The sequence below is a fragment of the Cebus imitator genome, unplaced genomic scaffold (genome assembly GCF_001604975.1).
Source record: "Cebus imitator isolate Cc_AM_T3 unplaced genomic scaffold, Cebus_imitator-1.0 Scaffold373, whole genome shotgun sequence".
Lineage (NCBI taxonomy): Eukaryota > Metazoa > Chordata > Mammalia > Primates > Cebidae > Cebus > Cebus imitator.
In genome coordinates, this window is record NW_016107688.1 from 332,634 (window position 1) to 404,722 (window position 72,089).

The window sequence follows — 72,089 nt, forward strand, 5'->3', positions numbered from 1 at the left end:
ATATTTTATGAATTAAATGGAATGCTCTCTAGCAGCCAAAATGAATAGGTAAACTATGTATGTAAAATTATTTTTAAAAATTTTCTATTGTTCAAAGATCACTTCCTTTATAATATAAAATATTAGATAACTTCATTCAAAAAACTATTTGTATAAGTATTTTCTGTATCTGAATACCTGTAAGCCATTCAGTTCATGTGTCCAATCTTAGATGAAAGTCGCCCGCAGGATGCAAGGTCTAGACATTGCAGTAAATCAACTTGTTAGCAAAACCTCATCCATTCCTTTTCATTAATTATACTAAGAAATATATATATTTTTAAAACTCTTCTTTTTAGTTTTAGAAAACTGTTCCAATTTACTATAGCTGTGAAGAGTAATCAGATTAGTGATGCTTTTTAGAAGCTTGGGCTCTCTTAGCATCTTGATACAGCAGCTTAGTTTTGCAAAGGTTGTGGATAACTCATCTGTGTGCATTTCCAAATTGGCAGCTTTAACTATTGCAGCATCTAAACTGCCATACATAGACAACAGTAAATCATTTTCAATATTACCTTCAGACTATTAAAACTGTAGTGGTATGAGAATAATGCATGCTTGCATATTGTTACTGTCAGTAGGTACACAATCAATAAAAAAAATTGTCCAGTATTTCAATAAAGCAGATGCCTGATAAAGTAATGGGAGCTTGAAATATGTGAAAGATTAAATATTCACTAACACCTCACACAGGGGAGCAAGTACCTGTGGAGTCAGAGAATAAATATTGTGTCTTCCACTTCAGTTGGTGAGGTACAGCAGCAATTCTTGGACCTGAAGAAATAGGCTTGGTATGCTCTGCTGTGCATTATACTCTTTCCCTGGTAGAGTTTACTACAGCAGCAATTATACAGATATTTGCACAATTACTTGGTTAACATTTTCCTCCCCTGCAAGACACCTAGCTGGATGAAGTTAGAGATCACATTCAGGATTTTTAAGACCTCCAAAAAGGGCAGTGAGGGGAATACATTCACTAAAACTAATTCAAACCAATGCTGTCAATGAGTATGCATAATAGATTAGATGATATTTCATTATTCACAAAGAATTTGTCACTGCAAGTGAGAAATTATGCAAAAAATAGTGAAGATGCTTAACAAGTCCCCTAATAGCCACACTCTTGTCCAGAAATGGCCAGCACATGGCACACATGCTGCCACTTCCTAGTGCTGTGACTTTGGCAGACCTCACGGAATTATGTGGCCATTCCACATGAATGAGCCATAGGTCATCTCACAACCATCCTCAAAACAATGCAGCAGCCTCTCCCAATCTATCGGATTTGGCCCATACAGGAGGGTCTACTCACCTTTGCTGATATGAATCAACCACTTCATGTGAGAAAACTGAGGCCTCAAGGGGTGAAACTTTTCTCCCTAAAATCAACAGCCAATTATTGTACCTCTCCTGCTCACCATATTTTCTTTCTCTTTTTAAATGATTGTCATTTTTATTTGTCTATTCAATTAAATTAAGTGTTATAGGCTATCTCAAATATGTTAAGAAAATTCTGAAATGTAAGGGTAGATGAAGGAGAGGAAAACCATTGCCTTCCCCTTCCCGTACCAGCCCCCTGCTCTCCATGCCTGCTATCTGCACCTCCATTTCCAGGGCTCAGCCTGCAGTTTCCGAGGCCTTGGCCCTCGTGGATGCTGCTGAGCCCTGGTTGGAGCAGAAGCCTTCGGGGTCATCTCCAAGGCAGGATCCTTTTTGCCCTGCCTCCTGCATGTGACCGTCCCCCTTTCAGAGCAAGCAGCTTGTTTGCATTTGGTGCATGCCATTGTCATGCCGCCTGGAAGGTAGATTGTCAGCGCTCTGGGGCCCTTTCCCTGCATTTCATTTCTTCTGGGGGGTCCCACACTGTGGATTTGCAGATTCTGTCGATTGGTTGATTCTTCCTGCTGAGGGAGTCAAGCCTCCGTGGTTTCAGCATGACGCCATCCCTAAACAAGTGTTTAATCTACTTCCTAACAAGCATTTCACTTCTCAAGATATTTTTCAACAAGGCCGTTAACTCATTGGGATACTCTTTCATTTCTGCTAAAAAGGGCAGTGTAACTCATAGATTTCTACCAGCACCCTTCACACTCCGACTCAGTAACCCCAGGGAAAGAGTAAATAAAGAGAATAGGAGAAAGAAAAAAAAAAGTCAGATATTAAGTGTATAAATATAAATTTTTTTCTGAAGTCACATAACTAGTTGTTAGTAAATCAGGAGTCCAGTAAAACAGTAAATGAATAATACATTGAATATAGGAACGAATGAATGATCGAATATAGGAACAAAAGTATTATGTGAATAGGGTTAAAAGGCATATTGGGTGCCACTGCTCACGCCTGCAATACCAGCACGTTTGGAGGCACTTTTGAGTAAGTTAATTAAATAAGCAAGCATTAAAAGGAAAAATCTTGGGTCCGTTTTATTTTTAAAAACTCTCTCGACCAGGCGCAATGGCTCATGCCTGTGAGCACTTTGAGAGGCCGAGGCGGGTAGGTCACCTGAGGTCAGGAGTTTGATACCAGCCCAGCCAACATGGTGAAACCCCGTCTCTACCAAAAATGCAAAAATTAGCTGAGCATGGTGGCGGACACTTGTAATCCCAGCTAGTTGTGAGGCTGAGGCAGGGGAATACCTTGAACCCAAGAGGCAGAGATTGCAGTGAGCAGAGATTGCGCCATTGCGCTCCAGCCTGGTCGACAAGAACTAAACTATGTCTCAAAAAGCAAGCATGCAAACAAACAAACAAAACCTCTCTCCATGGGAGAAACACATTTGAAAATCGTCACTGTCTTTTCTTGTTGCCAAGAAAGTGACTGAAAAATGAAGATCTGAGCACGAGCTTCTATTAGGAATTTGTTAATGACATTTCTAATCAGTTTTGCCAAACTGTTATAGATTTGAAGCAATGGAAATATCAAATAATTTATGTTAAATGCTGATTTTAGCTTTCTGGTTGAATTTGGATTAGATTTAGTACAGAGAAATTTTTTTTTGACATACAGTATTTAATCTACATACTGATTAAATAAGGAGTTGCAACTTGGTATTGTTGCAGTATATATTAAAATGCTATAGGGATTTAAAATGGAGTCTTTTTCAAATATTTTTCTTCGCTTTTTATTTTAAGTTTAGGGGTAGATAAATAGGATGTGCAGATTTGTTACATAGGTAGATCCTTGTTCTTATAACATTTTAAATCATAACTCATTTATTTACTATGGCCATAAATGCCTCAATTATTTTTCAAAGAAAATATATGTTCTATTTATGATGCAGTTTTTTATACATGTGTGGAAGTTGTACAAGGAAAATGCCACCTAGAATCTCTGACCTTTGTGGAACTTGGGGACAGAGGAGCAAGAACCTGACTTCCAAAGGAAGGCAAAGGAACAAAGCAAGGACAAACTCCTGAAACAAGAAAAACATCTGGCATCTTTTGGAAGAAACATCTTTTCCCTGGATGCTGCGGCAGACATGGGAGAGCAGAAAAGCTGGTGTGGTCAGAAAGCTAAAGACTAGCCCAACCATGGGAGGTTTTAGGGACCAAGTCTAGGAATTTGAATTTTAATATAAATCGACTGGAAAGTCATGATTGAGTTTTAAGTAGTGAAGTGACAGGATCTGATTTGTGTTTTTAAAATTATCCCTTTTAAATTTCTATTATGGGCATTTGAGTAAATAACTTTCTTGCAAACTAGTCAGTAAGCATCTCAAGATCAGAAGCAGGTTTTGATTAACCTCTGACTCTTTCATGAGTAACTGCTCACGACAGAATTATGACCAGGAGTAAATGTTCATTGAATGTATGAGAAAATAAATGAAACGCTGAATGAATGATTGAATATAAGAATCGAATTATTATGTGAATAGAATTAATATGCATATTGGGGACTGGGTGCCGCGGCTCATGCCTGTAATACCAGCACTTTTGAAGGCCAAAGTGGGAGGACTATTTGAGGCCAGGAGTTTGAAAACAGCATGGATAAAATAGTGATATTCCATCTCTACAACAAGCTGAAAAAAAAAAATAGCTGGGCATGGTGGCAGGAACCTCTAGTTCCAGGTACTAGGAGGGCTGAGACAGGAAGACTGCTTGAGCCCAGAGTTCAAGGCTGGAGTGAGCTATGATCATAGCACTGCACCCTAGCCAGAGGGAGACCCTGTCTCTAAATAAAAAATTTAAGAAAATAAATAAACAAATAAAAATGTACATTGGACCAATTCTGGCCACATCTGAATGGGAAGGAAGAAATCTTTAAGTTAGTTGCATTTATTATTTATTGCTGGAGATATAATTCGTTTAAACTTCTCCAGAAGTTTATATTCTACCTCTTGTGTTAATTTTCTTATTTTACTTAAGTAATATCTTACTGATTAACATGCATTTAAATAGTCATTATGATTTGTTGTTGTATCTTTATAAAGAGGTTAAATTATAATAACACATTTATGGCACATAATTCTAAAACCAATATGAAGATTTTTATGTTGATAACAATAGATAGGATAGTGGCAATGTAATGACATACTATGAACTTGGAATATTGAGTACTATTAATTTGACCTCAAATATTCTCAAGATAAGTCCTGTAGGGTGTTAACTTCTCTCTTTACTCTTTTAATATAGTTTATCTTAACTGCCTAATTTTTTTCCCAAGTGGATACAATGTAAATTAAAAGTTTTATCAAAAGAATTTAAAATTTATCTTTGAATGGTAAATTACTCTATTAAAAATATTCTCATATTTTCAAATGTGAAAGATAGCCTCCTACTTTTGAAAATTTTGATTTTTATTTATCTAAATTATTAGGATAGATAATTCACAGATGTGTCTCTGTTACCATGTGGCAGTAATTAAATTGTCTATTCAGCCATGTGAATTGTAGCATCCAGCATTTTCCAAAGGTGGCTACAGTAACATCCTTCACCTCATGTGCTCTTTTGCCATGTAGCCTTGTCACTCCCAATCAAGAAGTAGACGCTATTCCTTCTACTCTGAATGTAGGCAGACCTGTGGCATACCTTGGCAGTCAGTTTTTGGTCATAAAGTTGGCTTTGCTTTGTTTAATAATATAAATTTTTCTTCTATGTATCTTTGTCTTTGGACACAAACATTACCAGAGAAGCAAAATCATTTACTCATCAGAGAATACTATAAACACCTCTATGCAAATGAACCAGAAAATCTAGAAGAAATGGATAAATTCCTGGACACTTACACCTTCCCAAGACTAAACCAGGAAGAAATTGAATCCCTGAATAGACCAATAGCAAGGTCTGAAATCGAGGCAGCAATTAATAGCCTACCAACCAAAGAAGTTTAGGACCAGATGGGTTCACAGTTGAATTCTACCAGAGGTACAAAGAGGAGCTGGTACCATTCCTTCTGAAAGTATTCCAAATGATACAAAAAGAAGAAATCCTCCCTAATTCATTTTGTGAGACCAACATCATCCTGATACCAAAAGCTGGCAAAGACACAACGAAAACAGAAAATTTCAGGCCAATATCCATGATGAACATTCGTGTGAAAATCCTCAATAAAACACTGGCAAACTGAATCCAATAGCACATCAAAAAGCTTATCTACCCCATCAAGTTGTCTTCATCCCTGGGATGCAAGTCTGGTTCAACATACGCAAATCCACAAACATAATCCATCACAAAAACAGGACCAAAGACAAAAACCTCATGATTATCTCTATAGTTGCAGAGAAGGCCTTCTATAAAATTCAACAGCCCTTTATGCTAAACATTCTCAATAAACTAGATATTGATGAAATGTATTTCAAAATAATAAGAGTTATTTATGACAAACCTACAGCTAATAGCACACTGAATGGTTAAAAACTGGAAGCATTCCCTTTGAAAACCGGCACAAGACAAGGATGCCCTCTTTCATCACACCTATTCAACATAATATTGGAAGTTCTGGCAAGGGGAATCAGGCAAGATAAAGAAATAAAGGGTATTCAATTAGGAAAAGAGGAAATCTAATTGTCTCTCTTTGCAGATGACATGATTGTATATTTAGAAGACCCCATCGTCTCAGCCCAACATGTTCTCTTTAATCATTATACTTAACCTTTAGTGACAGTTTGCTTTAATAACTATACTTAGTCTTTAGTGAGTTGTATTTTTTATGTTTTTGGAGAAAAGACTTGTGAAAGAGAAAGTGCCAGTCTTCCTTAAGTCACAAAGGTGCTTTGTTAATTCATTCGTTCCCCGTCTTTCAACGTAATTGACAATTCCCTGGATGTTTAACTCTAAAGCCAGAAAGTATAGATACTGTAGACACCATAAAGCTGTTAGTTTACCATTTAAATGGTAGCATTATTACATACAAAGAGGATAAGAGCAGAGGATATAACATTTGGATTTTAGCTTGGCTCTTACTCCCTCTGAGATTCTAGGCAGGTCGTACTATCTGAGTGTCTAACAACTTAAATGTAATGTATACATGTCACACTAGATCACTTCTAATGTCTGCATTTTATTTCTACAGATAAACTGTGGATGCCTTAATTATTTTAGTAATGTCATCAGTTTGGAGATTATGTGACTTCAAAGATTTTTTATAAAGCATATACAGTCACTGCATCATGTAACAACTTTATGTCAACAACAGTTTGCATATAAAATGGTGGTCCCAGAAGATTATAACGGGGCTGAAAACTTTTGATCCCTTAGTGATGATCCCTTAGAAGATTATAATGGGGCTGAAAACTTTTGATCCCTTGGTGATCCTGACCCTGTGTAGGCCTAGGATAATGTGTTTGTGTCTTAGTTTTTAACAAAAAAAGTTCAGAAAATAAAAAAAAAAAGTTAATGTTCTAATCAAAAAAAGCTTATATAATAAGGATAAAGAAAACAATTTTGAACAATTGTACAACGTGTTTGTGTTTTAAACTGTCATTATAAGAGCTAAAAAGTTGGCCGGGCACGGTGGCTCACGCCTGTAATCCCAGCACTTTGGGTGGCCGAGGCGGGTGGATCACGAGGTCAAGCGATCGAGACCATCCTGGTCAATACGGTGAAACCCCGTTCTACTAAAAATACAAAAAATTAGCTGGGCATGGTGGCGTGTGCCTGTAAACCCAGCTACTCAGGAGGCTGAGGCAGGAGAATTGCCTGAACCCTGGAGGTGGAGGTTGTGGTGAGCCGAGATAGCGCCATTGCACTCCAGCCTGGGTAACAGGAGCGAAACTCTATCCCCGAAAAAAAAAAAAGAGTCAAAAAGTTAAAAAAATGGTTATAAAGTAAAATAGTTACAGTAAGCTAATGCTAATTTATTATTGAGTAAAAAAAGTTTTAAGTTAATTTACTGTAGCCTAAGCATACATTGCTTTTGAAGTCTATAGTAGTGTCTAGTAACCCTAGGCCTTCACATTCGCTCACTCACCCACCCAGAGCAACTTTCAGTTCTGCAAGCTCAATTCATGGTAAATGTCCTATAAGTTGTACCATTTTTATCTCTTATGTAGCTTTTACTATAGTTTTTCTATGTTAGATGTATTTAGATATACAACTGCTTCCCATGTGTTACAATTGCCTACAGTATACAGTACAGTAATATGGTGTCCAGATTTGTAGCCTAGGACCAATAGGCTATACCATATAGCCTAGGTGTGTAGAAGGCTCTATTATCTAGGTATATGTAAGTGCATTCTGTGATATTCCCAGGGTAATGAAATCACCTAAAGATGCATTTCTCAGAATGTATCCCTATCATTAAGGGATGCCTGACTGTACATAAGTTTGTTTTATTCAGTTTGAAAATGGATTTTTCCATTTATGTCCGTTAATTTTCCATTGCTGTCCATGAAAACATATTTTTTTTTCTGATTCAGCCATATTTTATTAGGAACGTATACAAAGTGATGTTCTGTGAGACGATCTAGCCTGCTCCCTGTTTTTGTAAACAAAGTTTTGTTGGAACACAGCTGTGCCCTTCTTTTGTGTGTCGCCCGTGGCTGCTCTTCCAAATGGCAGATGTGAGCAGTTGAGACAGAAACCATAGTGCCACAAAGCTTAAAATATTTACGTTCTATCCTTTGCAAAAAGAGTTTGTCAGTCTCTGATTTGGAGCAGAAAAGGTCAAACCAAAACCTGAATGTCAAAATCTTCAGAAATTCCCATTCTTAGTTTGAAATACCTCTGGCTGAACCTAGGTACTCAGGAAGCTTTCCAAATCCTTAAGCAGTTTTCCAAATAAAAAAATATAAAAATATAAATTAAATAAAATATAAATTTATTAAAAATAAAATATAAACTTAAAAAATATTAAAAAATATAAAAATATTTCCAAAATATAAAAATTTATATTTTTAAATCACGTCATAGTAATGGATTTGGCATGGAGCCCTGGGATTGAAATTAAGTTTGTCACTAACTTAAAATACCACTTTTTTTTTCAGTTACTTATTGAGGGTATCCAGGAATTTGTCTTTATCACATTGTTTTTCTTATGTTCCTGCTAATCCATTTGTAACAGGTAAAACCAGTTAGGACTTTCAATGCCCATTAATACCATCCTTAACTCATATTAAGTCATTTATGCCAGAGTTAGCAATTTTTTGAAGTTTTGCATGAGTGAAAAGTCAGACCTTAGTGATGACCTTGAGCAGTAGGATATAAATAACTCCCACATGCTTTGCGTTACAATAATGGAACACTAGGCATAAGTGGGCTTTAATTAATTACAGGACTAAAAAATCATCTTTCAGAACTGAGGATGATGAAATATTACAAAACTCTTCTAGTTAAGAGAGTGATTTTACAGATTAAATTAAATTTTTAGAGTAAACATTACTGTCATTCTAATACGGTTTATAGCTTTAGTTTATTTGAAACACCATCACTTTCTTTATGAATTATCAAATCATGTCATGGCAGATGTGAGATATAACTGTGAAGGGAGGACTGAAATATACAGAAACCCAAAGCATGATAAAACTGCCACATGAAACACCTCATAAGCACACAGACTCACCAGAAATCTAAATGCAAAGAAGATTGATATTAAAGTTACATTATTTTGTATCTCCTGGAGATCCTGTTTCAAGATACTGTGACTACTCATCCATTTTAAGATGCACTAAGTCAAAGCCATGTCACTGCATGATTGACAGGTGGCAGTCCCAGAATATAAGGATCATATGAGCAGTGACGTCTTTACTTGTGGTCCATGCAGAAGTTGAGTAACCTTATGTGGCTCATTAGAAGTTTGAATAAATGCAAGTTTAGTTCTTTCTGACAACTCAGCAAGACATGACATCAGCAAGATTTAAATAGGCATGGAGGGGGAGTTTAACATGAAAAGTAGCTTTCTCCCTTAAACTACAAAGTATTTTCTAACGATTTTTAATACTTAAAAATTGTTCCTGAACAGAACATAATTTGGCACTCTAAATCATTTGCATCTGACCTGAAGAACAGACAGTAAAATAAACTTTAAGTATGTATCAAAGTGTATTCCTAGCTTTATGGCAGTCCTAAATGGAATACAAGAAAGCAGCACTGTAGTTATAGCTAACATAAATGGGCAGCACTGACCGGAAAGCATGGCACAGTGCTGCATGTGTAAATAGATCATTCTGACAGTCCGAAGTGCTGCATGGGCTTTAAATATTTTATACTTTCCTTATTTGTTGATATTTCCAGTCAAACATGGATATAAATTGGAACAGCAGGGTGGCTGGAGCTATGGCTAAGGAAATCAGGCATGTATTTAATGGACTATAGATAAAGTAAGTTTAGTTTTTAAAGTTGGTTTTTCCTCACCTATTTTTCAAACATCTCCTTCTTATAAAACTTTAATACCTCTATTGTTTTGTTCAAAATGAAACTATCCCTATAACAAAAACTCAAGCATGAGAGAAAAATGTAAAATATATAAAGTAAAAAGTGTTGACCTCTTTGGTTACCCACTCTTCCAATAAAAAAAAAAAAAAACAGCTTAGAATGTAGTGTTACAGGACTTTTACATGCATATATCAATGTGACTATAAACATAAATATGTATTAAATATAAATGTGTGTGTATAAATTTATATATAAATGCATATACAAAGTTTATTCTTGAAGAACTCAGAGGTTAGGGGTACTGAGGCCCCACATAGTCCAAGATCCCCAGATAACTTTTGACTTTCCCAGAACTTAACTACTAATAGCCTACTGTTGACCAGAAGCCATACCAGTTACAAAAACAGTCAATTAAAACATCTATTATATGTTATATGTATTATATATGTTTACAATAAAGTAAGCTAGAGAAAAGAAAATCTTATTAAGAAAATTATAAAGAAGTGAAAATATATTTACTATGTCACTCTCTCTCTCTAAGCATCTTGAACCAATGAGATTTGAAGGCTTTGCTTCTTGCTCTGTGTGTGAATTGGAGGTCATGCTAAAGTTCAGGCAGTTTACATGTCTGCCCCAGCTTCTAATCCCTGCTTGTGCGTGCCTCATGTGCAGTCTATGTTGAGTATATAGTTGGGCTTTCTCTAGTCTCTCCTAAGCAGGCACATTGTCTTGGACAAGCACAGAGCATTCCAGATCACCAGGAGTATCTTGAAATTTGTCAAATCTCATTATATCTGATTCCAGAAATCTTCTTATTCCATTTTTGGCTGGTATTTTCCTTACTCAACTAATATTGAAACTTCAGGCAGCTGAAATATTGGTCTTCATCAATCATTTCCCACCAACTTGCCATTGTTTTTGGCAAAATTTCTGAGGTGTTCTCTCACTCCACTCCAAATCAGCCTGGCTTCCTTCAGCTGCAAAACTACCTGTTCTCATAGTGTGTCCAATGTTGGTAGATTTACCCACCCAGAGACCAGAGGATAGGAACTTTCCCAGGAAAAAAACATCAGATTCCTGTTATTCTTACAGAAGTTCAGTAGTTCTTCTTGAATGACCATTTCTCAAATTGTGGTATTTCTTTTGCAAATTCCCAGAGTCTTTGAATGGTTATTATTTTTTTCAACTTTATCACTGATTTGGGGGAACAGAGTTTTCCAAGCTTCTCATTATCCCATTTCAGAAGTCCAGCTTCTGTGCGTGCTTTAATTTTTTTCATTAGTTTTGGTTTTCAACAGTAACTGATTTGTCAAGATCTGTCTTTATATTCATTTTACTTGAGTTTGGCTGAGCTTTTAGGGTATGATTATTAATGTCATTTGTCAATTTTGGAAAATTCTTGTACATTGTATTTTTAGATAATTTTTATGCCCTCTTTTCAAAAACTTTTTCATTTAGAAGATAAATTTTAAGCATGATAGGTCATATGATATTTCATCGCATCTCTCTGCTGTTCTGCTATATTTTTTACAGTCATTTGTTGGGGGAAGCAGCAAAGGAGAAAGGACTTACAGAGTGTCTACATAAATTGGTTATAAGTAACATATAAACTGGGAAAAACAAACCTCAGCAAATTGCGGGAGGCTTCTGGGGAGACAAACTGCTCCATGCCTCATGTTCCAGTGCAGGGTGACCTAGGCTCTGTTACCATAAACATTGTGCTCAAGGACTTAAAACCCCTTTGTAGCACTAAGATGTAACCAGACTTGTAGGCTCCTTGTAAGGCCCATGTTCCACCAGCTGCACATAGATAATAGGCTAAAGATAACCACATGTTCTCGTTTTGTGAAACTCCCATGTTTTGTGAAACTCCCAAACTGCCACTGTTATCAATCTTTAGAATGGCACACCAGTTCCGGCTCACTGATTCACCCCACCATCACATCACCTTCTCCCCACCATTTTACCCCTACCCTATATATCAAAGTGATTCTAACCAATAAATACTGTGGGACATCAGAGCACGGGGCCTTTGCACTCTCCTTTACACACTGGCCCTCTGGTCCCACTATATGCATTCTTAATCTGAATTTTTCTCATTCTTTCGTCACCACTGAACTCAGGGTAACCAGAGGTGGGGTGTGGCACTGGCTCCCTACGTCATTTTGGATTTTTGTGTTTTGCTTCTGTTTTTACAATACATTTTGATATTAGTCTGCAAGTTTACTACCCTTTTTCTTTGCTGTAGCCATCTGCTGTTAAGTATATTTGATGAATTTTTTACTCCAGATACTGTCTTTTTCAATTTTATAATATCCCTTTTGTTTCTGTTGTAGAGCTTAGTTTCTGCTAGAATATCCATTAATTCATGTTGTCAATATAATATGTATCTTAAGTTTTTCATATACTTTAAAGTAGTTACATTAATGTGTTTGCCTGTTAAAATGAATACTATATTCAGTTTTGATTCTATGCTATGTAACTTTTTTTTGGCCATAATTTTCTGATATTTACATTTGGTTTTGTTTCCCATATTATTGTGTTTCATTGTATGTTGAATTTTCTATATAAAACAATTTCAGAACAGAGAAAGCCCCTTCTTCTGCCAGACCTCATCTAAGTTCTTATTGAACTAGATCTGGTATGGGTTTGCAGCTTGTGTTTGAGTTCACCCGTGGCTTCAAATTCTTTGGGGGTGATTTCTAGACTGTTAATTTCAGAAGGACTTGGTATTTAAACATTTTGAGAATATCAAGATCTTTTTATGCTTTACAGGCAGATTTTGGGGTTACAGGTGAATTCTCCAGCCACCATCTGTCCAGCATTATGCAACCCAGGAGATTTTCCCTTGCTTTCTGGTTTGGCTACAATATTTAGTATTCTTCCATGTATTTAAAGTCTGTGTGTGAAAGGCCTGGCAGACAGATGATGATGTACTTTGCTTCTGGGACTTTTTGGAATCTAATCTCTCTTGTCCCCCAATGTGTGTCCATTAAAAGTTTCTCCTTACATTATAAACATCCCTTGCTTATGAAAAATTATATCCTCTGTCCACAGAGTATATAGCTGCAAGAATAAAATTAACTAGCAATTTCTTCTCTTCTAGGTAGTACTCATTTCTCTCTGAGTTTGGTTCATTTAAAATTATTTGCGTCTTTAGATTTCTAATAACTTTTTTAAAACTGTGACTTTTAAAATTATCCATTTAAAAAATTGTTACAGTAAGAATTATGACTTCTTGTGACCTTTTAAATACTTAGCAGGTGTATAAGTTTTATCCCAGTTCTCTTCTTGCTTCACAGGAAAAAGGAAAAGAAAGAGATAATATGTAGTTAGAGAAGAATTGGGGGCAGCAAGGGAGAAAAGTTTATATATCTACAGGCACACCTTGCCTTATATCACTTTACTTTATTGGTCTTTATGGACATTGTATTTTTTTACAAATTGAAGATTTGCTGCAACCCTGCATGAAGCAAGACTATTGGCACCTTTTTTTCCAGTGTCTGTGTTACACGTTGATAATTCTCTTAAAATTTCGCATGTTTCCATTATTGTTGTATCTGTTATGGTGCTCTGTGATCAGTGATCTTTGATGTTACTGCAGTAATTGTTTTGGAACATCACTAACCGTGCCACAGAAGACAGCAAACTTACTTGATACATGTTGTTTCTGTTCTGACTGTTCCACCAACCAGCTATGATTCCCTTGTCTCTCTCCCTTTCCTCAATCCTCCCATTTGCTAATACATAGCAATATAAAAACTAGGTCAATTAATAATGTTATCATGGCCTCTAAGTACTCAAGTGAAAGGAGGAGTTGGACTTCTCTCACTTTAAATAAAAAGCAAGAAATGATTCAGCTTAGTAAGGAATGCATGTTGAAAGTCAAGACAGGCTGAAAGGTAGGCTTCTTATGCCAAACAGTCAAGTTGTAAATGCAAAGGAAAGTTCTTGGAGAAAATTAAATGTGCCAATCTGGTGAACACATAAATGATAAGAAAGCAAAACAACCTATTGCTGATATGAAGAAAGTTTTAGTGGTCTGGATAGATCAAACCAATCATAGCATTTCCCTAAGTCAAAGTCTAATTTAGAGTAGTCCGTAAATCTCTTCAATTCTGGAAGAGATTCATCAATCTAGATTCCAATAAAAACATTCATGATTCATGGAGAATATCAAAATATCAACATTAACAGAAATTTGGAAGAAGTTAATTTCAATACTCACGAATGACTTTTAGGGGTTCAAGACTTCACTGGAGGAAGTAACTACAGATGTGATAGAAATAATGAAAGAATTAGAATTAGAAACGGAGCCAGATGTTGAGACTGAATTGCTTTAATCTCATGATCAAATTTGAATGATGAGGAGTTTCTTCTTGTAGATGAACAAGGAAAGTGGTTTCTTGAAATGGAATCTACTCCTGGCAAAGATGTTGTGAGCATTGTTGAAATGACAGCAAAGAATTCAGAATATATAAACTCAGTTGAAAAAGCAGTAGCCGGATTTGAAAGAATTGACTCCAACTTTGAAAGAAGTTCTGCTGTGGGTAAAATGCTATCATACAGCATGGCAAATAACACAGAAATTTTCTGTGAGGGAAGAGTCAATGAAGGTGGCAAACTTTATCGTGGTTTTATTTTAAGAAGTTGTCACCACCACTCCAACCTTCAGCAGTCACCACCCTGATCAGTCAGCAGCCATCAGTATTGAGGCAAGACCCTCCACCAGCAAAATGCCTAAGACTTACTTAAGGCTCAGATGATTGTTAGCATATTTTAGCCACAAAATATTTTTAAATAATGTATGCCCATTATTTTTAGACATAATGCTATTGCACATTTAATAGGTTGCAAGTATAACTTTCATATGCACTGGGAAATAAAAAAAATTCATGTGCCTCACTGTATTGAAATGTTCAATTTATTGTGGTGATCTGGAAACTAAATCTACAATATCTATGTATATGTGCGTTCGGATTAAATGCAAAAATTTTGTTGGAATGTTTTTAAAGTGTATTTTATTTATTTATTTATTTGAGACAAAGTCTCGCTCTGTTACCCAGGCTGGAGTGCAATGGCATGATCTCGGCTCACTGCAACCTCTGCCTCCTGGGTTCAAGCAATTCTCCTGCCTCAGCCTCCCCACGAGCTGGGACTACAGGCATGCACCACTACGCCTGGCTAATTTTTGTGTTTTTAGTGAAGACAGAGTTTCACCATGTTGGCCACGCCAGTCTTGAACTCCTGGCCTCAAGTGATCCACACACCTCAGCCTCCCAAAGTGCTAGGATTGCAGACATGGGACACATCTGTTAAATGTTAAAAGCATTTTGATGAAGTAAAGAAAAAATTTCTTTCTCCATAGAGGTTTATTTTCAAATCTGAAGGAGAAACACAAATTGTTTCTTTGTTAACTACTTTTCAGTAGGAATGGTTGTTTTATGCAAATTTATGAGAGAACTATGACAAAGTATCTTTGACAACATGTGCCTGAAAATACTCAGTATACTCAACGTCTGTATCAGTGTGACTCAGAGCCAGTGTTAATGTTTCTGAGTTAGACTGAAGTATATAGAGACTTCCATGTCTTACATAGATAGCATGGTGTGAGGGAGATAGAATCTGTGTGTAGAATATATTTCCCTTCAATTCAAAGTGAGAAGAACTTTAAGGAAAATGCATTGGGTAGCCATGCAGTGGTGTTTGTGTTTTAATTTGCGCTGATTTTATGCTCAAAAACTGCAAAGTTTAGTCTTTTTATGAACTGAAGACATTGTGCTGGAAGAAGTGAAAATAATATGAACCGGACAGTTGGATCTCTATGGTAATTATCCTAATAGTCTTCCCAAATGCACACCTGCTTTATTACTAGGTTTATGAATACTGAATTGCACTTAGTGGGCATTCCTTGTGGAAAGAGAATACATCTTTAAACACAGTGGGCCTTGAATAAAAATCTTGTATATTCTTCAACTGTCACATTTGCTCATAGCACATTAGAAGATCTCACTTTTTTTTTTAACTGAAAATCCTTCCAGAGTTTTCTAATTAGCTTCCTTAGTATGTTCTGCAAGGCTGTACCTATCTCTACAATATAACTTGGTCTATGCAACAGCTTAAGTTTTGTAGCACAGCTCCCTCAGTCTATATTTAGTCCCCACAGCCTTGGCCCGTCAGTGGTATTCTAAAGATAGGAAACCTTTTGGAAACATCGAGTAACAACACTTTCATCACAGACATTGTCCTCCCCAGAATGGCCACAGTCATCTCTTGCAGCAGAAGGACTCCTGGCATTGGTTATGGGGCACTTCCTAAAGTGAAGTCAGGCAGTAGGATGAGACAAGTAACCATTTTAAAATACGACCAAGACATTCTCAATACCTACTCCACCTAAAAGGGGCATTCTCTAACTCCAGTCTGCCCTCACTTTCCTATCTAACCTAAAGTGGGCAGGAAAATTAAGACACACTAGTGAAGGCCACATCCCAGTGACATAGTCCCACTGAAAGACTGAGATTCAAGCTTAAGATTGTAGAATGCTTCTCTTCCCCTGCATTATCACCCTACTGACAGCACTCAGACACAGTAACAGTAACAGCTTGTTCAGCTGTAAGATGCAAATTCTACCTAAGAAGGGGTCTGTGAGAAGGCCCAAAGCAACAAGGAAGACAAAAATCAGGATAGTAGAGGAAATGAAACTTCTCATTCCAAAGACTATGATAAATATTAAACATACGTTTCTAGCCAGATTAACAAAATCTCACACTGAAGACCTACCTACCTCACTAAATAAAATATAAGTAAATAAATGAATTTTTCAGCAGATTTCTTAGTAGAAGCAGTGCAAGTAATAAGAGAGTAAATTATTTCAACTGTTGAAAGAAAAAAAATTACCCTCCCCTCCCGTAGAATTCTAAATCCAGTGAAATTATCTTTTGAAATTAAGGGAGAAATAAAGGCTTTCTCAGACAAACAAAAACAGAGGAAGACGAAATTCTTTAAAATAGACCTGCTCTGCAAGAAGTGGTTAAAAGAATTTCTTCAGAAAGAAGGAATTACACAAGTCAGAAACACAAATAATCACTGAAAAAGAGCATCAAATAAATAATAAATGAAACTAAAATAATACATACTTTCCTAACTCTCAATTCATCTAAAAGACATTTGTTTAAAGTAAAAATAACAACAGAGTAGTAGGTGATTTTAGCACGTGTAAAAGTAAAATAAACTGCAACAACGTGATAAGGGATGGGATGGAGGAATGGGGAGTATCCTAAATTACCTGCGTAATATGTGAAGCAGTCGAGGGTTATTTGTGTCAGATACGGATTAGTGTTAATAGATACTGCAAATTCTAGAAAAAAAATTAAACATTGTAAAATAAGTAAAATTATGTTGAGAGGAGATAAGCTCAATCACAAAAATGCTCAACTAAAATCAGAAAAGGTAGGCAAAAGGAGAAAATCAAAGAACAAAGGCATTGAATAAAAGGTTAGAAACTATTAAGCCAAATATTTTAAAAATTCTTTCAAAGTCAATCATCGGAATACACCAGTTAAAAGACATATTGTCAGCTGAGTATGGTGGCTCATGCCTATAATGCCAGCACTTTGGAAGGTCAAGGCAGGTGGACTGCCTGAGCCCAGAAATTTGGGGCCAGACTGGGCAACATGGTAAAACCCTGTGTCTACTAAAAATACATTAAAATATTAGCTGAATATGGTGGTACATGCCTGTAGGCCTACCTACTCCAGAAGCTGAGGCATGTGAATTGCTTGAACTCCTGGCCTGGGCAACAGGGTGAGACTCTGTCTCAAAAAAGCCCCAGAAAGAAAAAAAAAAACATATTGTTGAGGTCGACAATAAAAAACAAGACCCAACTGTATATTGTCAAGAAACCCATTTGACATAAAAAGTTTTAGAAGATTTCAAAGTAAAGAGATAAAGAAAAATATTCTGCAATAACAATAATGTAAAGAATTTAGAGTAGCTGTATTAATTTAAGATGAATAAGACCTCAGAACAAGGGATATTTTCAGGGCTAAAAAGTGGCATTGTCTAATGATAAAGGTGTCAATTTACCAAAGAAGCCTGATAGTTCTAAACGTGTATGGACCAAACAGCAGATTATCAAAATATGTGAGGCAAAAACTGATAGAGGTATGAGGAGGAATGGACAATTTAATTATATTTGTTGGAGATTTTAACATCACACTTTCCATACTGAAAGGTAAAACAGACAAGAAAAAATTACAAATATAATTGACCTGAATAACACAATTAATCAACTGAATCTAACTGATATTTGTACACAGCTTTCTTGAACAACAGCAGAATACATATTTTGCCAGTCTTATACATCCACCAAGATAGACATGATTCTGGATCATAAAATATACTTGACACATTTAAAATAATAGAAATCATACAAGGTGTCTTTTCAAAACATTATGGAATTGAACCAGATATCAATAACAGAAAGATAGCAGAAATAGCTTCAAATATTTGAGGTTTAAGCAACATATCTAATTAACGTGAGTCAAAAAAGTCACAGGAAAAATTTGAAAATATTTTGAGCTAAATTAAAATGAAAAGACAACTAGTTAAAATTTCTGTGATGCTACAAAGCAATGCTTTGGGAGAAATTTATAGCATTAAATGCATAAATCAGAAAATTAAAAAATGCTGGAATCAATAATCTACATTTCCATCTTAGAAAACTGGAGAAAAAAGAGCAATTCACATATAAAGCAAGTAGAAGAAAAGAAGTAAGAAATAAGACAAGAAAAGAAGAGACACTCAGATTAGGAAAGTAGAAATAAAACTGTCTTTGTTCACAGATGGCAACATTTTTTATGTATAAAGCTCCAAAGAATCTGTAAAATTTCTGAATCTAATAACAAGTATAGCAACATCACATGATAAAAAGTTAATATCTGAGGCTAATTTCTTTCCTATATACCAACAATGAATGATTGGAATTTGAAATATTTTTTAAATACCTTTTGCAATAGTATGAAAATAATAAAATATTAGATATAAATCTAACAAAATCCATACACGTTCTATTCATGGAATACTATAAAATTATCTAAATGAATGAAGAATGTGTTCATGGATTAGAAAACTCAGTGCTGTTTATAGCGTCAATACTTCCCAAGTTTATCAAACACATTCAACATAATCTCAAATTACCAGCAAGCTATTTTTTATACTGACAAACTGATTCTAAAAGTTATATAGACAGTAAAAGACCTGGAATATTTAATGCACTACTGAAAAAAAAGTTGAGGATTTACACTACCTAATTTCAAGAATATAAAGCTACTAAAATCAAGACAGCATAATATTAGCAAACACACACACACACACACAAAACAAATGTATAATAATAGAGGACCAAGGAATAGATCCACACAAATATTATCAACTTATTTTTTATGTAAGACAAATGAAATTCAATAAAGTGTGGTTTTATCAACAAATGATAACGGAGAATGGGATGACTATATGCAACGAGAGAGAAAAATCCTAGACATAGACCTTATCTGTTAAAAAAATTGATTAAAAGTAAATTGTAGCCCTAAGTGCAAAATTAACTGTTATAAAACTTATAGAAGGAAATACAGAAGCAACTCTCATGGCCTTGGTTTTTACCATGAGTGTTAACATACAACATCAAAAGCACAAATCATGAAAGAAAAATGGTTGATTGAATTGTATTAACATTAATAAAAATATTCTAGTCTACAAAAAATATCATTAAGGAAATGAAAATAGAAGCCACAGACTCAGATAAAATATTTTAAAACACATATTGTCTATACTGATATAAATGAATAGATGATTGAATAAACACACAAATAAATAAATGAGAGACAGATTTCTATGCAGAAGAACTCCAAATAATTTATGTAATTGTATGTGAAAGGCTGAAGCATAACTCTCCACTCTGGTGTGTGCTTCACATTAGTGACTTTCTTTTATTAATGTAATACATAAAGGAAGACAGAAGAAAATGAGTTTCCATTGGAGACACCTGACAAACACTATATTAGCCAATGATCAAGATCAGCATCAACAGTGATAAATCATGTTGCTAACATGTACCCTTGAAATGATGTAATAAAAATTCTACTTTTCTCTGTGCCTTACTCCTACTGTCAGTCTAGTTATAAGAAAAACATCAAACAAATTCTAGTTGGAAAACATTTATACAATACTTGACCAGTGATTCCTCAAAACTTTCAGTGTCATCAGAAACAAGACAAGTCTGAGGAAATGTCATGGTCAAGATGAGCCTGAGGAGAGGTGACAAAATATAACGTGGTGTCCCTGGATGAAATCCTGGAACAGGAAAGAGATATTAGGTAAAAGCTAAGGACATCTGAGTAAAACATGAAGTTTAGTTAATGATAATGTATCAATATTGATTCATTAATTCTAAATTACCATGCTAATATACAATGTTAAAAATAAAATAAACTAGAGGCCGAGGTGGGCGGATCACCTGAGGTCAGGGTTTGAGACCAGCCTGGCCAACATGGTGAAACTCTGTCTCTATTAAAAATACAAAAATTAGCCAGGTGTGGTGGTGCACACCTGTAATCCCACCTACTCAGGAGGCTGAGGCAGGAGAATCTCTAGAACCCAGGAGGCGGAGGTTGCAGTGAACCAAAATCACGTCAGTGCACTCTAGCCTCGGTGACAAAAAAAAAAAAAAAGTTACTTACTTTCAAGAATTATGGAGTCTTTAGTTTTCTTATAAAGTTTGTAGTTTTCTTTTAGTAGGTTTATATAGATAATCTCTTTGTAGATGTTATTTGTGTTCTCTTTTTATAGCATTTTCCAAAAATTCCAAAGATAATATTTTCCTAAAGTTTTTTTAAAATTGCTAAACTTGTCTCACCTGGTGGATGTACCATTACATATTCACCCAAATCTTCTTCCTCATATTTTAATTATTTTTAGTTTGTACATATTTACATAGTTAATCTGGCAATTATTTTTGTCATTATGTATCATGAAGAATGAACTTTGATATTTTAAATATTGTACTGACTGTGTAAATGGAGGTGATAACTTGTGCTCTCCTAGGACCAATGGAAATATACAGTAATATAAGTAAATTTATTCCTGCAGTATCTCACACACGTTCTGGAAATGAAATAAAATAATGAATTAATCATTTTAGTCTTTTCTTATTTATAACAGTAAGTAAAGACCATTAGTGAATGAAACACCTAAATACATTTTCGCAACTAAGAAATTTCATACATATGCCAAAGCTGTACATATATTTTGAACAGTAAAGAAATTTTGGAAAATCAGGTCAAAGTTTTCTTTCTCCAAGCAGTCATGTTTAAATTCTTTATAATATTTTTCCATACAAGAGAAACTTTTTCATGGTCCAAAGGATGAAGGTAAATTACAGTCCAATAGGTTGTCCTATTAGAGTGACTGTTCTATGTGTATTATTGAACATTTTAACTGTACTCTTCCTCTAATGGCCTTTTTTATTTGTTTATTTCAACATATTTAATCTGTCTGGGCCAAGAGAAAGCTATAAAGCCTTTCTATTCTCTGAAATTTTACAATTAACAATGGTACCATTCAACTTTTAACCCATTAGTACCTGTAGAAGTAGTAGTAGCAGCAGCAGCAGTGGTGGTGGTGGTAATTTTACAGGAAAATAAAGACACATAGAGAAATGTGGGTCAGCAAGATGGTGGACTAGAAAGCCCCAGGCTCTTGTTCCTCATGAAGATACGAAATTACTAACAATATATGAACCAAAATATTATTGGGAAAGCCCTAGAAACCACTTAAGAAGCTGCAGAATCCCAGCTAACATCAACACAAAAGTGCATTTAAACAGTAGGAAATGACCTGGAACTTTGCCTGTATTTGCCCCATTCCTTCACAGTGGAGTACACTGTGATTGGGTGGAAGCAACCTAACTCCCAGCTCCTCCCTTAATGTGGAAAGAAAAGATTGGAAAATGCATTTAACATTCCGGCTTGTATGGGGGGTTACCTGAGAGATTGGCTTCTGTCTCACTGAACTCGGATGGATTGGTGGCATGGCTTGGATGTCACATTAGAGGACACTAAATACAGCGGTGGTTTCCATGGCACATTAGGGCTACAGTGGATTGGCAGTCTCACAGGGCCAAGAGTCAAGAGGTTACATGCAGAGTAACACAGCAGAAATCCTAAGTCTTTTTTTTTTTTTTTTTTTTTTTTTTTTGAGATGGATTCTCGCTCTGCCACCCAGGCTAGAGTGCAGTGGCACGATCTTGGCTTACTGCTAACTCTGCCTCTTGGGTTCAAGCAATTCTCTGCCTCAGCCTCCCGAGTAGCTGGGATTACAGGCACCCACCACCATGGCCAGCTAATTTTTGTATTTTTAGTAGAGACAGGGTTTCATCATCTTGGCAAGGGCTGGTCTTGACATCCTGGCCTTGTGATCCATCTGCCTTGCCTTCCCAAAGTGCTGGGATTAAAGGTGTGAGCCACCGCAGTGGCTGAAATCCTAAGGCATCTAAGAAGCAGCAGAAGCGAGACTCTTGCAGAAATTAAAACACTTAAAAGTTGTCTGTTTCTTTGTATGCCTTGTGCCTATTTGTGGAAATTTGGGCATTTGAGAAAACAGTTATTTCTCCCAGCCTTTACAGGCAGGCTTTGTGCAGGGAAGACCTTGACTAATAGGCCCACCATAGAGGCCTTGAGTCCTCCTGAACCCTTTCTGGAAGCATCTTCCCAGGCCTGTATGGGTGATTTAATTCCAGCATATTATGGCAGCATATTTGCCCCCGCCCCAGAGATCTGTGAAACTTTGAACTTGAGATCAATGATTTAGGGTATCTGATAGAAGAAATTTCTAGTCAGCAAAGCATCAAAGGGGAAGCAGAGCATAAAAGTTTGGAAAATTTGCAGACTGATTATGTGACAGAAAAGAGAAACCCATTTTCTGAGGAGAAATTCAAGCCCACTGCAGAAATTTTCATAAGTAATGAGGAGCTGAATGTTAATCCCCAAGACAATGGGGAAAATGTCTCTAGGACATGTCAGAGACCTTTTTGGCAACCCCTCCCATCACAGGCCCCAGAAGCCTAGGTGGACAAATTGATAAAGCCATTTGGATATAGAATTATTTGTTTCTTTTTGTATGTTTTGATAATTTGTTTTCAAAATGTATTTCACTTTTTAAATTTTTTTATTGTGGTACATATAAAACATAACACCATTTTAATCACTTTAAGTGTATAACTCACAGACATTAATTACATTCACCATGTTATGCAATCATCACCAAATTTATTTCTCAAGTTTTGCATTATCCTAATCAATAATTTTCTATTTCCTGCCCTTCTTCCCCGTCCCTGCTAACCTCTAACCAGCTTTCTATCTGTTTGAATTTGCTTATTTCATACAAGTGGAATCAAACAGTATTTGTCCTTTTTGCCTGGCTTCCTTCATTTAGTATAAGGTTCATTCGTGTATTAGAACTTTATATTTTTATGGTGAAATAACGGTCCACAAAGCAAGATATATATGCCACATCTTGCTTATCCATTGATCTATTGATGAACACATGGGTTATTTCCACCTTTTGGTTATTGTGAATAATGCTTCTATAAAACATTGGCAGGCAAGTATCTTTTTTATCTTATTTTTTTACATTTGTATAAAATTGTTTATACTATTCCTTTATTATGTGACTGTTTTCCTTTTTTTCTAATTATATTAGATTTACTTGCTTTTTTCCAACTACATAAAGTGAAAATTTACATCATTTATTCCAAAGTTTCTTCATTTCTAATGTACACAACTAAAGCCATAAAGTTCTCCAATCACTGTTTAGCTATATTTCACAAATTATGCTACTTTGATTATATTTTACTTCAAGTATTTTCAAATTTCTTTGTGATGTCTTTTGAAATAAGTTTTATTTTTCTTGTTTATAAGGAATATTTTATTCATATTCATAAATTCTGTCTCTTATTTTTTGGGCTTAGATTTTCTTTATGTTTGTAACTGCTATGTTAGAGTCCTTTTCACCTGATTCCACCTTCTCTATAATATTTGGTTATTTTCATAGTCTTATCTTTCTTCCAGCTATAGGTAATACTTCCCTTCTTTTCACATTCTAATACATTTTAATTGGGTTCTGCTTATTTTGTCTATCACATTTTTGACTAAATGGTTTTACCTTTCTTTAAAAATTTTTGAAGTTTGTTTTGATAGTCAAATTATTTTTAGAGTAGGTTAGTCCTTTCGAAGCTACTTTTGAAAGCTTTTAAGGATGTGTCTGGACTAGGTATATTCTAAATGAACATTGACCTCATTGCTGAGACATCGCACTCCTGGTTTCTCTACTGAATGCCTTGAGTGTCCATCTCCATTTCCAGCAAGTTGTAACCTGAACATCTTCCAGCTCTGGGTAAGCTTTGGTAATTGTTTCTCTTATAACACAGAATATATCTTTGCCTGGCTGCAAGGTTTTTATTCGATATGCGAACAAATGAATGATCAGTAATAAACTTAAGTGGCACTCTCTGCAGATTTTTGGATGTCTTACTCAACATAGCTCCCTTCTCTCCAACACTCTGCCCTAAAGCAGTCAGCTACTGGCCCCATCAAAATGCAACTTTTGTCTCCGTAATTTAGCAAAACTTTCATGGTCTACTCTGCACTCTGATGCTAAAAGTACCTCTACACAAAACCTCAGGTGATTTATAAACTTATTAGTTTACTTTAATTTTCTCAGCGATTATAGTCCTGCACTGCCCGTTGTCAAATGTATAAAATCAACTGTTTCTTATATTGTTTCCAGTTCTTTTTCCACTTCTTTATACTAGAGGTAAAGCTTGATACTAGTTAATCCAATATGGCTGCCTGTGATTTTACAGCTTTTCTGTCATATTCTTATTATAAAGATGAGAAGAGCAGCCTCCTTAATCTTTCTGTGTTCTACCTGGAAGTAGAAACTAGTACTATTAATATTTATTAAATTCTTGAAGATACTAAAGTTTCTATCATATTATAGGTTTTATTCCACTTGGAATTGTACCACTCTGCTATAAGAGCGGTTAGTGGTTAGCTTGCATGTCTGTTGGTGAAAGGTATTTAATTCTCCAGTTCCATGTGTACCAAATCATCACATGAAATTTAGGGCATACTATAGTGGTTAGTATTGAGCCTTGATCAAATACAAAATACTGTGGAGATAAGACTGACAAGAAAGTTCTAAACACATTACAGACTTCTAAATAGCAATAGCAAGGAACATAATAGTCATTCTTTCCTAGTTTTATTGCTGCACTGTCATGTTGAGACATAATCTAATCTTTGGAGTCAATATTCAGTTAAGCTATTCCCCATTAAAAGATCAGAGATAGAATGACACAATATAATGTGCAGTATTACAAGGAATAAAAAATTACGCCAATGTAACATGTCTTTCCTAGGCTACGTTGTAGTTTATGTCCCAAATTTACATCAGTGTCACAGAATGTATTCTGGGGGATAATTATTCTTACATAGAAGTAGCTCACTAAAGTAATCCTATAGTAATGCATACTTTTTTTGTTCAATACCCTCAGAATGATTTAAGAGGACTTTGGCTGAGTTTTCCTTTACTAAAAAGGCAATGCTGAGTTGGGAAATTAAATTAAATATCTAGAGAGACACTTATTCAGTAGTTTGTGGTGATTTCAGAGTTGCCAATAACCATCAAAATGGTATAGTGTTTTTCTGAGTATCTTTGTAACACAGACATCACTTTTGTGCATTCCTGTGGGTTATTTTGAGCAATTTGTCTACCTTCTAAGAAAGAATAATGTATAAAGAGAAAATAAATAGTAATTATCAAAATAGAGGTTTTAAGGGAACCATGTGAGCTAAAGTAACTAGTTGGTTCTAAAATAATTTATATTGCTTAATTTCTTATTCTTGCAATAACAACTCTCATATATCAAATAACTTATAGCAAGTTAACTATATTTTAGTTATACTTTAGTTGGATAGGCATAGTTCTGAGGACAAGTTAATTAACTCATTTTTATAAGCCTTTCTTTCAGTTGTTCTCAGAGGACCTCAAAAAGATAATTAAGCATTCTCTAAGGCATTTTTACTGTCTTTGTTATCACTGATTGCTAACAAGGCAGCAAAAAAAAAAAAATTCCCCTTTTTGTAGGTTGACAGAATAGTTTCTAAAAAGCTTCGTTATGTTTGAGTATGATAATATCAATTACTACATGAATGATGCTTTTCAGACAAAAGCTGGAGGCAGAGAATACACAGAGATGTCATTTGTTACATTTTGTTATCATTAAATCTAGCTGTCAATAGGCTTATATACGTAAAATTAGTTTTCTCACCATTCACATTTCAGAATTCACAAGTTCAAATGCCATATTTGTTTACTGTAAGTTTTATGTCTCAATCAATTTAGCACAAATCAGTTCAGTCTAAGCCCAGGCATATAAAATATGATTGCCACAGGTTAAAAAAATACTTTATATTATATGTAAGCTATATTTAACCACAAGAGCAGACCGTTTGATGCATTTCTGTTCATTCATAATTCTGTTTCAAGTGATTATACTAATAGATTTTATAAAAATACTAGCATATTCAGAAAAAAAAAACCTTTTCATAATTGGTAACTATGAAAACATTTAGAGAAAGTACCCGTTAATATGGACCCAAACCAAATGAAGGGCAGACATTTCAATTCTCAATTTTTAAAATTTAAACTGGCAATCCATATACTTGTATGCAAAAATTCATTCACTTAACAGACACTTGTCTAGAGTAATCTGTCTCTCCCTGGGAAATTTTCATAGGTGACACATTGGAGAAAATCTCTACCTACACCTTTAAAATCTGTGCATAGGAAGCAGAAAACATTACTTCTAGGCTGACAAAGACAAGTAAGGCAAACAACTAGACAGCCACTCTCCATAGGTCAATGCAAGCTACGTGAAGTTGCAGCAGGGGGTGAATCATCTGCTTCACAACTCATGCTTTTTGCTCAACTGCCCTTCCACTTGAAAGGCCCTTGTCAACCTGTCCACACTACAGCACACCTGCCTGGTAAGCACATTCATTATTTAAGACTGAGTTTAAGCTCACCCCATTTATTATATCCCTACAGAACATTCTGGAATCTCAGTTCAACTGGCAATTTTTTAAAAATTTTTGACCTGTATATATCTTTGACTAGTGAAGTAACTTATTTTCTATTTTTATAAATATAAACATCAGAGAGATAAATAATATAAAATTCCCACTCATCACCACTTTTTTTCTGTAGACATGTAAGAGTGCAAAAGAGTAGACATTCTTGGACTGGAACAGCTTAGTTTTTTGGTGTGTTTTCTTTTAATTGTGGTAAGAATACTTTAGATGTGCTGTATCTTCTGAACATACTTTTATTAGTGCAATACAGTGTTAAGTATATTCACAGTGCTATACAGAAGATCGCTGGAATTTATTTATCTTACGTAACTGAAACTTTACACTCATCAAATAGCAACTCCTCATTTCCCCCTCTCCCCGGCTTCTGGCAACCATAAATCTACTCCCTGTTCACAGGAGTTTAACTTTTTTTGATATAAGTGGAATTATACAGTATTTGTTCTTTGATTTATTTCACTTAGCATAATGTTCTCTGGGTTCATACCTATTGTCACACATGGCATGATTTCTCTCCTTTTTAGGCAGAATAATATTCCATTATACTATGTAACATATTTTCTTTATTCATTTAACTGTTAATGGACATTTAAATTATTTTTATATATTGGCTATTGTATATAATGCTGTAATGAACATGGGAATGAATGTATTTCTTTGAGATCATGATTTCAATTCTTTCAGATACATTCCCAGAAGTGGTATTGCTGGATCATATGGTCATTTTATTTTTAACTTTTTGAGAAATCATTATAGTGTTCTCTATAGCAGCTGTACCATTTACATTTCCACCAATAGTGTAAAAAGTTTTAATGTCTGGACCAGCTTAGTTTGATTCTCACCTTTATCACTTACTAGTTGCCAAATGTATAAGTTACAATTTGTTTAACTTCACTCCACCTCATCTTCCCACTTGAAAACTGAGGGTAATAGTAGCTATGTTACAAGGTAATTGTAAACATTAAATTATATGAATATAAAACACATTGTGCCATTCAACACATTAGCTATTAAATAGATAAATTCAGAAGATTCACATCCACAGGCAAATAGAGAGAGAGAGAAAGACACCCATGGAGAGAAAGTCCTTTGGAAGCCTTGGCAGTTGCCTCAAAAAATTAAACTCTGCCTCAAAGCAGGTGGGGCAATTTTACCCAGACTGGCTGCTTTCACAAAGAGCAAAGCCATGGGGCATCAGACTTTTTCCCTGAAGCACACTGTATTTAATGTTAAACTAAGTAACTGGTGTTTGATAGGGTACCAGGGAATAGATTCCTTTATATATATTGTTAAATTAACTTAAATTTGGCCCAAAGCTGCCTGTGTACATTAACTGTACCCTAATTTAAGAGTACATTCTTATAACAAAGAACCGAGTCTCAGCCAATCAGAGTAGCCAAGCTTCAGTCAATCACATGCTGCCAACTGGTCAGACCCTGTCCACATAAGGCAAATGCTTCATCATACCATGCCCAAGTGAGGCGAATGCCAATCATGATGTTTTTATATGTCACTTCCTTTTTTTGTCTATTAATACTGCCTGGCCACATTGCTAGGTGGAGCTCTATGAGCTTCTACTAGTTCAGGATGCTGCCCAATTCATGAATCTTTTTTTGTTGCTATTGTTGTTCAAATAAACTCTGTTAAAATTAATGTGCTTAAAATTTATCTTTTAACAACACTAACAGGAGTAGAAATTGGTAAACATTTTGCATGTTAGTTTGCCAATATGTGCATCCTTGAATACATAATATTTGTGAATGTCATAAATATCACTTAAGATTTATATACATTTGTACTAAGAAATTATACTTTTACAACTATTTTGCAATAAAATCATCAGTGGTATATATAGATATATACAGAATACCAGAGCTTTATGTATAAAGAAGTAAAACTATAGAACTGTTCAATGATAGTTAATATGTAATTTTTCCAACTACTAGGGTTTTATTTTGATAAATTAGAATATTATGTAATCAATAAAATTATATCATAGAATAATTTATAATAGCATAGAAAGATGTTCATAAAGTATTACAGAAGTCATATTTTATATTTATTTTATATCTATGAAGTAGAAAAGATCTTAAAATTTATCTGTTTATAAATTTACACACACACACACAACACATACACAAACACACACAACACATACACAAACACACACACACACCCCTCAAGTGGGTCTGAACAGATCTGTACTAAAAACTGCGACTAAAAATGGTTATCAGTGGATGGTGTCACTATGTGTGTTTATATTTTTTCGAATTTTTACAATAAATTTTTATGACTTGTGAGGGGAAAAAAAACTTGGTATATGACCAGTGCTTCCTTTCTTTTCAATAATGCTGCACATGTCAGGATTCTAATACTTTTAAAGAGGCTCACACTATTTAGCCTCAATCTTCATTAGGGCAGTGATCCTGGCAATGCTAAGAAGAAAATTTAAACCTTCTATGAAACTTTTTATATAAACCCTTTGCATGGTAAGAGTCAAGGATTCTGAGGGAGGTAGTCTTGCAAGAATAGTCACCTCTCCTTTTGCAAATACTGATCTGGCTACAGGGATGCGAGATCAGTTTCCACAGGCACAAACAAATTGACAATGGCTTTCATGAAGTCCTGGAACAAATGTATAGTTTGAAACAAAGATGACCTTTAGCCACCTGGATGCTTTGGGTTATGACCTTTAACCCTCTGTGTTAAGTTTGCTAGCTATACAGACAAGGAGAATGAACATGCTAAGTGGATCATGTGCCATGTGTTAATGCTCATACCTGTAGCCAAATGTGGACTGCTTTAAAAGTATTGAATTCTGAGTATAAACAAAAGAGAATATCAGCATTCTTATAGCGTAGGAAAAAAGGGAAAACTTCCTGCTCTGAAGTCTTACATGTATCGAACTAAAGATAAATAAAACTCAACATATTCATTCAAGGAAGTAATAAAATTTTCCCTTTGATGTTTATCCTATGGTTTCTAATTCTGTGGAACAACAACAACAAAAATCCCTGAACAAAATAACATTATGGCAGATTTTATTAAAAGCTTCACCGTAGATTATGTCTATCATAATATAAAATACAAGTGATAAATATAGTATTAACTACTCTTTTTTGCTTCTCCTTTTGTCAAGTGCTTTATATTCATTCATTCATCTTATGGGTATATAGTGAGTATCTACTAAGGTGGTGCCATTATCAACAGAAGTGACCCTTGCTCTTAAAATAGACTAATGATGGGGAGATATATTAAATAGTAATCATCATTAATTAATTCCCATTGTGGTCAAATATGTAAAGTATAAGTCCAAGATAGAAGGAAAGACTCTACTGAAGAAGTGATACTAAAACTGCAAACTACAGGACACCAGGTAAAGTGGTGATGAAGAACAGAACATTCTAGGTAACAAACACAGCACATGATGCATTGAAAGCCAGGTATTATTTCCATTTTACAGGAAGAAAACAACAACAGAAAAACTTGGGGATTCAAGTAGAACACCTGAGTAAGTCCATAACATGCAAATAGAAGAGCCAGAATTTAAATGTGGCTCTACATGACATCAAAATTCTCTTTTTAAAACTTCTCTACAATAATATATTTGCTTTGATCTAAAAAAAAAAAAGATTTTGTAATACCTCTTTTCAGTTTTTCACTCAATTAGTGCCTTAAATGTTATTTTAAAAATATATACAGGGTTCTTTTTCTTTTATTTTCTTGATCTTTAATTTAGTGGTTATTTAAATACTAGGATAATCTAAATGCTTTATTAATGTTTAAATTTTTAATCCAAAAAATACATATTTAGATGTCAATATAGGAAAACTACAAGGCCAGAAGCTACCCAAACACTATAGAAATTGAAATAATTTTTTCACAAGATTTAACTATGCCTAAATTATATAGGTTGAGACAGGAGAATTGCTTGAGGAGGCGGAGGACGCAGTGAGCCAAGACTGCACCACTGCACTCCAGCCTGGGCCACAGGGCAAGACTCCATCTCAAAATAAATAAATAAATAAATAAAGTAGTCCATTTTCAATAATCAGGGAGATATATGTTCTATACTATGGAAATATTTACTGCAAATAGTCTTAGGTGGATGATACAAAGGTTTTTTCCAGAAATCATTTTTCAGTCCAAAGTTTCATTATATTGGTTCTTGACAAAACTTTAAAATATGACTCAAAAAACATTTTTATATATTTTTTGTCAAAGAAAATCTCCCCAAAACCAAGACTTATTAATAAATGTGACATTGAATTATATGTTCTTATGAATTATATATATTCATCTACATAAGTATTACTAAAACCATTCTCAGCCATTATCTAAAAGTCATATAAAAATTCTCATCATCTAAAAATTTTTTTTATTTTTGAGATGGAGTCTCGCTCTGTTGCCCAGGCTGGAATGCACTGGCACAATCTCGGCTCACTGCAGTCTCCACCTCCCAGGTTCAAGCGATTCCCCTGCCTCAGCTTCCTGCATAGCTGGGACCGCAGGCATGCACCAACACGCCAAGCTAATTTTTTTGTATTTAGAAAGACGGGGTTTCACCATGTTAGCCGGGATGGTCTCGATCTCCTGACCTTGTGATCCACTGGCCTCGGCCTCCCAAAGTGCTTGAATTATAGGTGTGAGCCACCGCACCTGGCCTAAAAATTTTCTTCATAATGCAAAAGAGGCAGAGGTATTCTTTGGAAACATAATTTAGCAGATAATGTGTATGATTTTCATGAAAATTTATTTTAGCCACTCCAATTCTTGATTATTCTGTTTAGTACAGTGCTGAGCTCTTAGGTGCTATTCCATACCTCGCGCTACTTTCTATTGTGTAAATTACAATGTTAAAAAACACAAATTGGCTGGGCACGGTGGCTCACACCTGTAATCCCAGCACTCTGGGAGGCCGAGGAGGGTGGATCACCTGAGGGCAGGAGTTTGAGACCAGCCTGGCTAAATGGTGAAACCCTGTTTCTACTAGAAATACAAAAAATTAGCTGGGCATGGTGGCACTCACATGTAATCCCAGTTACTCAGGAGGCTGAGGCAGGAGAATCACTTGACCCTGGAAGATGAAGGTAGCAGTGAGCCAAGGTCGTGCCATTGCTCTCCAGCATGGGCAGTAAGAATGAAACTCCATCTCAAAAAGCAAATAACAACAACAAAAACAAATCACAAATTTTGATTAATGACAAAAATAAAGTATTGGAACTAATTATACTTTTGTAGAAAAATGTTCAGTTAGGAAATAGGAGTCCTAGTTTAGGACCCAATTCTAAATTATTCAGATTGCAAGTTTGCACTTTTAGAATCATTTACTGTGTGAGAATTAATCTGCAAAGATAAAGATTAAATTTTACTCAGATACAAAGCTTTTATTATACTGTTCGGTTTTTCTAACACGTGAAGAAATGGGCTTACTGTTTCTAATATTCCTGTTGCTTTTACTGACTGTTATTCCTCTCTAGTATGCTAGGAAAGTCTTGTACCTCAATATCTTTAAATGTAGACCATCCTTGATTCCAAGTTTTAGTCATATATAAACAAACTTTCAAGTGCACTCACTAACATACAATAAATCCATAATTTTTAGTAAGTATACCCACATCAATAATTTTGTTCTTTTCTATTATTATGTGGCATTCTTTTTGTCTCAGACTCTGGAATTGACATATTCTCCCATGTTTTTTTAATGCCTTGCTATAAATTTTCTCCTGATTCAGACTTTGTATTTATTCTCCTGGAGCATACTGACATTGACACTAGCACCAGCCAAACAGCATCTCCTTCGTTGTTAGGTTCCCAGAATACAGGTCTCCTACTGGAAGCTCAGAAACGACAGAACCAACCAACGAGAAGCAACCTCCCTCTCAGAAGTCTAAGTTTCAGGTTAGTGGGGCACATTTCTCATGCTTCTGAGTTTTAGGGATTCCACCTTTTTGCCTCAATGTCTCTTACTTTGTGATAGTACATGCTATATGTAAGTAAAAGTATGTACATCATAAATAACATAAATAGTACATGCTATATGTAAGTAAAAGTATGTACATCATAAATAACATAAGGTACATTGCCGTAATTCCTTAATGTACTTTAGTTTGCATTTTGTTACCTAGTTAACAATTCTGCATACCATGTTAAAAATTCTTCTTATAAAATTCTCTGTTAAAATAACTGCTATAATACCCGTCTCCTGACAAGACACTGACTAATCTACAAATTTTTATTGAGAGTGGTCCAGGAAACAGTTTCTCAAAGATTAGCTTGGGTATTGGCTTCATCATGTCTCCGAGCTTAAGCACAATCCCAGCTCCTTTGCCAACGGGAAATTGGATGCCAGTTAGTCATAGGATGATGCAGAATGATGAGTGATCATGTGTAGTTGATTTCAAGGAAAAGCCTTCTCCAGTAGATGTTCTTGAGGACTATAGGGTGTCTGTGATGAATCTTATTATAGAAATGTTGACTATAAAAAGTGTCATAAAATCAGTTTTAGCCTGGTAAATATTTAACCACTAATTATTTTTTTTTTAATGAAACAGTATTTGTAGGCATGGCCAATTTCCTTGGTCTAAGTATTCCCATCATGGTCAATATCAAGCTATGAATGTGATGCCACTGTACATGGAGGTGAGAAGGTATGAGCTGGTTGTAACACATGGCTGCTTGAGATGGATTTTTCTGATTAACCTGGAGTTCTTTACAAGAAAATGACAAACTCGGCTGTGCAATCTCTTATATCATGATCAGAAAACCACAGAGCTTCTTTAGTAGCCCTAGAAGAATCTCTTATTTATGAAGCCACAGGAATAACTTTTCTGAAAAACAAATACAGACTTTAATGGTGAAGGTTGCAGAGCTATAACACAAGTTGGATTGAGAGTATTGCCAATTTTTTTGTATTGTTTTGTTTTGTTTGTTTGTTTGAGATGGAGTCTTGCTCTGTCACCCAGCTGGAGTGCAATAGCATAATCTCAACTCATTGTGACAATTTATGGATTTACTGTATGTTAGTGAGTGCACTTGAAAGTTTGTTTATATATGACTAAAACTTGGAATCAAGGATGGTCTACATTTAAAGATATTGAGGTACAAGACTTTCCTAGCATACTAGAGAGGAATAACAGTCAGTAAAAGCAACAGGAATATTAGAAACAGTAAGCCCATTTCTTCACGTGTTAGAAAAACTGAACAGTATAATAAAAGCTTTGTATCTGAGTAAAGTTTAATCTTTATCTTTGCAGATTAATTCTCACACAGTAAATGATTCTAAAAGTGCCAACTTGCAATCTGAATAATTTAGAATTGGGTCCTAAACTAGGACTTCTATTTCTTAACTGAACATTTTTCTACAAAAGTATAATTAGTTCCAATACTTTATTTTTGTCATTGTCCGACACCTGGGTTCAAGAAATTCTTCTGCCTCAGCCTCCCAAGTAGCTGGGACTACAGCCATGCGCCACCACACCCAGCTAATTTTTTTGTGTTTTAACAGAGACGGGGTTTCACCATGTTGGGCAGGATAGTCTAGATCTCCTGATTTCGTGACCTGCCAGTCTTGGCTTCCCAAAGTGCTGGAATTACAGGCGTGAGCCACCACACCCGGCCCAAATTTTTTATCTGAAAGTAAGGATATCACTGGGAAAGTGTGAGACGCTAAGATTTGGAAGATAAGGCTTAAATGAAGATAAGGCCTCTTGGTCACTCTAATAAGTACTTCTTTAGCCAGTGAAAACAACCTTCCCTCCTGTTTCTGAGAAAATTAGCCTCCCTTTGTTTGAATACCTCGCCTTGAATAAAATGATCATGAATATGTATCTCCTTGGATACATATTCTTGCCTAGATTCTTACATACATTTGCCTTTCTTCTTGGAACATGGCAGTACTGTGACTGAAGGTGCTGATTTTTCTCTTTAGGGGAGGAATGCTTTACACATCAGCTCACAAAGTGCGTTTCTAGGGACAGCAGCATCTGTATAGCCAGAAAACTTGTTAGAAATGCAAATTATTGGGTTTCAGTCTGATCCTAGTGGATCAAAAACTCTTAGGATGGGCTCAGCAATTTACTTATCAACCTTTCCAACTGATTCTGATTCATGGCAAAGTTTATTTATTTATTTATTTTATTTTAAGACAAAGTCTCACTCTGTTGCCAGGCTGGAGTGCAGTGGGATGATCTCGGCTCACAGCAACCTCTGTTCAACCTCTGTTCAGCCTCTTGGGTTCAAGCGATTCTCCTGCCTCAGCCTCCTGAGGCAGTTATAAGTGACATACTTAAGATAGTCACTCAGGATGTTGTTTGGAATTTTACATGCTAAATGAGAAAGGCCCACCTGACAAACGGGGTTTTGAAAGATTAGACACAATATGTCCTGGACAGTATCTCAGATAATCCTTGTAGCAGGGGCTGACAGTCCAGACATCCCCTGTTTGTCGACAGATATGTAGGCCACTAGTATTAGCAAGCGTCATACAGGGATGTGGAATTATATGAGGGGGTATGTTTGGGGAAGCCTCTGTGTTATATTTTATATCATAGTAGCATGTGTCAAGGTGGTTACCTAGAGCCTGCCATTCCCACTGGGACTTCCAACCAGGGGGAGAGACCACTGCTACAAGGATTATCTGATATACTGGCCAAGACATATTGTCTAACGTTTCGAAACCCCATTTGTCAGGTGGGCCCTTCTCATTTAGCATGTAAAATTCCAAACAGCAACCTGAGTCTCTCTCTTAAGTATGGATATCCCTATCCCAAAGATGATCCTGTTATATACAAAAAGGGAAAGCTTCTGAGAAAGATCTGCCTGTGTTTTTTACAAGCCACAACTTATAACTGTCTCTTCAAGGGACAGGGCTGCATTTCCTTTATGGCTCCTTGGCTACACTTAATCTTCCCTAGACACTGGAAGGGAACCTGCACTGTAGTAGCAGTGGTCTCAGACCTATTTTTAAATTCCACAAACATGACAGCATCATCTGGGACGTCCCTAACTTAGGCTCTTTTCTAGAGAGTGCACTAACTTAGATATACTGAAAGCCCTCACATAGGGCTTCCAGTTTTCTTAGATCATCCCTATAGTGTTTTCTTCTTTAAACTTTTGAGCTTTCAGCAATTACATATGTGGTGTTACAGTATTTGAGATCTCCCAGGTGTGGTCCTTTTCCCCTGCTTTTAAAGCAGAGGGTGACGTATGCTATTGCCTGGTCAAATGTTTCTAATATAAAGATATGAAGCTTATCTTTGGGGGAACAAGTTTCTGGCACTGGGGGGGGGAGGTTTTTCTTAGGAGGAGTTAGTTACCCAGTTGAAAGTGCTCCCATACCATGTTCCATTTATGCCTGACTAGTTCTTAATGGTTAAAGATAAAGCTAACAAAGGGACTCCTAAGACAGTAAGTTCTAGGTCATCAAAAGGTTTCTTAGTGTCATTGAACTGAGCAAACTGCTCAGGACAGACCCAGGAATTAGTTCTGTTGTATAAATGCGCCATGGCTGATATTGTAGGAGCTAAAGGATGTGACATATTACCAAACTCAATAAAAAGTTCTAGAAGACTCAGTGATAGTAAGACTTGTATGTTTACTTCTTGTCTGTAACTATTAAAGCCACAAGCTGATCCTAGCATCCCAGGCCTAAGGCATGCAGCTTATGAGTGCTGAGAGAATATCTGTTGCCAGCACTCCAGTGGGGAAGCAGCCCACACTCTCAGAGTACAGAGAAGGATGAGACATGCATGTTCATGGGCTGAGTGTGCCTCTCTCCACAGGCTGGTCCAGAAAGGGTGTGGTTTATGCCCCTGCCAAGGCCTCTGCTTGAGGGAGTTCCATGGCCTGGAACATCTAACAAAAGAAATGCAGGAACAGTGTCAATAATCAAGGAGTGGGGGTCCTTCAAGGCCCAGGAGAGGACTGGTGAAGATATCTTCTCTCTCCCTACTGCACCACAGAGCATAGCTGACAATATGAGAAAATACAAAAAAGCCACGTGGCTAAGAGCTTATCTACTGATAATTCTCTTAAACTTTATCTACTGGACCATAGCCCAAACTACAACATCAAAAACATTTTGCTAATACACCCCGCTATGAAACCAAGGGCAAAACTTCAGCCACAAATAAAGACCCTATATAGAGCCTTGGCCCTTTGAAAACATCCAGAACCAAAGTCAACTGACTATACTCAAGTTATACTTCAGTTAAGGGAATACTGACCTTCCCAAAGTATAAAAATCTTAAACCCCTGGGAAATGCCCTTCCTAATTGACCTTAGAAGGTAATTTTTTGATAAGTCCCCAAAAGCAATTGCAACAAAAACAAAAATTGACAATTGGGACCTAATTAAGCTGAGCATCTTCTGCAGAACAAAGGAAACTACCAACAGAGTAAACAGACAACCTACAGAATGGGAGAAACTGTTCACAAACTGTCCATCTGACAATGGTTTAATATCCAGAATCAATAAGGAACTTAAATCAACAAGGGAAAAGCAAATAACCCCATTAAAGACGGGCAAAGAACATAAGTAGACACTTCTCAAAAGAAGACATGCAAGTGGCCAATCAACTCATGAAAATATGTTCATCATCTCTAGTCATCAGAAAGATGCAAATCGAAATCATGATGAGATACTATCTCATACCAGTCAGAATGGCTGTTACTAAAATGTCAAAAAGTAACAGATACTGGCCAGGTTTTGCATAAAAGAGAACACTCTTATGCTGTTGGTGAAATATAAATTACTTCAGTCCCTGTAGAAAGCAGGTTTTAGGCTTCTCAAAGAACTATAGATAGAACTACCATTTAATCCAGCTACTGGGTATATACCCAAAAGATAATAAATCATTCTACCAAAAACACACATGCACTTTATAGTCATTGCCATGTTATTCACAGTAGCAAACACATGGAGTCAACTTAGGTGCCCATCAATGGTGGATTGGCCATTGGAAAGGAAATATAATACATCTACTCCATGCAATATTATGCAGCCATATAAAAGAATAATATCATGTTCTGTATGACAACATGGATGCAGTTGGAGGCCATGGTACTAAGCAAATTAATGCAGAAACAAAAAACCAAATACAGCATGTTCTCATTTATAAATGAGAGCTAAACATTGAGCTCACCTGGACATAAATATGGGCACAATAGACACTGAAGACTACTAGAGAGGAGAGGAAGGAATTTGGGTGTGTTTTGAAAAACTACCTACTGGGTACTATGCTCACTGACTGGGTGATGGGATCTGTACCCCAAACCTCTGCATAATACAATATTCTCAGATAACAAACCTGTACACGTACCCCCTGTATCTAAAGTAAAGTTGGAAATTCTTTTAAAAAGAATGAAGTTTTTACCATCTTTGTACTTTTAGTTTCTTCAGAGAAGATGAAACTCCATGAGAGTGAGGAATTTAGTTCAGAAGAACAAAAGTAATCTGCTGTCTTCTTCCTCTGGACAATGTCTCGATTAGAAGAGGTGAAAGCAAAAGATCCTTTAAATGTATTTTAAAAGTGGAAGACAGTCTAAAAGTAGATTGGACCTGGGTCCCATTTCCTCAGTAAAGTCTAAGTTGCAGTAGAGGTTGCAGCAACAAATATACAAAAAAAGTGGCCAGCCATGGGCAGGCACACAGGGAAAATGTCAGTTCCCAGAATCCTCTGTGTTCACAGAATGTAAAGTGCCTAGAAAAGTCTCCCATGACTCTACAAAGGATTTGGATATGACACTGACCTACTAAATTGTCTTCAACAATAGTTTCAACAAAGAGAAGATCAGTACATGCAAAGTGTGGCTTAGGGCAGTGGTTCTTAACGCATGGTCCCTCGAAGAGCAGAATCTGCATATGCTGGTACCATGTAAAAAGGGGAGACAGACTTTCAGACCATGCTCCAGACCTACTAAATCAGAAACTCTAGGAATGGGCCAAACTGTCTTTGTTCTAATAAGTCCTACAGGGGATTTTGATGCAGATTTAAGTTTGAGGACCATTGCTGATGGATGCCTGCAGAGGGCAGAGGGATTGCCAGGAACTGTGGACCAGGAACCAAACATACTCTGAGGAACAGTAGGTAGGTGGGGTGGGTGGCAAAATTTTTAATTTGTAGAGTTTAAAACTTAACTGAGAAATTACTGAATTTGAGAAAGTTAATCTGTAATTGACTAGATTAGGATGAAACTAGATTAAGATGACTAGATTAAGATTAGTGGCCTCACTTTGTTACCAGTGAAAGGTATCTGAGTTACTCTGAGTTACCAGCGGCATGTCTGTACACAACTGCAGCAACTTCAATTCTTGCCTCCTCAGAAGAAAGAATTCAACTGAGGGGCATAAAGCAGAAGAAGAGACTAAGGCCAAGTTTCAGAGCAGGAGTGAAAGTTTATTAAAAAAGGATTTAGAACAGGAAAGAAAAGAAGGTGCATTTGCAAGAGACCCAAGCAGGTACACGAAGGTTAAGTTAATCTTGATCCTAGGGCATTATAAGCTCACCTTTTCCCCATGATTCTTCCCTTATGGTGGGCTTCCTGCATGGGCAGTGCCCTCTTTACCCTTGGGAATTGAGCAAGAGCAGTGTGTTTAGGAAGTTGTATATGTGTCCATCTGAGGCTGTCTTCCTTTTTTTCCCATGGAGTGTACCTGGAAGGTTGTGCTTTGCCATTTTGTCTCTGAATAGACATGCCCAGGAAGTTTCTTCTCCCTGGCAACTGTATTCAGTTAACACTTTAATGTTGACAGCTGTGGATTATCAGGAGATTGTCTCTTCCTGGCTTTACAGAGGTAGTGTGATGATTGTTGAACCATGACCTGATGATATTCCTAGTGGTATGGCAAGCCCTCTCCTGCCCTGCTCATGACCAACTACCTGTAACAACTTCATAAATAAATAAACTGTACCTCAGGAAAGTTTGGTGACGTGTCCATTATCATAAACCATTAAGATTGAGAAGCACCATTAAATAACTTTTTAATAGCAAACTGAGAAGAAATTAACATAGAAAAGTCATGGTATTTTGTTCTGCAAAATCAAGGAAATGAATAGTAGTGATAATAATAGGAGTGATAATGAACTACCATGGCCTGGGAGGTGTTTTTTTATTGCACAGTCATACAGGACAGAACAGTCTGGAACATGAAAGCACCAGGCTGAATACACTCATATGGAAACCAAATGCATTTTAATGACCTGCAAAGACCTCTTGAACTGACTGGAGGACTCGGTCTGTGACATGGTAGATAGTCTTAAAGTCACCTGTCGTAAGCATAATGTATGATTTCAACTCAAATTTTAAGCCCCACAAATGGGCTTTCAAATGGATAAACTATGCAGATGCTATTGTGTGGTGAAAAGAACACAGTATAAAGAAAGAAGATGGAGATTTTTATGAATTTGGAGAAGATATCCCAGAAGCCCTGAGAGATTGATGACAGACGTCATTAATGAACCAATCTTTCTGTGTCAACTTCCTTTGGAGATCAAGTCCTTCCATATGCAGCAATGTCCTGAGGATTCCCACTTATGGAATCTATTGACTTATTGATGTCCAATGTTGGTGAGATTGTGGGAGGCTCAATGCATACCTTGGATGGTGAAGAAATGCTAACAGGTTATAAAATGAAAGAAATTGACCCCACTCCCTATTATTGGTATATAGATCAGAGAAAATACAACTCATGCCCTCATGGAGGATATGGCTTGTGTCTGGAAAGATTCTTAACTTGGATTCTGAGTAGGTATCACATCTGAGATGTATGCTTATACCCTTGATGTGTCCAGTGCTGCAAACCATAACCAATTCTTCCTGAAGCATGAAGAAAAGAATATGATTCATGAAAGGAATAGGCTCCCCCTTTAAAAAAAAAAAAGAAGAGCAAAAAAGCCAGAGTCTTTTGCTGTTGTTTCATTGGCATATAGCTGTTTCTGTTTTCTCTGTTTTTTTTATTTTTACTACTGTAAAAAGTAGCCCAAACCAGTTGAACATCAAGTGACATGAGCTTGTCATCTTTAAAAATACCCATTATAAAATTTGGGGAAAATACGTGGCATGTAACTCTGCAGTGGATACATTTCATCATTTTACCCAGTTCTAAGTCATATATGCCATATAAATACTTCAATAGTTTTTAAATTATGGTCTAAGACATTCCAGTAACTTAATTTTTCTGTTTTTTTTTTAAGTATAACTGGAATTCTTTAATTCATTTTATTGTATCAACAAGTTTAAACAAACATCTTTGGGAAAATTGGCAATATGGTGTGGAAAGCTGCTAGTACTAGAACACAGTATAATTCAGCAGTAGGTACTGGAATCGAATGAACATAGCCTTTTGTGTCAATTATTAATCTTTTCTAAGTCTGTGTAGCTGCTTATAATTCTGAGGCATATAGATTGATGTGGAAGAATTTCTGAAAATGGAGGTAAGAGCACAATTCTGGGTGTGGAGTTCTTAAATGACTCACAACATTTTTCTTAGCATTAGTTTAAGATAGAGAGGCAGACTGATCTTCTGTCTTTCCTGGCATTACTAAATAACTAAGAATAAATAAATTCCAAAGGAATTTGCACCTGGAATCTGCATAAGAACTGTAAGTGACTCTTTGAGTTGCCCCCACCATGTCCTTAGATCTAATCTGTGCTACCATATTATATCGCAGCAGGCTTATTGAATGGCTTCATTTCAGAGTTAATTTCTCCCTCAAATGCATGTCATGTGTTTCTGAAAGGCTGTATTCCCAACAATCAATAAATATACATAAAATAATTTTTGAGGACTTTCCTGACCACTTTCCAAAGTGGTTGCACTATTGTGTTTACCCACCAGCAGTGTATGAAGGTAACTGTTTATTCACACCCTTGTCAACACTTGTTATTATCTGTCTTATTAATTATAGCCAGCCTAGTGGGTGTGATACGGTATCTCTTTGGGGTTTTGATTAGCATTTTTCTGATAGCTAATGATGTTGAACATCCTTTCATATGCTTATTGCTCTTTTGTATATTTTCTTTACACTATGTTGGCAAGGATGGTCCTGATCTCCTGACCTCGTGATCCACCCAACATGGCCTTCCAAAGTGCTGGGATTATAGACATGAGCCACTGCGACCAGCCTACTTATATTTTTATAATTGAGTTGGAGGAGTTCTTTTATATTCTATATAAGGCCCTTATCAAACAGATTGTTTGCAAATATTTTCTTCTGTGTTTTTTTTTACTTTCTTAATGATATTCTTTGAAGTACAAAAGTTTTAATTTCAATAGTTTATCAATCTTTTTTTCATCTGCTTTGATGTCATATCTAAGAAATCATTGCCTAGTTTGAGATAATGAAAACTTAATCTTGTGTTTTATCCCAATAAATTTACAGTTTTAGCTCTTACATTTCAGTCCATGATCCACTTTGAGTTAATTTTTGTATATGTTATAAAGTAGGGCTCCAAAATCATTCTTTTCTGTATGAATATCCACTTGTTCAACCACTATGTGTTTTTCAGCTATTCTTTTCTTTCACTGAATTGCCTTGGTTCCTTTGTTGAAATTCAACTGGACATAAATGTTACAATTATTTCTTCACTTTCATTTTCATTCCACTGATGTGTTACTTTTTATGACAGGACCACACTGTCTTGATTAGGATAGCTTTGTAGTAAGTTTCTGAATCAGAAAGTGCAAGTCCTCCAACTTAGTTCTATTTTTTTCAAAATTACTTTGGCTAATCTGAATCCTTTTCATTTCCATGTAAATTTTAGGAAAAACTTGCAAATTTTCCCACAAAAGCGTATTGAGCTTTTCATAGGAATTGCATTGAATCTGTTCATTAACTAGAGGAGAATTGACATTCTATAAATATTAAGCCTTATTTTGACCCAAGAACATGCTTTTTCATTTTTGTAATTTTTAATTTTTTGTACAAAAATATAGTTTTCAGAAAATATGTTTTGCAATACTTTTGTTAAATTCCTTTTAAAGTATTTCATTCTTTTGAATGCTATTGTAAATGAAATTATTCCTCAGTTCATTTTCTAACATTTTATTGCCAGTATATAGAAACAATTGATTTTGTATTTTTTTTTTTTTTTTTTTTTATGAGATGGAGTTTCGCTCTTGTTACCCAGGCTGGAGTGCAATGGTGCGATCTCGGCTCACCGAAACCTGCGCCTCCTGGGCTCAGGCAATTCTCCTGCCTCAACCTCCTGAGTAGCTAGGATTACAGGCACGTGCCACCATGCACAGCTAATTTTTTGTATTTTTAGTAGAGACGGGTTTCACCATGTTGACCAGGATGGTCTCGATCTCTTGACCTTGTGATCCACCCACCTCAGCCTCCCAAAGTGCTGGGATTACAGGCTTGAGCCACCGCGCCTGGCCTTGATTTTGTATGTTGATGGTGTTTCCTGCAACCTAGCTGAACTTTTTTTTTTTCCTGTTTCTGTGAAGAATGTCATTGCATTGAATATGGAGATTGCTGTGGGTATTATAAATATTTTAATAATATTAATGCTTCCAATCAATGAGCATGGGATATCTTTCCTTTTTGTTTTGTTTTCTCTTCAATTTCTTTCATCAGTGTTGTATAGTTTTTCTTGTAGAGATCTTTTACTTCTTTGGTTAAATTTATTTCTTGGATTTTTTTTTTTTTTTGGCATTGCAAATGGGATTGTTTTCTTGAATTCTTTTTCAGATTGATTGCTGTCAGCATATATAAATGTGACTAAGTTTTAATAATTTAAATGTTGATTTTGTATCCTGTAACTTTACTGAATTTGTTTATCAATTCTAAGAGATTTTTGGTAGAGTTTAGGTTTTTCCCAATATAGTATGCTTTCATCTGCAAAAAGGGCTAATTTGACTTTTACTTTCCAATTTGGATGTTGATACGGTTTGGCTCCATGTCCCCATCCAAATCTCATGTTGAATCATAAACCTCAGTTCACCTCAGTACTGAAGGTGAACCTGGTGGGAGGTGATCTGATAATGAGGGTGGACTTTCCCCTTGCTGTTCTTGTGACAGTGAATGAGTTCTCCGGAGATCTACTTGTTTAAAAGCACTGCCCCTTTCACTGTCTTCTTCCTGCACTGGCCCATGTGGAAGCAAGCCTGCATCCCCTTTACCTTCCCCCATGAATTTAAGTTTCCCAAGGCGTTGCCAGCCAAGCTTTCTGTACAACTTACAGAACTGAATCAATTAAACCTCTTTTCTTCACAAATTACCTAGTCTCAGGTATGTCTTTATAGCAGTGTGAGAATGAAATAGTTTGAGTAGAATTGCTGTTAGTTCTTTCGTAACTGTTTGGTAGAATTCAGCAGTGCATTCATCAGGTTTTGGACTTTTCTTCATGGGTGACTTTACTGGTACTTTAATCTGGCTACTTGTTATTAGTTTGTTCATGTTTTCTATTTCTTCATTGCTCTGTCTTAGTAGATTGTGTATTTCCAGGAATTTATTCATTTCTTCTAGGTTTTCTAATTTGTTAATGTATAGTTGTTCATAGTAGTCTCCCTTGTATTTCTTTAGTATCAGTTGTAATGTTTTCTTTTTTATTTCTGATTGTATTAATATGAGTTTTCTGTTTTATTTCTTAACTAGTCTAGCTAAAATTTGTCAATTTTATATTTTCAAAGAAACCAACATTTTGTTTCTTTGATCTTTTGTATATTTTTTTAGTCATGATTTCTTGTATTCCTGTTCTGATCTTAATTATTTCTTGCTTTCTATTAGTTATGGGTTTGGTCTATGCTTGTTTTAATTATTCCTTGAGGTGCAGCATTAGATTTTTTATTAGAAGTTTTTCTATTTTTATAACCTAGTCATTTATTGCTATAAAATTTCCTTTTAATACTGCTGTTGCTGTATCCAATAGGTTCTGGTATGTTGTGTTTTAATTTTCATTGTTTCAAGAAAATTTTTACTTTTCTTTTTTTTAATTGACCCATTGGTCATTCAGGAACATTTTGTTTAATTTTCATGTATTTGCACAGTTTCCAAAGTTTCTTTTGTTATTAATTTCTAGTTTTATTCTGGTATGGTCAGAAAAGATACTTGATATAATTTTTACAGCTTTAAATTTGCTGAGATTGTTTTGTGGTCTAAAATATGGTCTGCCCTGAAGAATGCTCCATATACTGATGAGAAAAAATGTATATTATGCAGCAATTCAATGAAATAATGTTCCACAAATTTCTGTTAAGTCAATTTGATTTAGAGTAGTTTAACTCCGGCTAATTTTTTGCATTTTTAGTAGAGACGGGGTTTCACCATGTTGGCCAGGATGGTCTTGATCTGCTGACCTCATGATCCACATGCCTTGGCCTCCCAAAGTGCTGGGATAACAGGCTTCTTTTTTAATTTGAGACTGAGTCTCACTCTGTTGGCCAGGCTGAGTGCAGTAGCATGCTCTTGGTTCACTGCAACTTCTGCCTCCTGGGTTCAAGCGATTCTCCTGCCTCAGCCTCCCAAGTAGCTGGTACTACAGGTGCACGCCACCACACCCGCCTAATTTTTGTATTTTTAGTAGAGACGGGTTTTCACTATGTTGGCCAGGCTGGTCTCGAACTCCTGACCTCAGGTGATCCACCCACCTTGGCCTCCCCAAATGCTGAGATTACAGGTGTGAGCCACTGTGCCTGACCCTGAACTAACTTTTAAATAACACAATTAGACAAAATTATTTTCTTTTCTGCTAATAACCCTTTTCAGCACATTTTGTATACAGGATTACATGTTAACTAGAATTTTATCCTTAGTAACCTAAAACTTTTGTGAAACCCTAAAAAGCAAGATATCCTGAACTATTAATTAGATATGTGCATTTATAGATGAGAACAACTCCACAAGTTTAGAAACATTCTTCCCCATATTACAACCCTTTTTTAATTGGAAATGACCCAGCTATTAAATGAACATTAAAAATATCTTTACGATTTTAATTTACACAAATAGTTTACCTAAAACATTTATCACATTCACCGTACTTAATTTTTACTTTTAACAAGGGAGACATGGGACATCAATCAACCTATATAAAATGAACATTGGTTTGGTCCAGAAAGGTGGGACAACTTGAGGCAATGAGGGTGTTGGGGACTTTCATATCACAGGTGTGTGACAAATGGTTGCATTCTTGAGTTTCTGATTAGCCTTTCCAAAGGAAGTAATCAGATATCACTTATCTCAGTGAGACTTTGAATAGAATGGGAGGCAGTCTCGCCCTAAGCAGCTCCCAGCCTGAATTAACACTGACATTTAAAAATATCTAGCAAAGATAAACATAAAATTCAGACAAAACATATGCTGGCAATTCTGAAGATCTTTGTGTTTTTATTCCACCAATAATTTTAAAGCTAGCTTGTTTAGTAAAGTTATACTTTAAGTCACCTGAATTTGAAAATTGCTTAGACTTATTTATGAGTGCTCTTTTACTTATAAGCCAATTTGGTACACATAACATATAACAAGTGTACATACAAATAAACTCATCTAGACATGTATACACACACATAAATGAAGATCCAATAGCTTGGAACCTTAGCCATGAGATAGCAATATAGACTTGCTGGTTTTGCTTGCCCTAATAGATAATCCAATGAAAGCTGTGAACCAAAATTTTGGGTAAAGCAGTCTCCTTGCCAGTTTGATTTTTAAAGGCCAAACTTCCTCAGATTCCAAAGAATACTGGGGCCTAACTGTACCAAAAAAGAGCATAACATGTTCACCAGGCCCCCTGCTTAGCACCACAGCACAAAGGCCTGGATACATGCAACGCCATTCTACCTTCCCAGGCAACAACAAACTCCAGATTCCAAACAATGTTGGGGCCAAAACATCATTGCAACTGCAAGAGGAAATTCTAAGGAGGACTTAATATTAGACCTTAGGACCTGTGCCAAGAGTGTCCTCCTTGGAAGGGTTGGGAACTGTAGGACCCACAGAGCATCCTTCTGTGGGGTCCGATCTTAGAAAACATCTCTGACCTTAGTTGCGCGCCAAATGCAGGTTTTTTCCTCCAGAGCATACTATGAGCTTTATAAGAATACTCATGAGGCCAGGCGTGGTGGCTCAGCCTATAATCCTGTAACCGGTCGTGGGATGGGATGGGGCTCAGCTCCCTGCCGATTTGATGTGCCCGAGGTTCTTGGCCTCTCTTTGCCCCAAGAATGGGGAAGGGGTCCTGGTTGTGCAGTGAGCTTACAGTTTAAGTAAATATTCGACCCAAAGAGTTTGGCACAGAGCGACCTATTAGGCAAAGGGAGAAAGAGAAGTAGAGAGAGCTCCCATGCTGTTGTGGAAGGGGATCCCAAAGAGGGAAATCTGCACAGGTGGAGAGGGAGAGACAGCTCCCACATTGCTGTACGAGGGGATCTGGAGAAGTTTGCACAGCTAAGGGGCAGTGGGGTTTTAACTTTGAAGTTATTCCCACCCCATTCATGTTCTTGTCTAATGAGAGTATTCTTTTAAACTTCTTCTGGAGTGACTGTTCTTCGACTCTGATGCTGGATTGGCTGTCCAGCCCAGAACAGAGGCTCTTCCTACCAGAGCTTTTTGTGGACTTTTTTAAACAAAGGAGCACATCTGAAATTTTACCTAGCCCACACACAGGAAAGTTAGACAAAGAACTCTAGGTTCCCAGATGGGGAGGTGGATGGAAGCATGGTGCTGGGAAGTTCTTGCCTTTGAAACCACGCCCCTTGTGGAGCCGGGAAGAGAAGTTAACATAGTCCCTCAATCCTAGCACTTTGGGAGGACCAGGCAGGCAGATTACGAGATCAGGAGATTGAGACTATCCTGGCCAACATGGTGAAACCCCGTATCTCCTAAAAATACAAAAAAATTAGCTGGGTGTGGTGGCACACGCCTGTAGTCCCAGCTACTCAGGAAGCTAGACAGAATTGCTTGAACGCAGGAGGTGGAGGTTGCAGTGAGCTTAGATGGTACCACTTCACTTCAGCCTGGGCAATAATGTGAGACTCCATCTCAAAAAAAAAAAGAATAATCATGAACTGTAATGAGAACTGGATGTTCGGCAGGCCTTTATGCTCCTTAGCCAGTTAAGTATGATAAGGGAAGAATTTAGCATAAGAAAAGGCTTAAGTTCCCTGAAACATGTGCACATTTGCTCTGAGCTGCAGCATACATAAGGATCAGGGACTACCTGGGAAAAGATAAAAAACAAAGTCCTTCCCCATTCTGGGCAGAGCAATTCTTCCCATTCATTCCTAGGCCTTCAGGCAGTACCAGGGAGTGACCCTAGCTAACTGCCCTCAATTTCCAAGGGGCTATTAGGGACAGCTGCTGAAAGATGGGGGGTGGGGGGGGGAAGGGAAGAAAGGAAAAAAAAAGAAAAAGAGCCTGGTACCTTAAGCAAACTGGTGGTGGCAGTTAGGTGCCTCCACATGGAAACCTCTTAGTTTCACTGGCCACATTTAGGTACTGCCCACCAAGGGTCCTCAACTGGAACGGAAAAGAGATTATTGTCCTGTATGGAGCAGAAAGAAAAAGGAGAAAAAAATAAATTCCAAACTTTGGGCTTCCCTCTTCCTCCAGGCTGTCTCACCACAATATGTTAAAGGTGGAGGGTGTCCAGGTTCTTGGCATCTTGAACAAAGAATTGGACAAAAACACAAACAAAGAAAGGAAGGAATGAAGGGTTTTACTGAAAATGAAAGAACAATCCACAGTGTGAGAGTGGGCCTGAACATCCCTATGTTACAGAATTTGGGGGAGTTTTACACCCTATGTAAATAAAGAGGATGAAGTACAAAGTCACTTACTTAGCCTATGCCCTATGGAGAGGATATTTCCTGCCACAGCTGAAGTATAAATTGGCCTTATGTTCCCTGCCTCCAGACTCTACTTTCCTGCCTCAATGTGATAGTGGGAACAGTCAAATGTTAAAAAAAGAAATCCTCAAATCAAATAAACACCAAAATGTGGTGAATAACTTCCCTTCTCTGCATCTTGCTTCCCCCAGTCTCTTCATTGTTGGCTCACTCAGTCAGAGGATGAATGATCCACATTCACTTTCTCTATGGCACTTGGGTGGAGGGAACTTCAGCTGTCACAAGAAATGGCACCACGAGCTTGGCTAAAACGATTAAACTCAAGGGTATGAAAACAGCCCAGGCAACACGGCATCACGACCCACCAATTCTTCCATTTCTATTGTGTTAAATATCACACAACAGTTATGTAGCTTTGTTATACTCCTCAAAGGAGTTCCTGAGAAGCAATTTCTACTAAAGAGAGTGCTTTTTATTTTATTCTACATGCCCTAGAGTCCTGAGCTTAAACCACACCAACTGGATTTGTCTATTTTGTTTATTAGTGACCTAAATAATGTTATGACCAATGGGATTGGGAAACATTTTAATTTTGCTTAAAAACATTTTAGGAAGACTAATATAGTGGTTAATAGCCTGATTTGGATCTAGAGTTAACTAGATTAGACTCCTGACTCTACCACTTTCTACTCTAGTATGCTTGGGCAACCTAACCTAACTCAGTGTTAAATTAATCATCTAAAAAACAAAGATAATAATTTTCACCAGCTTGTTTTAAGAATAAAAGGAAATGATGAAAATAAAACTCACTATAATGTCTGACACATCGTCTGTACCAAATTGGCAGTTGTTACTGACATTATTCTTTTATAGAACGGAAAACTTCAGAAAGTCCTATAATCTCTCAATTTTGGGGGATTTCTCATGACTTTTGTACCTGCTTTCAGTACAAGTAGAGTCCAGTGTAGAACAGATCCCTGGCCAAAAATCCAGGTCAAAACTGAAAAGACCTAGGTAACACCTAGGTGTTGTTGTAGGGGAAAATGGGCTATTAATAATTATGGGGAAAGAGAGGCAGATAGTTCAGAATAAAGCTTCAGGCAGGCAGAGAGAATCATTTCAACAAAGCCAGAGATCAATGTTAATGGATACATTTGGTTTCATAAATTATAAATGATTTGAACTCTTTATAGTTACTGTAAGAGCAATTTTGACTAATTTACATACATTTGCATATATACAAATTCTATAACAACCATGAAAGATAAATATTATCAACCACCACATTTGAAATATGAAGATACTGAGGACCAAAATGATTCCGGACTGTTCCGAAGATCACAAGCCAGAAAGCGGCAGAGACCAGATTAGACCCAGATCTGTTTGACTCTACAGTCCTACTCTTTGTATTTTTTTCCAGCCTTGGTTTCAGAGCAAATACTGAACTCCTGGAGGATGGGAACAATAATGTTCCCATGTACCTTTGTGACTATTTGCTGTGGGTTTTTTGTTGCACTGCCCCCTGTCCCCTGCCTTCAGGGCTGCTAGCCTGAGGTCAATTATGGGAAGCTGCATTGGTGACCATGAGGATACAGGCACTGACCACTGACTGCAATAGCACTTGTTCTGGCTTGGCTTTGGGCCTGGGGAAGAGGACAGTGTATTCTTTTCCTAGGGTTACCTTAATGAAGTTCCACAGACTGGTTGGGTTAAAACAATGGCAACTTTTTGTCTCATTGTTCTGGAGAGTAGAAGTTCAAGATGGAGATGTTGGCTGGACCATGCTTCCTCTAAACCCTTTAGGGAAATGCTCCCTTGCCTCATACTGCCTTCTGATTTTTTTTTTTTTTTTTTTTTTTTTTTTTTTGCTTGCAACCTTTGTCTTCCTGGACTGGAAGGTGCACCACTCCAGTCTCAACCTTTGTTCTCCACATGGCATTCTACCATATCCTTGTCTTCACACAAGTGGCTTCTTATAAGGATGCCAGTCATATGGAATTCCTGGCCCATCCTACTCAAGGATGATCTCATTTTAACAAGCTACATCTGCAATGACCATATTTCCAAATAAAGTCATATTTTAAGGTTTAGAGGATTAGGACACCAACATATTTTTGTTCAGGGGACACAATTCAACTCATAGCAGAGAGAATGTTGCTTCTCTCATTTTTCTCTTTTATACTTTCTAAAATTTGGTGTGTTCTATAGTCGTGACTCTTATTGAAAACCTTTCAGAAGTATTAACTTTCTAGAATACAACAGAATTCTAGAGGTAAGGAAATATAATGTTTATATTTAAATCATCCTTATAAAATACACCTGTTGGTTTCTTCCTAAGAATCATTGAGTATATTGATAACAGGGTAAAAAATTAATCAAAGTGTACCCAGTAGACCGAGGCATAGTGGAAGTCAAGCCATGCCCCTCCCATGTGTCTGTGCCATTGGCACAGAGGTGTAGTTTCTCTATAGTTAGATCATTGCCACACTCATTTTTCCCAGGAAAGTTTCTCAGCCTTTATCCCTTCTCAGTAGAACAACAGTCAGTCTTTGAGATCACATGAAAATGTTAGAGGTTGAGTCCAAGGCTGCATTCCAATCTCATTTTACTATCAAGCATTCAGAGAAGAGCCCATAGCCTATAGGCAAAGCAGGTGATCAGCAAGAACAGATGGCATGAATAGGTGGCCACAGCAGCCACCTGCAAAGCCACCTGCTGTCCCGGGCATAGCAGCTGTAAACATTGCAGTCATAAAATGGATCAAGCAGAAATCCACCTCAGCTACAGCTGCTGTAAAGGAAATTGACTGGGATAACTCTGGAACTTGGAACCCAAACAGAAAACAGCTATTCCCATGAGAAGGCACTTGAAATGGCTAATTCCGTAACACCCAGAAAATTAATGGGAACACAAATAAACCACCCAAGGCAAAAAAACAAGGTTGAAGAGCTTTCTGATTGTAAAGATGACCACAGAACCAAGCAAAGGAGGAAACTATTTATAGAATGATAAATTAAGAACACCACCATAACAAACCAATTGTAAAGATCCTCTCTGATGTCGACTCTAAGCATTTTCTGATGGAAAGGCCAAGAATGATCTCTCTGCATATGGCACCAAAGGCTCTAAAGGGGCTAAGAGAAGAGGATGAGCTTTGTGTTTAAAGCAGTGCTGCAGAATGTTAGTACAACAATTACCAAGAAAGTTTTCCTCTGAAAGTCTCACAGTGAAATATTTCTACATATAGGTATTATCTGAACCTCCTTCCCCAAAGTGCAGATCCCTGGGCCCTTTGTGTTTTAGGAATCTGGTTAGGTTCAGTGCAAAGTGGGTGTAGGAGAAGGGGGTCAGTCCTCCACAGACTGTTACATGGAATCCATATGGTGTGACCCATGTAGTAGGTTCATGGGGAAGAATTTTCCATATAAATCAGGCAGATCATCCAACCGGTTTATTTGTCAGAGAAGCTAGACAGAGAGGGAAGATCCAGGTATGAATCAAAGGTATAGCTCTTAGGAAAATGGATGAGAGGAAGTGGATTCTGAGCAGAGGAAATTCTGGAAGCCTGGAGGGATGCCCTTCCTCTGAGAAAGAAGCTTACTATTCAGGAATGTTAAGCCTCAGGCAGGGCAGCTGAAAATGAGCCAGACTAAAACTGGACTGGAACCTTATGTTTTTGTGTGTGTACTATGTTACATAACAACCCAAATTCTCCCTTCTTTTGTCTGTCTGGCCCATGATTAACCCTTCAAGCATGGCATAATGAAATGAAAAAAAAAAAAAAGGAAAAGAAAGCCAGCTTCATTCCTTTATGAGTGACAATGACTACCAAAGTGCTTTCTATTCAACCACCAGGGCTTACAACAGTAAAATCTCAACATCTAAAACATCATCTTTTTGTGTTCATATAAAGGGCCAAGGAATTGTGCAGTTAGTTGGCATAAAGGAAATCTATGTGGACAGTTTTTAGATGCTGATTACAATAACTCAAATAACTTTCTGTTTTCATAGTACTTAATTGTGGAATGCACAAAATTTTCAGAATCCTGTGTGAGTTCTTGCAGTATGTTCCTGACGCAGATGAAGAACAAATACTTACATTGAAAGTGTTCAGATGATCTATTGTAAGGGATTACACTGAGAGACACCCAGCAAATGTCTTGATCTACATGAGCATTGCCCTGCACTGATGCTGGGTGGTCCTAAGTGGAGGTCCGTTACCTACAAAACCACAACTGCCTTTTCCACAGCCTTTCAGAACATCTGCCAGTGCTAACCAAACAAATCCTGGTGTAATTAGACAGTCCTAATGCAAATGCTTAATAAAAGCATGACATTCTTATCTGATTACTTTGCTGCTGCAGAGAAAAAGGACATAATTTAACATTAAGCCTATAATTAGCAAATAGCGTTCTTTTGCTAGGATAAACAAAATCCCTTGCATTTTGACAATAACTTACATTCAAGATTGAAATGAAAATAACCTAGATACTCATAACTCTACTTTGAAATCACTAACCCGGTCAATATCATTTAAGTTGCATTCAAAAAGTAAATTCAAATCATTACTTTGCAAGAGCTGATTTTACTGGGAGCTGCTGCTTTGTTAAAAAAATTATTTTTAGTAACATGGGAATCTTCATTAGTAACATGGACTCTTCATTAGCAACATGAAAATTTTCATTCCCCTTTATTTTTATTTTCAGTTTCTTGGTTTATTTTTAGTGGTTGCAGAGTATATGTTGCACATTAGAAAGTTTATGGATTTTATAGTTCACATTAAGATAGCAAAGGTATAAATGGTACAAACAGTGTTAATCACATCTGTTTTCTGGTTCCTTCTATTAAGAATAAAAGGTACCCAGTGGCTCCATCTTTTATGTTCCAAGTCAAGGGAGTCGATTAATCCAGTCTGGATTCTCAATGGCTTAGGGCACTTAGTCCTTGGCTGCTGTTGCACAAGTTTCTATTGGTGACCAGGGAAGCTGATAGCCCTCATATAGTGCCACAGATTAGGAGCTGAGCAGAAGCTGCCATTCTGTTCTACAGTGCTTAATAATGACAAGTTCCCCCACATGACCAAGAGAGTGAGTGACTAAGATACAGTATGTAGAAAAGGTCCTGTGGAAAGCAGATCAAGCAACTGAGAGTCCTGTGTGTGGGAAGGATCAGCTACATGTATACTGAAGTTGTCAAGAATCAAAGCTGAAGGGAGTCTCCTGTTTCATAAAAGAAATGTTCTTAGACTATCTAAGATATATAAAGAAAGTCATTTTCACAATTCTGGAGGCTAGAAGTCCAAGATCAAAAAATGATGCCTTGTAACTGCCTCCTCCAGCAGGAAGGAGTGCTGTGTTCTCAGCAACAGAAGGGATGAAAGGGCAAGAGAGCCAAAACTCCTTGTATCAAGCCATTTTACAGCAGCATTAATCCATTCTTGAGGGTGAAATCCTTTTGACTTACACACCTTCCAAAAGGCCCCAACTCTCAACACTGTTACATTAAGGATTGTTTCCAACACATTAAGTTTGGGGGACATATTCAGACCACAGTAGAATGATGACAACCAGGAATCAGAACCAATAGAAATGAATAAAAGAAAACAAAAATAAGAAGTTACAAAGAGATTGATTGGATATATGAGATTTAAATCTTACAAAGTCTTTAGAAGAACGAGAAAAATCAAAACTCTAAGGTTATTAAAAAGAAGAAAAACCAAAGAAATCATGACAGCCACAAGGAGCCTAAAGAGACATGACAACTAAATGTAATGTGGTAACCTGCATGGCATCCTGGAACAGAAAAAGGACAGTAGGTAAAATGTAAGGAAACCCGAGTAAACCATGATCTTCAGTTAATAATAATGTGTCGATGTTGGTTCATTAAGTCACTGGTACTTAGGAATGTAAAATGTCAGGAGTAGAAGAAACTGGGTGTGAAGTATCTGGGGATTCTCTCGCTAGTTTCTCAATTATTCTGTAAATGTAAAATGAAGTCTTTAAAAAATAAATTATCTAAAATGAAGGATTCAATGAACATGTCAAGAGCAACCTAAATAGAGTTGACAAAAAATCAATGAGAAATCAAAATATCAACACAGATCAGAAGATAATGAGAATAAAGGATAAGGAGACAAAAAGATCTAAAGTAAAGACGATGTTGGCCGGGCGCGGTGGCTCAAGCCTGTAATCCCAGCACTTTGGGAGGCCGAGGCGGGTGGATCACGAGGTCAAGAGATCGAGACCATCCTGATCAACATGGTGAAACCCCGTCTCTACTAGAAATACAAAAACATTAGCTGGGCATGGTGGCACGTGCCTGTAATCCCAGCTACTCAGGAGGCTTAGGCAGGAGAATTGCCTGAACCCAGGAGGCAGAGGTTGCGGTGAGCCGAGATCGCGCCATTGCACTCCAGCCTGGGTAACAAGAGTGAAACTCCATCTCAAAAAAAAAAAAAAAAAAAAAAAAGACGATGTTAACAAGCTAACAGGCAGAGTGAGAAGGTCTAAACATGAGCTTCTGCAGAAGAGAAAAGAATGAATGAGGCAGAAGTAATATTACAAAAGATAATGGCTTAGAATGTTCCAGAACTGATGAAAGATCTCAATCCTTGCATTCAAAATCCCAGTGAAGCCCAAGCAAGGTAAATAAAAGTAAATACATACCAAGACTCTTAGTGAAATTGTAGAAAATCAAAGAAGATAGCCAAAGTAACAGCCTTAAGACTAACAAATAGCTTCTCTAAGGCATCTAACAGCAGTTGAAAGAAAAAAGGAGAATATGCCTGACATGCTAAAAGAAAAAAAAAAAAAATGTAGCTGTTAACCTTGAATTTAATGTGCAGAGAAATTATCTCTCAAGAATCAAGGCAAAGGGGGCAGATTTTTCAGGTAAACAAAGATCAAAAGTGTTTGCTACTTTAGGTCCCGTTGACTTTTCATCAGTTACATTGTATAATTAAATGAGGAAGTGAGATAAATCACTACCCCTAATCTTCTGAGTCTTTGATGGTTTTCCTAGTCCCTACAGTATCCCCTAAAACAGAGACACATGCCGTGTTGCTGTTTGGTAGATAGGGAGGTCCAAGAACCTCCCACTGGTTCTCTACACCTTTGGTCTTAGTTCATCAGGAGAGACAACAATGTAGAGATGCTGCCTGCCCCTAAAGATGTTAATTCCAGGTATACACTCAGGAGCTGTGAAAACAACCATCAAATGGGACGGAAGCCCTTTAGCTTTTCAAGCAGGTTAACGTAAAAACTCCAGTTTTCTCCTGATGCCCATAGCGCCAAATAAGATTGGTGATATTCAGCAGTGTTTGGGGGTTCCAGGAATTAGGTGAATTAGGTGAGACATGGTGCCTGATAGTTCTTAAAGGATTTGATATTTTTATTCCATTGAAGGAGTACCCTAGTAGATGGCCTTAGGGTCCTTTGAGTATGGATAGGAAAAGCTTCACAGGTCATCACACATAATGAATACATCGCAAGGTTCATTCTTCAGCCCACACTGTCTTCCTTCTTTCAAGTTCTTATATGTTAACTATTTTTTTATTTTTTAGTTTTGATTTGCTTCCAGGAAATTCATGCTCAATTGACTCATGGCTTTGACCTGGCATTTGTTACTCTGGAGTATGGAACATTTCTTAATTTTTATGGCAGAAACATTACAGTCTTCCAAAGTCTTACCATAAATAGAATCTAGATTTTGGAGGAGCACAAGAGGGAATTTAATTAACGAATATAGTTGCCTCATTCCAGAGTACTAGATTCCTCCCCAGGTTGATGGGTGGGAATTGTCACTGCCAACTGCCTTACTTTTTTGCCTGGAATAAATTCCAGCATTCTCTTATTAAACTAATGGGCTTTGAACCTGTGCTATTGTTAACCTGAGTCAGTTAGGGTTTATAAATGCAAACAACATTTATATTAAATAGTATTTAATTAATAATAGTATTTAATAAGTATTAAATAGTATGGGAAATTTACTAGAATATTATTAGATAAGTTCATAATTAGGTTACTAATCCCATTTTTGGAAAGCATTCAGGAAGCAGGTAGCTCTGGAGAGCTAGGTAGAAGGGATGACAGTCAGGCATCTGTAAGAACAGGGTATCTGAGTCCACCATAGTTTGCAGTGTGAGAGTATTCACTCAGAAATTATCATTATTTTTGTCACCCATGATATTTCTTTAATCCCATCAAACTTCTAAACAGAGCAAAAATTAGATTTTACATACAACATACATCACTGGCAACTGCTCCATCAAAATTTTTTCAGTCTTATGCAAGTTTGTTTTGACAACATCTTTAAAGGGACATTTGCATTCAAAAGCTTCAATCAGTACACTAAGAGGCAAGAGAACAAACATTTAAAAGAATAAGAATTGTGTTATTTTAAAACCAGTAATAATTAGGCTACCTCTAAGCATGACCTTTATAATCATATTAATATTCCCAAAGTAAGAAATTGAGTGGTAACTGGAACGTGAGCTACTTAAACTTCTGTTTAAAAAATTAGCTGTAGGTTATATCTCATTAAACGTACATCAGAATACCCTGGGGACAATTTTCTGGCTTAGGAAGCAAATGTCTTTATTAGTTTTGTAATAGGAAGCAAAGGTAAGTTATATAACACCTAAAGCTAGACAATCACCACTGGAAAAGCTTTTAAACTGATTTCAGGATCAAAAGAAGTGAAAAATTTGTAAATAAGAAAAAAAATTAAGAGTGCAGATTTGGGGAATTAAAACAAGGATAATGTATAAGGACAAATGAGAACAGAAGAACAAGACACCCTAGATCTTAACAGTAAGTAAATAATTCACAATTCCTCTTTTCTTTATCTGCCAAGGACATACAAGATAAACTTGTGGATAAAAATTAATCCCCTGACTGATAATTTCACAAGGTGAAATTCTCCATGCAAAACTTCAGAGGCTTCTGCTATAAGACAGGATTTCTTCCTTCTAGAAAAAAGAGTGAAACCCTTGAGTTGATGAATTATAAGAAGCTATATTTAGGAATGTCTTGTAAATGGATAATTACAAGAGGTTGGTTTGTTGACTGAAGAAAAGTCAGACAACTCTAAATTTGGACTGGGTTAATAAAGAATAATTTTTTCCCTCAAGCTCTTTCTGTGGTGCCATTTGTTTGAGTAACTTGAATTTGCCTGACAACTTCAGGCAAAGTGTGAAGTATATTCACACATGGTAAGAAGTGTATTCACGTCTTAGTGGCAGCAGTGCTCAGCGGATGGTGATGATAGGAATTAAGAGGTAAAATTAAGGCCTCATGGGGTGGCTCATACCTATTAATCCTGGGAATCTGGGAGTCCAAGGCAGGAGGATCACTTGAGGCCAGGAGATTGAAACCAGCCTGGGCAACAGAGCAACACACCATCCCTAGAAACAAACAAACAAAAACAAGCTTAGCCAGGCATGGTGGCAGGTATTTGTAGTCCCAGCTACTTGGGAGGCTAAGGCAGGAGGATCACTTGAGCCCAGGAGTTTGAGGCTGCAACGAGCCAAGATCATGCCACTGTACTCCAGCCGGGTGACAGAATGAGATATCGACTAAAAAAAAAAAAATTATTTTTAAGCCTAAATTGTCTTCCCACAGTTGTAAAACTGACTTTTGGCTAATGGAGAAGGTGAAAAACTGAACCACAGCTTTGTAAACAAATTCAGACTAATTCCATGATCCTAAAAACTGTCAGCCTCAGATTTCCATTCTAAAAAATGAAAATGTTAACTAATCTAGGAACACCCTTTGATTCATTCTTCTGTGCTTGCAGTTTAACTCATTAAAAATGAATTATCTCATTATGACAAAATATTATTATGTATTTCCTTTTAACCATTTTTTTTTTTTTTTGGTCTAATATTGTCGAGCTTCACACTTATTTTCTGTTAACACTAGAGGTCAGGCTAAGAATAGTCCTGTTTTGTACATGATGAACCACGTAAGATATTATAGATACTTTAGATATTTTGACTTTTTTTAGTTAGAACTTTTGAATTTCCATTGTAATTGTTACATTACTCATTCACATTTTGTCAACAATAAAGGTAATACAAGTTTTTTTTCCTAAACACTAAAAATATTAAGAAAATAAAAAGTATACCTTCGATATATGTGGTAATATTACAAATAAAAATTCAACAGATTTTTTAAAGTAAATCAGCAACCTACATTTTCTTCACCTAAATATACCACTATTATATACATTTTCCTAACCTTACCCATTTACTTTTCTTTTACATTTTCATATTTTCCCCCTGCAGAATTACAAGCACTATGACAAAAGTAGCAAGTTACCACAACCTTGAAATAACCTTGAAAATCACACAAAAGCAATAATAAAGATGCAAAATTAATAGCATCACTTTAAGCTTACGGCTCTACGTAGCCTTTTGAACTTGCCAGGAGTTTAGGTGAACCTTATACATAACCAATCTCACACCCAAATGCACACAGAAATAGACTTAATACCATTTTACAGAGAATTAGTAAATTCTTTCATGCCACACTTGGTATTCTAAAGTAAAGCAGGTAAAGGTATGAAAATGTGTTAAAACTCAGAAGAGAAGGTAAGAAAACATTAAGCTAGGGCTTCATGGTCCATACTAGGTGGAACTGGTCTCTACGCAAATATTAACAGATAAAATACACTCTGCATTCCAGAAATAGAGAGCCTCTAGCCTTTGGGGGAAAAAATAAATAAATGCATCGTGTGTGTGTGTGTGTGTGTGTGTGTGTGTGTGTGTGTGTGTCCCATTCATTCATTTACTTCACACATGCCTACATATTTGCCACTAAGTCTTTTTCTTTAGGTAGTGTAAGATATACATGCAAATCTTTAAGAAATTTTTACCCCCTAAAACAGGAGGCTCCTCAAGAAATTACTTTATCTTCAAAGAACCAATGTTATCAACCATCTCCCTAAAAGAAAGTCTTTGCCTGAAGAATCACTAGATAAAAGTCAAGACACCATGCAAAGGACAGAGGCAATTTTCCTAATGAGGTTGTTGTGTTGAGATAAATGCTCTAAGCTGCAGTTAGAGGACCTGCTTTCCTGATGAATCATTTCCAGCATGCCTTGACCCTGCACTTGTGAAGGCCTCTGCACTCTCCTAGCACTCAGGGGCAGGCCAGCCCTGAGGCCTGACTGTTTGGATCAATTGATTGAATCAATTGACCTTTTACTTTTTTTTTTTTTTTATCGTTTCCTCAACCCTTTAAATTCCCCATCAGTGTTTTGTTTTCTCCAGAGCATCTTTCCACACTCAAACACGTGAATTCCTTTTCATCTAAGGAAAATGAAGAGTCCTCACAGGTAGAGCTTGGAGGTAAAGGGCTAAGAACGGGGCAGATATTCTTATACTATTTCTGTTTCTGCTGAGTGAACAGGGAAAACCCCTACATTCACCTAATGGCAAGGTTATAACAGTGCCCCCCTTTTTACAGTCAAGAGCACGTTTTTCAGAACTGCTTTCACTATTATTCACCAACCATACCACATCCAGGTGAGGCACTTTTCATTATCTTTGTCCTCTTGATCCTAAACAGTTCTTCCACCCAGGCTTTCTGAACCACAGGATGGTTATGCTCCTGCCTCTAGCTTGGAACATTCTGGTCCATAGCTCTCTAATGAAAATAATATGACCGTGCCATCCTGGAGCTCATAGGAGAAGCAGATAGCAGCACAAAAAAACCATATATTTTTTTTCTCTGTGTTGCATCCTTGCCTAACAAGATTAGTTTTGAGTAACTTTGGAAACAAACAAGTTGGATTGTTGACATCAACATCCAAATACGTGTCAAGAAAGAAGCAAGTTAAATATATCCTTTGCCATTCTGCAGCTGATTATATTCTAGAAGGCACATCACTGACACAAATCATAAAATGTTTAGCTGCCTTAGCATTATTAAGAAAGGATGACATTATGCAAATATGATTTGTATATTCTTCATCTTTAAAAATATTCATTGCTGGGTTCTCTTTATATATATTGGTTTAATGTTTATTAAAAGTGGCTTGGAATTTACTTATTAATAAAAAGTCAATCTACTCTAGTGGTTTACCATTTAAGAAGATCTTGCTATGGATCTGTTTAGTGAGGTGAAAAATCTCTTCTTGTTTATTCTGTGGTATAGGATATGGGCTTTGCTACATTTATATAACATGAATTATATAAACACACTTATTCTGCATTACTAAAAGAGATGGATTAAAAAAGTATAATTTTTTTTTATTGCTGCCAGTTCCATATCAAGGATATTGTCAAATTTTCAAAACAAAGGAAACAGAAAGCTCTTATAGAATTCTCAGTTTATAGGGAGTGGCACTGAAGCTTAGAGGTTAACTCATTCACTCACAGTTACAGTGGCTACAGTGCTAGGCAGAGCTGGGACTCAGAAACATTTTCTATCTGACTCTGGAAGCCAAGTTTGAAACTCCTCTGTTTCTCTCTCTCTCTCTCTCTCTCTCTCTCTCTCTCTCTCTCTCTCATTATAACACTGAAAAATATAAGGATAAGAAAAGAATAATCTATACATTTAATTTTAAAAAACAATAGAGTAATTTTGTATGGCAAGACCACCATTAGCAAGGTTAAAGACAAATTATAAATTGAAAGGAAATACTTGGTAGTACATGTAGAAGATAAAGAACCAATATTAGTAATAAAAGAAACATTTAAAACAGGGAGAAGAGGGGAAAAAAAAAAGCAATAGGGTTAGGGTTATAGAAGCCTTTTTAAAACACTGATGGCAGTTGTGGCTGTGTAGAAAAAGAACTCCCAGCCCATCATTTTCCCTGTCATTCCAGGTGCACGTACTTAAACCAAAGATGATACATAAAAACGCCAAGGATGTTTTTGAAATTTTATACTATTATTTGTTTTAGAGAGAGAGTCTCACTCTGTCACCCAGCTGAATGAAGTGCAATGGCATCATCACAGCTCACTGCACCCTCGAGCTCCTGGGGTCAAGTGATCCTCCATCCACTACAGCCTCCTGAGTAGCTAGGACCACAGGTGTACACCACCACACCTAATTTTTGTTTGTTTGTTTTTGTATAGAGATGATATCTCACTCTGTTGCTCAGTGTGGTATCAGACTCTTGGCCTCAAGCAATCCTCCTGCCTCAGCCTCCCACAGCATTTAGATTATAGGTGTGAGCCACTGCACTTCTGACTGAAATTTTCTGTTTCCATTGGAAAAGCAGGACATGCTAATTTTTAATAATTTGAGAACTGGAGAAAAAGAGAAAGACAAAAAGTCACCAAAAATATTACTGTCAACAATTCTATTTTTCAGTTTGTATTTTAAACCTAGTTGTTTTCTTTCCAATAGAAATATAATCATGGTTTAAAAAATTGCATCCTGACATTGTATATTCTTTGTAAACACCTTAAATTACTGCATATTTGCCAACTTTATTTTCCATAAGTTTAATTTACTGTTTTAAAAGTTAGCTTTTCAACATTTTATATTGATACTTTATTTCAAACTCACAGAAGAATTACAAAAGTGGTACAAAGAACTATTGTCCACCACTTATCAAGATTAATTACCAACCTTCACCATTTGTTATGTTTTGCCCCATATGATTTCTCTTTCACTAAATCTCTTCTCCCTTTATCTCCCTCTTTCACTCCTTCTCCCTTATTCTTGTATTTCCCCAGCATCTGATCAATAAAGTGGGTTGTGAAACCTTTAATTTTTGACAGTTCCAGAACTGAGTAATAGATCCAGGGTAGTTATATTTTATTTTTTATATGAGAAGTTAAAGTAAACATATGCGTAAAGATAATTTTAAATTTTTTTTAAAATTGTTCATCTTTTTGCTCATTTTTATACTGCTTTTTTCCCCCTCTTCTCCCTGTTATAATGTTTCTTGTATTATTAATATTGGTTCTTTATCTTCTACTTGTACTACCCAAGCATTTTCTTTCAATTTATAATTGGTCTTTTAACTTTGCTAATGGTGATCTTGCCATACAAAAGTACTCTGTTTATTTAATTAAATGTATAGATTACTCTTTTATTATATTTTTCAGTGTTATTTAGAACATTTTTTTCTATACTCAAATTATACATGTACTTATTCTTTTATAATTAATAATTTTAGGGGTAGATATTTTGAAACTGTAAAATTCAGTTACTCAGCAAATTTTATATCTATCTAAATCAATATAAAATTATACTTTCCTATTTTAATAAATGGGTTGGAAAATGCTACTATCATTAGTTACATGATGCTTATATTGTAACACACTAGCTTTTGTGCCCTTTTGACATGTCCCCATCATTATTTGAGTGCTTTCATGCTTTATGGCACATACAAAAATGCTCTATGTCCCAGCCCTGGATTCAATTATTTCTTCAAAGAGCCCTGATTGATTTAGGTGGAGAATGTTCTTTTCTGTCTAGATATCATCCTTATTCCAGTAGCTTCAGATACTGATTGTGGCCACCACGGCTGCCTCTCCTTTGCGGAATAGTCATCTGCCTTGTTCTGACCCACTAAAGAGCTTGCAATGAATCAGTCTGGAAGGAAAAAAAGAGACAAGGGAGGAAGAAACAAAAAAGAGAAAGAAAGTAGAAAGAAGTTCATTTATGTTTATCCTTTACATTTTATTGCTATAATGTTTTAAATCTATTAGTTTTCTTCTGATCATTGCTTTGAATATATATATAATATGTGGTCTACTTTTATCATTATTTGAAGATATTTTATATTTTAGTTTGAAATATCTTCATTCATGGAGATTATTTCAAGGGTTTTTAAACAGATTTTCTTTTATATGTACAATTTTTAAGTGAAAGGAGATTATGGAGGTGTCAGTATTTTATATTTTATTGCATTGCAATTAGAAAGTATTGTTCATAACAATACTTCTACATTATGCAGCTACAGATGTTTTCTTATGGCTCAAGAAATCATGGAATTTACAATCAATTTTTAATGTTCCATATGTACTGGAAAAAAAGGTACATCTTCTGTTAAGTAAGTGTACAGCTTGTTTTATATTTATACAATGAGCCTTATCTTATTAATTATGTTATTTAGGTTCTCTATATCCTTATTTTTTTAATCACTCAATCTGTCATACTGCAAAAGATATTCAGGTCTTCTCTTATTACTGTCTTTCTATCTGTTTCTTCTTTCATCTTTTTGCCTCTCCTTTAATTTTCTGTAGTTTCTCCTCTGTAAAAGTAGCAATGTATAAAATTATGTGGTGCATAGTCATAGCTGTTACTTCTATTGCGAATTGTGGTTTTTATTATAAAAAGTGTCTTTGTCACACATAAGTTTTTTTTCTTTGTTTGACTTAACAGGATCACAAATCCTATGTTCTTGTTGTTTGCATTTGACTGATACATGCTTGAGCTTTCCTATGAGTCTTTTGAGTCATGTTTTTTAGATGTCTTATGTTCAGAAATAGCTTAGTAATTCTTTGTTAGTAAAACTCAAAGTTTTCTTTTAGTAATTGAGTTAAGCCAATTCACATTTATTGAAATGACTAATATCACCCATTTTATATTTTTAATAAATTTATATAATTGTAATTATATAATCATTGTATGTATTATATTTGTTTTGCCTCCTGCACTTGCTGTGTTTACTTTGTTCTTTTAGTTTTTAAATTAAATATGGTATTTAGAATAGTTTATATTTTCTTCTAGTGGTTACACTTTTTCTTATACTTTCTAATGTTTTCAGTACTGTATCTTAGTTTCTTATCTAAACATTTACTATTAGGTTTGTTGATGTTTAATAGTATCTTTTGACTCCTGCCTATCACCGGTAAAAAATCAATGAGCTTAGTTCTCGTTTCTCTTTTGCTTTTTTCCATTATTTTAGTGCATTATTTTTACTTTATCAAAATACATAACACATAACACTCACTCACCATTATTCCACCTTCTTCCCCAACTTAGCCATCATCTTAGTTCTACACTTCAATAAATAAGTGCTCATCATGATATCTTTTGCTGATGATTCCCCCCAGTCATCTCTTGGTTTTAAGGCTCTGATAGATTCTTCAAAAAGAGTTGTGAGCACAGTAATACCTGGGTTCTAGAATATTTAAAATCACTTTTTCCACAGCTTTAATACTTTAATAATAGTTTTGCTGAATGGAAAATCTTTGATTCACTTTTTTTCCATGAAAATGCTGCTATATTGTTTTGCTTTTTATGTTGCCTTTAAGAAGTCTGATTATCTTGTTCTCTTTTAAATTATTAATCTTTTGCCTATAAGTCAAAAGGATTTGGCTGGTAAGGATTTTTTAAATCATTACAGTCTTATAGACTTATTAACATACTTCTTGGAGCTGGTCATTGCTAAGGTCTAACCTTGACAGTTCTCTCACTTTAAGGGTATCCAAAGTCAAAACACACCTCACTAAGGCCAGTGAGTGCAAGAAATTCAAAAGTTCATTACTTATTCAGGGAAGCGTAAAGTAATAGAGTCCCTTTGATGTCATTTGATGTCAAGACCAAGGGAGAGATGAAGGTCCTGGATGGGTACACACACACACACATACACACATATATACACACACACATCCTGGGGATTTATAAATAATGCCAAAGTAGACTAATTCTAGCAGTGATACCAGTGTGTGAGAAAACAGATAAGAAAGCTTAGCAGTAGTAATTTAGGGCTAAGATGGTCTTTGGTTCTCTCTCCAGTAGATGTTAATGATTTAGCCAAATGTCATTTTGCTGTGACCTACTGCTTCCAACTTTACTTCTCCACAGTCATTTCAAGAAAAGTACTCAGGCACCTATTAGGTGTCTTCCATATTTAAAAAGAGTCTTTATTTTATTTCCAGGAATATTTATGTTAAAAAATTCTATACTAGTTTTGCTTTATTACATTGTTTGTTGTTGTTGTTGTTAGGGACTCCATATTATATGATTTCTTTGTATTAGCCTGCTTTCTATTTATTTAGCTACTTTCCTTCTCACTATTTTTTACTTCTTATTATAACTCATTTTCACTCTCTTCATAATTTCCTACCTTTCTCCAATGTCCCTTATTAAGTTTTTGTTCAAGCACATTCTCCCTCTGGTTCCCTGTAATTTAGTCACTACTGCTGATGACATTTTGTCTCCTCCCTCCTGTCCCCCGTTCCTCATCCCCTCTCATTCCCTTATCTGCTTCCTCCTGCTCCTTCTTGGAATTCAACAAACTTTCATTTCATTTCTTCCTCAATATATGAACTTCTTATTCTGGTTATATATATATGTATATACATATAGCTCCACAATTGCTTGTCTGAGGCTATTTAATTTAGTTTGAAATACTGTGTTAGATTCTTCTGCTTTGTGGCTGCTTTCTTGAGAGATCATTTTCGTCAGGTAAAATGTCTGCTCCTCACTCTGTTTTGTTCTAGTAGTAACTGTGTAGAAGAAAACTGTTTACATTTATGCATTTTGTAGATAGAATGCCACCATATTGGGCTACAAGTTTCCTGTATCAGGAGCATTTTCTTAGGTCAGTGTTGGCAAATACCATCTTTAATTATTGTCCTTGTTTATTTGTTTTTTGGTTAGTGTGAGAAGAGACTGAATGCCCTGAATTTTATTTTTTATTTTATTTTTTCTAGCAGGATCACAGTATTTTCCCTTTTGCTTCTTTTCCCCTTCCCATTCCATTCTCCAAAGGATGCCTCTCCCTTTCTTGTACCTTCGGAAGCATTGCCCCTCAATTCTGTCACCGTGCCTCCCCACACTATTATATCCCTTCTCTGCCACCAGTGCACTGATTTGCCAGAAATATTTTTTAGTATTTTCACACTTACAGTGGACATTTCCCTTCTGCGGTGATTTTAGATCAACTGTAAGCCCTTTCTTCTCTCATTCCCTCTTCCTCGTCAGTGTTTCCAGCATTCACCCCCAGTCCCACCTGTCTACAAAATTTGAGAGACAGCTCTGCTGAAAATTGGTATTTCTTTGGACTTACAGTGAATTTGAAGTTTGTAGTGTTCTCTGAATTCTAGTTATGCTATTTGCCTGATTTTATTTGTTATATTGAGAAAGAGATACTACAAAGCAGGGGTCAATGGGGATAATGTAGTGTCACAAAGCCAAGGAAAAATTTTTTTCAAGAATAAGGGAAAGATCAATATGTCAAGTGCTGCTGGGAGGCTGATTAAGTTGAAGACTGAAAGCTAACCATTGGTTCAGGCAGCCTTGAAAAGTCTTACTGTTGAAAAGCCAGCACAAAAGGCCTATTCATATGGGATCTACAAAGAAAACAGTGTGAGAAAGTGCATACAGTAAATGGAGCAAGTACAGAACACTCATTTAAGAAGGCTTATTATAAAAGGCCAGATATACATGCGCTAGTTAAAGGACACTGTGGGGTCAAGTGTTCTTTTTTTCACTTTTAATTTAAGCATATATACTTACAAAAGTGCACATATTTTAAATATAGCTCTTGATAAATTTTCAGAAACTCAACGGCCTACAGACAAAAGAAAAGAGCATTACTACATTCCCAGAAGCTCCCAGTACTCCATGTATTCAAAAATTATCCCTCAAAAAGCAACCTCTATGCTATAGTCCAACACTAGAGTGTTAGGTAATCTTTTCTTTTTGGTTTCCTTTGCTGTGTATTAGTGTCTGAGAGAATTATTCATTTTGTTATGAGTAGTTGTAGGTTTTTCATCCTTACTGCTATTTAATTTTCTATTGTCTGGATATACGTACTATAATTTACTTATCCATTATAGTGTTGAGGAGAATTTGAATAGTTCACAATTTTGGATGATTATGCTTAGTGCCACTATGTGCTATTAATAATTTCTTAGTTGCTAGTCATATATTTTCCAGTACATGGATTTTGGTGACTTACGTATGAATTTCTACAAGGCCTATACCTGGGAACTGAGTTTCTGAGTAATAGAAAAGACAGATATTGAGAAACCATGGCCAAAGTATTCTAAACATTTTTTAATGAAGAACTTTATAAGCATTTCAGTTGCTATTTTTGCTAAAACTTAGTTGCATTTTCCTTCATTTTATCAATTATGATATGGTATTATTTGCATTTTCCTGATGCAAACATATGAGATCATATGTTTACTGGCCAGTTGGACCAAATGTAGTGTCTTTTACAATGTGTCAGTTGCCCACTTCTCTTTTCGGTTAGCTCTCTTATCCTTACTGATTTCTAGGAGTTTTAAATATTCTGGTTATAAGTGATTACTGGGTGAAGAATATTTTGAGATGTGAAAAATATTAAAGTATATTTTATAATAACAATAATTTGGTAATTCAAGATACAGGGGGAAGAATGGTAGAAGAGAAACCCTTGAGTTAACAATAGTGGATGGGACCCAGGATAGCAGTAGCTGACCATTGAAGCTCTATAATATTTACACTTTTGTTATAGCTAAATGTTTCTGATATTTTACTATTACAAATGTGATGAGTATTTTAACTCAGTAAAATTTTAACCATATATTGGGTCATTTTCACTTTCTAAATATAGGAAATCTTGATGAAAACATAAGAAAATTAAGGCTTTTGTTGTAAATATATAGGAAAAGTATTTTGTGCTATGTTCACTGGCTTTCTGTTTATAAAGACACTGCCACTGAGCCATGTTATTAATTCTTAGAATATTGTCATTGTCCATTTAACTTTTACTTTTTAGTCTGGTTTTCTCCTTCAAGTCTTTTGAATAAACCCATTTTGCATTATATTATCTAATTATATTGTTGTATCTTTTAAACTTTTAACACTTTTGTTGAATGTCCTAAGTATATTCCAACCACTTGAACGCTTTTCGTTTAATTTTTTACATTTTACTTTTTGTGTTTATTTTAGCAAGTTCTAGTTTGTCTGAATTTTTACATTTCTCTTTTATCTTTTTTTTTTTTAATTATGGTCTTCAATTTTTATATTTTTTATTTTTGCTAAATATACATTTAGTTTTTCTGGACTAGCAGAAAATATATCTGGAAGAGCTATTTATATAATTCACACCCTAGTTTTAATAGTTTTAATCCCTTATTTGGCCTTCATGGATCTTTGGCCCTTTCATCCCTTTTTGTAGCAAAATAGGTAATATAAAAGTCCACGGTCTTTGCCCATGCAATTATGAATCAAAAGACAGGTCACGCAATAGTTGGCCATTTAACAGAAGAGGCATGTTCCCTGGTAATTCTATTGATGAAAGGTACATCTCTCCTGGATAAATTTAATCAAACAGTAAGTGTTTACAAGATTCTTGAGATTTCTCTTATATTCCTATATGCTAAGGCGACATTGACTAGAGCAAGGATTTTTCATTTATATAATTTTGGAATAAAAGTTTACTCTTTTGGAGATGACCTAACAAAAACAATCTTTAAAAAGGCAGTGTGACCTTGTCTGTTATTTTACAGCAAAAATAATCCTGGCCTCATCTCTTACTTTAATCCTTAGTTGTACAAGGGTGGACTCCTTAGCAGTGTTGCTTGTGACTTTAGAAGAACTTTTTGTTTTTTTTAAACAAGACTTGTGTCTTTGCAGCCAGGTATGGTAGTTCATGCATGTAATCCCAACACTGTTTGGGGCTGAGGCAAGAGAATCACTTGAGCTCAGGAATTCTAGACCAGCCTGGGCAACACAGTGGAATCCCATCTCTACAAATAATACAAACAAAAAGTAGCCAGGCGCGGTGATGCTTGCCTATAGTCTCAGCTACTCAGGAGGCTGAGGTGGGAGAATTTCTTGAACCCAGAAGGTGTAGCTGTTGCACATTAGCTGACTCTCAGAAGTAAGGATTTATCACAAAACTCCAGATATCCAGAAGTGTTATTATTGCTGTGAGGTTGTCATTGGTCAGTCAGCATTGTTTCACACCAGATCTGGTAGTTGCTTGTTACTACAGCTAAAGAATAATCAGTGTGGTTTTCTAGATAACTAAAATGTTTTTGCTCTCACTGAATATTTTACATACTACTTTGTACTGGCATTATAACACCAATGTTTCATCTAATTGACCACATTTTAGTACTTTGAAGGATGTTGTCTTATGACATTTTATCCCTATTTCCTATAGCATCTTGCATAATAAGTTATAATCACAAGCCCCAGTGGGGTAAGACATACTACATGGCCAACCTCTTAAGGAATTTAGCAGTAGTGCTGCCAGAGGAAAGAGGTACAAGATCTTTTTAATGGGTTCAAAGAAAATAAATGAGAAAATAAAAACCACAGAGGGCTATAGTTACATCACACATAAAATCTCCTAGTATACAGTAAAGACATGGAATGCTAAGACAGAAGTCAAAAGCAGAAGATAAACACACTCTTCTCTAGACCCTTCTTTGCTTCTATGGCTCCTCATACCTGTCTTCATCTGGGTCTCATCTGCACGTGCAGGTCTGGTCCAATTTCCTTAGCCAAAACTGACCTTCCTCATTTTTCTCTACCCCACCAGCCTCTCCCCAGGTCAGTAGCACTACATCATTATTCATCTCTAAAACCTGGCTGAGAAGTTGATCTCTTCCAGGACACAGGACACTTCTTCCTCCCATGAGTCACACTAGGATTGACCACTGTGAACTATTAAGAATCTGCCAAGGTTCCAGACCCACCTATGGTTCAGAGACTCATATTAAGATTCTACACTCTGGACTTTCTGTCTAGAGGCTCACCTTGAATTACAGAAGTAAAGCTAAAACTGTGGAGACTTCATGAATATCTGAGAATGCCTAGTTATGTGCTCTGAGACCAGCACCTCAGACCAAATCATCTTTCCTCAGATCTTCAACTCTAGGAACACTTACAGTGTCCAGGTTTCCTTTTATAATGCTACCTCTGTATTTTGTTTTTTAGCATTCTTTTTATATCCAATGCAAGACCTCACAAAACATAACTAATTTTTATGTATTGAAAGGGTTGACTAATTCAAAAAGGATACCTTGTTTTGGTGTTAGGAGACATTACTACAAAAACACAATTTATGGTGTTCTATAACGATGTGAGAATTGCTATAGTGAACATCTATTATAAATTTACTAGGGCGTAAATTTGTCAGAGAAATATAATCATTGGTTAACGTCCAATTGAAAACAAATGGAAGGAAGGTATAGTAGCCATTGTCAAATATTTATATTCAACATGAAATATATAAAGATGATATTAATAATGTGGTTTTAGACTACAGTATAAGAACAGAGTGTAAATTTTTCTTAGGACTTACTTACACTTTGTGACAGGTGATGAGTAATGAAAAACCAAACCCAAAGTGAACTGGAGCAATAAAACATTACCAGTTACACATTACTGGCCCCTGGGATTTCCCTGAGGAACTGTAAGCATTAGGAACACACCAAAAAGCCACGACTGCAGCACCTTTCCGGCATAATGAATATCTATTTCTTGGGTGAATAAAAGAGTGAATGATTTGAAGAGATTCCAAGGTATGTTTCATTTTGGCAATGAAAGAAGAAAAATATGGCAAAATGTGGTCATAATGCAGAAGTTAGTACTGAGGAAGTTTTAAACTTGGAAGAATTAATAGGAAAAGCTTTCTTTCCTACATGTATTTAATGAAGCTGAGAAGATCAGTAAAAATATAGAGTTAGAGTCACTGCAGCTCTATAATTTAAAAAGTTTATAGACAAAGCACAGTTGTTTGGGAAATCTGTATAAGGATCTTTGAGCTAACAGTCGGTAACATTTATGAAAAAGAAATATGGTCAAAACAATGGTTTTTGCCTATAAGGTCATGCATAAAATTCAGAATTTTCTCATTTATTTTTACTAACATCTCCAGTTAATTACTGTCGTCTTATTAACCCACAACTTTATAATGGAACTAGGTCCAGTGTAAGACTGTAATGCTTAAGATGAAAAGCATTTCTAAGGATTTTGGCTATAGAGATGGTGAACAAGCAAGTAAATGTCTGCAAGATAAACTATAGTGATAATGTTAGAAAAAGGTGTAGTGAGACCATCCATTGATGATGGAAGCAAAAATTGTTAAAATTTTTCTGCAAAAATAGTTTGCAGAACAAACAAGTTATCACTGTCATTTGATCTGGTAATTTCATTTCTCAGCATTAATTCTAAAGATAAATTTGATAAGAACTCAAGTAAAGATAATATACAATGACAAAATATTTATCTTAATTGATACAAAAGTTCTAAAATAAAAGTAAATTAAGTATATTATGTTAGATCATTAGAATGAGTTATACTCCTACTGACTTACATTTTTGAAG